Source organism: Medicago sativa, chromosome 3, assembly GCF_051527215.1.
Source record: "Medicago sativa cultivar Bolivia chromosome 3, Bolivia_mono, whole genome shotgun sequence".
In the NCBI taxonomy this organism is placed as follows: Eukaryota; Viridiplantae; Streptophyta; class Magnoliopsida; order Fabales; family Fabaceae; genus Medicago; species Medicago sativa.
Window position 1 is genome coordinate 25564634 of NC_140751.1, and position 72089 is coordinate 25636722.

At 35.1% G+C, this 72089-nt stretch overlaps 7 protein-coding genes, 1 non-coding gene and 1 pseudogene across 10 annotated transcripts in view; 5 read left to right on the forward strand and 4 right to left on the reverse strand.

The window, feature by feature from the left end:
• Positions 1-1189: 1189 nt before the first annotated feature.
• Positions 1190-2263, reverse strand: LOC146936663 (F-box protein SKIP23-like). Its single transcript, XM_085757725.1, has one exon. It carries the CDS (start codon positions 2261-2263, stop codon positions 1190-1192), a length of 1074 nt encoding a protein of 357 aa, XP_085613851.1.
• Positions 2264-4046: 1783 nt separating this feature from the next.
• Positions 4047-4207, forward strand: LOC146936664 (U1 spliceosomal RNA). Its single transcript, XR_015033900.1, has one exon. It is a non-coding gene; the product is annotated as a U1 spliceosomal RNA (small nuclear RNA).
• Positions 4208-7354: 3147 nt separating this feature from the next.
• Positions 7355-11967, reverse strand: LOC146936665 (F-box protein At2g17036-like). The gene is made up of 3 exons (XM_085751355.1): positions 10905-11967; positions 10679-10783; positions 7355-10107 (listed from the first exon to the last, which is right to left on the reverse strand). Exon 3 carries the CDS (start codon positions 7999-8001, stop codon positions 7465-7467), a length of 537 nt encoding a protein of 178 aa, XP_085607481.1. The 5' UTR covers positions 8002-10107; positions 10679-10783; positions 10905-11967; the 3' UTR covers positions 7355-7464.
• LOC146936666 (F-box protein At2g17036-like) lies at positions 10936-11454 on the reverse strand. The gene has a single exon (XM_085749264.1). It carries the CDS (start codon positions 11452-11454, stop codon positions 10936-10938), a length of 519 nt encoding a protein of 172 aa, XP_085605390.1.
• Positions 11968-14902: 2935 nt separating the features above from the next.
• Positions 14903-15220, forward strand: LOC146936667 (uncharacterized). The gene has a single exon (XM_085749265.1). It carries the CDS (start codon positions 14903-14905, stop codon positions 15218-15220), a length of 318 nt encoding a protein of 105 aa, XP_085605391.1.
• Positions 15221-18362: 3142 nt separating this feature from the next.
• LOC146936668 (F-box protein SKIP23-like) lies at positions 18363-20034 on the reverse strand. Of its 3 annotated transcripts, none has more exons than XM_085751357.1 (2): positions 18791-20034; positions 18363-18629 (listed from the first exon to the last, which is right to left on the reverse strand). In XM_085751357.1, exon 1 carries the CDS (start codon positions 19940-19942, stop codon positions 18803-18805), a length of 1140 nt encoding a protein of 379 aa, XP_085607483.1. In that variant the 5' UTR covers positions 19943-20034; the 3' UTR covers positions 18363-18629; positions 18791-18802. The 3 variants fall into 3 exon arrangements, with proteins under 3 accessions (XP_085607483.1, XP_085607482.1, XP_085607484.1); XM_085751356.1 differs by having other exon boundaries at positions 18774-20034; XM_085751358.1 differs by having other exon boundaries at positions 18769-20034.
• A 25381-nt stretch (positions 20035-45415) lies between these two features.
• LOC146936669 (uncharacterized) lies at positions 45416-46834 on the forward strand. Its single transcript, XM_085749266.1, has one exon. The coding sequence runs from the start codon at positions 45416-45418 to the stop codon at positions 46832-46834; it is 1419 nt and encodes a 472-aa protein (XP_085605392.1).
• A 1368-nt stretch (positions 46835-48202) lies between these two features.
• LOC146936670 (uncharacterized) lies at positions 48203-54262 on the forward strand (annotated as a pseudogene).
• A 9532-nt stretch (positions 54263-63794) lies between these two features.
• The window catches only part of LOC146936671 (cellulose synthase A catalytic subunit 3 [UDP-forming]), an 8825-nt gene continuing 530 nt past the window's right edge, over positions 63795-72089 (forward strand). The window contains exons 1-15 of the mRNA XM_085751359.1: positions 63795-64226; positions 64552-64733; positions 64868-65065; positions 65875-66095; positions 66205-66322; positions 66417-66597; positions 66867-67133; positions 67539-67884; positions 68030-68167; positions 68524-68649; positions 68989-69201; positions 69631-69895; positions 70373-70575; positions 70705-71055; positions 71772-72089. The exon at positions 71772-72089 is cut by the window's right edge and continues 530 nt beyond it. Coding sequence (XP_085607485.1) covers positions 64709-64733; positions 64868-65065; positions 65875-66095; positions 66205-66322; positions 66417-66597; positions 66867-67133; positions 67539-67884; positions 68030-68167; positions 68524-68649; positions 68989-69201; positions 69631-69895; positions 70373-70575; positions 70705-71055; positions 71772-72089 — 2970 coding nt within the window. The 5' untranslated portion in view covers positions 63795-64226; positions 64552-64708. The remainder of the gene's footprint in view (positions 64227-64551; positions 64734-64867; positions 65066-65874; positions 66096-66204; positions 66323-66416; positions 66598-66866; positions 67134-67538; positions 67885-68029; positions 68168-68523; positions 68650-68988; positions 69202-69630; positions 69896-70372; positions 70576-70704; positions 71056-71771) is intronic.

Below are 72089 nucleotides of genomic sequence, written 5' to 3' on the forward strand. Positions count from 1 at the left end.
GAAAAATATAAAACAAAATAGATGACTAATACTAAACCATGCAATATTCCATCATCCATTTTCCTCGTATACACAAATAAGAAAATTTTAAAATCATCTCCAACACAAGAAAACTTCACATTGGTTCTTCTATCACACAACCAAGATATACAACCTCTGGTGACAATTGTCAAGTAATGCAAAAACAGGCACAGTGGTAATAAGAGAAGGAAAAATTAAATTTATTCTTGAAACAAAAGAGATAATGTAAATTATTCTTGCATTTCCACAACTAAAGAAAATCAAAACCTGTGAATTCTCACGTAGCACAGACTAAAACCAAGGATTATAAGAAACACTTGCATTAACAAATTAAAATTTATCAAACCTGTGCGGTGATAAAGTAAATTAAATAAAGTGTGAGAATAATCAACTAGAAGTAATAACTCTTCTAAATATATAAAAAATGTGTAGTGGGAATTGAGTAATCAATTCAAAATGATAACTTTTTGCACTATTATTACTGCAATATTTTGCGCTTGAACCTAGATATTTTGTCTCGTCATCTTTCTCTCTATAGCCCCTGCATAAATTGATAAGGTTTCCTGTTAGGATCTACAATTGTGAAGATCAAAATCCTAATAAATTTATAATAAAGCAAACAGGTTTTCTATCTATTGTACATGATTTAGCATTATAAGTAGCCAAGCACTTGAGGAATCCAACAGTCACACATCGACGACGGTATCAAAAGATTCTTAGATCACGAGTCGAGGTACACATTCTCTATCCTAAAACATCTCACTCTTTTCTCTCTTACTGACATAATCGACATAGTTCTTGCATGCACACCCCCAACTCGCCACAACCACCTCACCGAATGTCAATTTGTTTTCAAAACACCTACCTTAGAAGATAGTTTATATTAAGAGGAAAGAATCAACACACTGCACCAAACATTCTAAAATTAGATTATTCGATTTGAGATTTAGACATCTACGGACAAAACTTCATTTTAAATAGGGGACTAATAAAATGATTCTATCTCTAATGCTAAAAAAACAAATTTTTAGTGGGGGCAGACGTTCCTAATTTGGACTGCATGCATCGGTCTCCAGTCTAATAACATTAACTAAGCACAATAATGCAAATATCAGAAGCAAATAAGAAACTTTTGAATGCAAGATAACATACTCTGTTACGAATTCAATTAACTTTTGACAATCCACTCCGGTGCCGAGAACAAGCTGAGATATTCAGACACACACAATTGCTGACTTCGACCCAAGCAATAATTACAGAAATAAGTACATATCCTGTATGCATCATCGATAAAGACGACAAAATTCCCTTTGGCAACACACAAATCGGAAGTTGAAGCAGAAAATGAACATCCATTCACAAAGAACAAAACCCTATCCCTTAAACTCATCAACTTCACCCATTTTTTATTCTTCTCGTCAAGTCTAAACACATCAAAAGTCTTAAGACTCTCATAAATATTAACTAACAACAACTCTCCCTCGCTCTCCACCAGTAATTTTCTATCTCCAGGAATAAAAGGATTATCCACTAACTGGACACTCGAGTCCGATTCAATTGTAACTGTCCGACCAGTATTGTCGACCAAGTAAAACCTCCTTTTAAACACACAAATATCTACATATTTAGTTGACATGTCGGAAATGGGTTTCCAAAATTTGTTGAGGTAACAGAACAGCATAGGATGGGGGAAATATTCCGAAATGCCGAGAACCATAGGGTTTTCTCCATTGCACGTGATTGCAAGGAATTTTTCACGCTTCTTGTTGTAGAAGAAATAGTTACGAGGATTAATGTCTCCGTAGTCCAGGATGAAATCAGTTCCTAAATTGAGGACGGAGAGTTTATTGAAGTCAAGCACACGAGGAAAACCATGAGAAGAGTAGACTGAGTTGAAGAGTAGGTGGAAGAGTTTGGTTTTGCCATGTGAGTTTTGGGTAACTCTAATCAACCAAGGACGAAGTGGCTTACGGTGTCGGAGTGGTTTAATGAGAAAAAGAGTGCGTTTGAAGAGGCGGCGAAACCGAGAAGTGTTGGTGTTGTTGATGGTATTAGAGAGATTATATGAGAATTGGAGAAGTGGAACCTTGAGGGTAGAATTGGGATGGTGATTTGAAATGGAAGAGCGCCGCCATGTTGAACAAACCGATCGAAAATGAATGAGATCGAGTTCATCATCGATTCGTTGCGATATCAGATTTAGAAGCTCAGTTGGGAGTTCACACCAGTCAGTCGATGTCATGGCTGCTGTGTGTTACTGATTCTCCTTTCTTTTATAGTAACGAACCCTAGTAAAACATGCTACACGATTGAAAATTTACTATTTAAGGATAACTTCAAGACAGTAAAAAATAAAGATTTTTATTTTAAAATCTTACTTTTTGTAAATCTTTTGTTTTTACGCGATTTTTTTTAGTTAACCTGATTGCTCAATATTATAGAGAGTACTTTGATGCACAAAACTCTACTAAATCAATCTTATATTGATTTCTCACTGACACTCTTGTCTCAAGTTGCTGATTAAGCCATCACAAGAAGCTTCTTCCAAAGGCATAGTAGCGGGCTAAACATGCTTGTATTCATCCTCATGAGCTTAGCTCAGTTGGTAGTGACAATACGTATTATATAGCGGCTATATCGTTATCAAACAATTTGTCTTGCCAAAGCATACGACAAAGTGGAATGAGCTTCGTAAAGGGTGTCGATCTAGGTAAAAGTAAATTTATCGTAGTTATTGCATCAAGTATCTTAAAAGTAAATTTATCGTAGTTATTGCATCAAGTATCTATACAGACGATTTTTTTCCCTGTAGTCTATACTTTTATACACCCACGGAGTTAGTGACGAAGTTGAACTCGTCTAACAAATCATTTGGTATTACTACGTAACTTTGATTTTAGATATAGAGCTTAATTAGAATTTTCAAATTTTTTTAACCTACAACTATTTAATGTAACTATTTAAGGATATCAAGGGTTTTCGTGCGCGTGGGAGCCATTCTCTTCACCCGTGGAGGAAGGTGGGACGATAAAGTGAAAGTTAAATTACCTAATTAACTACCTTCTTGTGTGCTCAGCACACGATAACTCGATTCTAATTATATAAGTGCATGAACTATCCGTGTAATTAATTCATGCCAAACTTTTCTTTTTACGTTTTTGCACACTGAAATCGGGGAAGATATGCAGCAGTTGGAAATGATTAGCAAACATTGAAGCAGAATGCCACAGTGGACATCCATGAAAAAACAAACTGAGAGCAACAATATCACTATTTGATTGTTGGTCGCTTAAACATTCAATCATCATGCTACTTTTATTTTTTGACAATTCATTCATGTTACTTGAATACAAAATAATTCACCTAATAAATAATGATACGAGGACAAATGTCCTTTTCATAAGATATTTACCAATTGTAAATGATAAAATACAATTGGAAAAAAAAAACTAGCAGGTCAAAAAAGTTACAAAACAAACCTACCAAAATACAAGCACGATCCAAAAGAGGTACACCAAAACCTCAACACTGGAACTTAAAAACGTATAGGTACTGTTAAGTTCACACAAATTACAAACAAACTAACTAGGTTTATTTTATCCCAAGCTACAAACAAACTTCACACAAATTCATATTTTAGCTATTTTCTCTTAGCTTTGGGATGCAAAGATATCACTAGTTCAACTAAAAATACCAGTTTCCACAGCTGCAGTGGTAAAATTTGTTGTATCCCAATGGAAGTGACAAATATGTGTTTCAAGTATATTATATTCTGTGATTGAAAGTCATAGTTGAGACATACAACTCGTGCATTAAATCTTGGAGACAAATTCGTCCTAGTTTAGATTTTCAAAATGATGTTGTAGCCATTACAAATGGATATCCAATTGTTTAGAAAGAATATTGAAAGCACAAACAAAAGTAGCGTGTGCAAATATGTGAAACAATAAGTCCCACATCGACAATATCAGACACAGCGGTGAGGAAAGTGGGATATATAAAAAAAGGTTATGGCATTGAATTACATACTTACCTGGATGGGGTCAATGGGTGATCAAGAAGGCCCATAGCCTAGGAAGGTGACCTCCATTGCACTTAGGAGGGGTGTCTTCCTAAGGTCTACCCAAGTGGTGGAGCCTACATCATAATTTGTTGCTGTGGGGGCCTGCGTTCGCGCAACCCCCTCCAATCTTAGTTTAAATTTTGTGATTGTGGCCTAGGCTCTGGTAAATAGCCATTTGCTAGTTCAGATCTAATCCAACGTCCAAATTAACAAGTTTTATCGCATACCGGCAATGAATCTTTATGCACTAGAGTAACAGTGGCTCTAGTTCTATAATTGTGTTTTGCAAAAGTATAACAACAGTAGTCATGACACAAGTATTGCTAGACAACCATAACACCGTGGAAACTAAAACAACCATAACCATAGTGTTGTATCTAAGACACAATAAATTCTATCAGTACCGACATTGATTATGACCAACCTCTACTACTACAATTGATTACATCATGTGCATTCCTTACACAAAACATACATGACCATTTATGCGAACAAACATTGCATGGATCGTTTCATTCAAGCCTCTCATTTCCCAACATGCTACCTTAAATGCATGAATTATAAGCACTCTGGATCATTACATGGCTCGTTTCGGCTAAGGTATCTAGAGATGGAAAACTTGTTAAAGTCACTTGTAACTAGACACGCACAATTGAGAATTGTCAAATAAATTGCTCCAATTTTTATATCAAACGAAACTAAGACAGTTCACACTATAAATTTTTCATTTTTATTTTGGAATCGGCAAAGTTAATATTGATAAGCCACTTCCTGGAACAAATTGAAACAGGGCAGTCTAGAGGAACACAAAACTGGTGCATCAAGAGGATTAACACAGCCTCTCAGACTCAGCAAATAGGAAATGAAAAATATAACAGCAACACCAAACTGTGCACAACACCTTTATAATCTACTCAGTGCACGCAAAAAGATCCCCTGGGAAAACAAGTGTACACTGCCAATACTCTAATCAGCCTCTGAAACAACTCCCAACAAGCTGAAATCACAGCATTCTCAGTTCCCGAAGTTGTTTATACTCTATACGGCATGCATATTGTCAATAGCTTAAAAGACAGTTTCCAGGGTCCCAACAGAGTTTACACTATCAATTTTATTGACAGCATAAATCTGCTGTTTAAAAAGACGGAGGTATTCAATGCAGGACACGTCGGGGAACACAACGGATAAGTGACCGCTTGGGATTTTCTCTACAGAAGCTGAGACCGAGAGGTACTTTGCCGGCAATCCAAATTTTATTTTGTAGTTTCTGTGATTTAAATTTTTATTTTATTTTTTATTTCTTTAAACTCAATATTTATACTCAACATTTACGAGTTACATTTACCTCCCATCTAAAATACTAGCGAGACTCAAACTCGAAATCTCCATATTCAAATCTAGCATTTGATTCTTCATCTTTAAATGTGAGAATAGGTATGATCGACCTAGACTAAACATAAATAGATTTGTTTGTTAAAATTTTCAAAGGCTAAGGGTTTGTTTGACAAGCACATTAAATTACCTTATAAACTCATCTAATTAAAAAGATATGTTTAGTAACAATAATTTTTTCACGAATCTATAGTTTAACTTTACTAGCTTATAATAACTATTTATAAACTAATTCAAATAGTTTATAACTTAAAACTTACAGTTTTCCTCATAATTTTACAAGTGTTGTTTTGATTGACAAATAAATGTTGATCAAATATATTTTGTATGTCATTTCATATTTATAAAGTAATTCAACTGTTACGTTTTAAAAATGGAATATTGTACTACAAAGAAGAAACATGAACTGCCTTTTAAACAATACAGGTTTTGATACATCAACCCACAAGTCAATTATCCCATACACATCAATATGTTACATTGTATATTTAAAGTAAATGTTAGCCTCTTATTATCTATAACATCATAGAAAATTGTGACTAGCTTACTCTTGTTAGTAGAAACGATGGACCAAACGACATATATAAGATTATAACTGATAATGGTATCTCTAATGGATGATATACCTATTAGGTACACAAGTGAAATATGCTTAATGAGATATGTTTGCATGGCGATGCTCCAAGCAACTCAATAAACATTATAAGTAGAAGCAGTGTGATTATTGATTCAATATATTTGCATCATAACAACAATGGACTCATTCCGTTTACGAACGAATCATAAGTTCATAACAAATATACGCATGTCTAAGAGCTTTAATACTTCAAAAATAATGCAAGTATAACACCACCATCAAATTTTGAATAACAACGAACAAATAAAGATTCTAGCAGAGTACATAAAGATCTTCTTTATATAAATCAAACATTGCTTCTAATTAAGCATCTTCTGAGTTCTGGACACCCCTTTGCTAGTCAATCACTCTTAGCCTGTTGTAAACCAACCCCTTGCAGGAAATGTTCTGCAAAAAAACAAGACAGCAATGGTCAGAATTATATCAGCTTGAAATTACACATGACAATAGTTCAAAGACAAATACACATGACAGAACAATGTGGAGATTCCAAATGCATGCAATTTTTCCTCTAACTAATGAATATGTAATCTCATTTTTCCGTTTCAAAAACAAATGTACAAAATAAATCAGCTTGAAATTTACAAATACAATTAAACAATAATTTGGTATTTTGAATATTCATTGTCAGCTTTATAAATAAGCCTAATGGAAGAAGTTTCCATCCCAAGTAAATAAAGGTCATCAAATAATCAGGGGCAAACAATTTTGCTAATGCCAAATTATAAACAACTCCTATCATGGCATTTAAAATGTTCTTATAGTTCACAGAATAAATTAATGTGATGACAACCAAATTCTAAGGACCTATAAAGGAAGGAGAAAGTGGTATGACACGTTATTTCGACCAAGATGCTCAAGGTCAACATGCTTCCAAACAAATTTAAATCAAATGGCATCTAAGCATGTATTATTCAATAATAATATATGCACCTTTAATGATCCATTACTTCTTAAGGTCCCTCAGAAACATCCAAGTTTTAAAGGGAACAAGCATTCAAGTATGGACATTATTGTCTTAGTGACATGAGGTACGAATAATTTTGACTTAAGTTTTATGTTGAAAAGCAAGTTAAAGCAGATAGCAGAATGGACGAATAACCTCAAAAACATATCCTTACGATAAATATCATGTTTCACTTGTCAGTCTCATACTTTATGCCCTAGTTTGAGTTTAACTCATACATTCAGTTAATTAACTAATTCCTATGTTAGAAAAAAAACCTAGTTTTATATGATAAAGTTAAATGAAGCCACATGCCAATGTTACTTATACAAGAATGTATTCTTTAGGAAATCTCTGTCCAAATATAAGATCATTTCAATACGAACTAGTTGCAAGATAACTTGCTCAGTTACAAAGGCAACTTTTGACGATCCACTCTGGAGGTGGCCAGAACAAGTTAAAATATTTAGGACAATAAGATAAAGGTGAAAGACGACCTTGATCAAAGTGTAAAACACAGTTCCCACACCACATGTTTTCAAAATACCGAAAGTCGCCACCATCAGTATAGACGACACAATTCCCTTTGGGAACACACAAACCCGAAGCAGAAGCAGAAAACGAACATTCATTCCCCAAGAACAAAACATTATCCCCTAAAGTTGTTAACTTCACCCACTTCTCCTTCTCATCAAGCTTAAACACATAAACTCTTATAGCATCAGGACCCGGGAACTCGAAACAAAAATACTCATAAATGTCCACTAGCAACAACTTTCCCTCTCTGTCGACTAAGAATTTTATGTCCCCGCCACCAACCAAAGGTTCAGCAACTAAGTGGACATTCGAGTTGTCCGGCCCAACCATAACTGTACGACAAAATTGGTTGACAGCATAAGGCCGCCCTTTGAAAAGGAAGATGTCTCCGAATTTAACTGACATCTCGGGGATCCCCTTCCAACTAGCATCGCCACATTTTAACAGTGCTGGTTGGGGGGAAAGGTCACCTTGCCAAGAACAATAGGTTTTTTTCCATTGCGCGTGACAATAGCGATCATTTCAGGGTACATGAAGTAAAAAGGAAAGGGTTCGGGGAAGTTGCCGTCAGCGGTGAACATGCATCCCAAATGGAGGATGGAGAATTGGTTAGAGTCGAGCACGTGTGGGAAATGAGAAGGGTCACATGAGTAAGTTAGTGGGTGATGAAGTTGGGTTTTTCCAACTGAGTTTTGGACAATTCTTATCAACCAAGGGCGTAGGGTTTGTTCATGTTGATGTTGTTTTGGTTTGATGAGGAAGATGGTGTTTTTGGATAGGTGACAAAATGAAGTATTGTCATTATTGTTGATGGAATCAATGTCGATGATATTGGTGTATGAGAATTTGAGGAGTGGGAACTTGAAGGGTAAAATATTATGATGATTTGGGATGGCAGAAGAGTGCCAATTGGAACAAACAGATCGAAAACGAATGAGATCAATTAGTTCATTGTCGAGGCGTTGCGATATCAGATTGAGAAGATCCTTGGGGAGTTCAGACCAATCTGCCTCGGCCATGGATGGAGCTAGGTTGCTGATTTGTGTGGGATTGAGCTTTTGGTTCTTCTTATATAGCGAGCAGCTCCTTCTTTGGAAATTTACGTCGTTTGAATTTTGAGCAACATATGAATGCCACGTATCTACAGATTTTGCAATCGGTAATTTATGACGTATTACTACTGTGACTATGAATCAATTAATATTCCAAAATACTTAACAAGGAAGTATATAGTAAAATCTGCCTCAAAAAAAAAAGTAAATAATATGAGAAAATCAATACTGATACAAACTTGCCAAAAAAAAATTACTGATACAATCTTTCTCTAATTATGAAATATTTGTTTTAAAGAAACCAAATTAACCTACTCAAATTGGCAGCGGAATGTCTTCTGTAAAAACAAATCATATTTATAAGAGAGAGAAAATAATTGTCAAAAATTGAAATAATTTTGTAACAAAAAAATACCTTTTATATAGTTGTAGCTAATAAAAACCAAAATTATTTTTAAAAAAAAGCCATGAGGTGATATGACAACCTCGGTCGCTTGATATGAGGGATGACAATTTTATTTCCAGGCACGCTAATGAAATTTCAACAGCATGCTATAATCGCAAAGCAGACTCTTGCCGCTACATCTACAGAACTCCACGCGCTATGTTTTCCAACTGCAGCAGTCTGGTGCTATTGCTGCCACTATAATCGAAGATTATGGCTGTTGCATATTGTCACAAAGCCCATATTTACCCCATCCCTCCCCACAAATAACTGATGACTTCTGCTTCAATTAAAATAAAGCATAAGCAGTGGCACCAGAATCATTTATAGCAGGTTAAGCTCAATTTCTGGTATTTGGTTTCTTTCCTTCTTTTACACTACAATTCCATACTCCATATATTTATTTATTTTGTATTCATATTCTCTTCTGATAAAGCAGTCACCGCACTAACCTGTATTCTGTTATAGCACTTTTCGGGTCAAACCCTCCTCGCCTCGATCAGATGATTATGTTTCAAAATTCTCCCCATCTTCCATGTTTTCAACTCAAACAGGCTACCAGTAATTAACATCCAAAGACAGCCTCCTCTATCTAATACCTGGTGAGCTTGGGCTGTAAGTTCAGCCAGGAAAGGTTTACTGGGAATGTCTCCCCGAACAAGAAGAATCATGGGAACACTATATCTTGCCAATTTCAACCTTGAAGACAAAATGAGTCTTGTTTGGGACATGCTGATAGAGCCATGAATGAGATCTATATATACAATGAGAATTTGATGAAGGTTCGCCTGAAAAGAATTATAGACCAGATATTCCCTCGGAGTCAGTCACATGGATGGGGAATTACTGAGTGTGAATGATGAAGGAATTCGCAAGAATTATAAGAAGAAAGTGGGAGAGTGCAAGAGGATCTATCGTAATGGATTTAAGGATAGAAAATGTTGTATCTGACTCTGCAGAGTAACCTCTGGTTTTCTTCTACCTTTTGCTTACTATCCAAATACTTTGTCACTCCTATGATTCACAAATGCAGTTAGTCAACCTAATCATGTCTCCAAAAAATAAGATATGAGTCTAGCTTCATAATGATACATAAATAAGCTACTCTACAAATGGGACATGACCCATATCTAACCATGGTTTGAAGTCTTGATTATGTAAATGGAACTTGGAAATAATCAATCGGGTTAGCAGCTAAATGTACAAGAAATGCTCGTTTTGAGCTTCAAATGCTAGAACTCAATACCTTATTTAAAAATAAAAATAAAAAATCATAACATAAAGACAATGAACGAGATATATTAAGATAAGTGCACTACAAGTCTACAACTATCTCTTACTCCTAATGTATTTTGCAAATTGATAGAAAGAATCAAAGAAGCATAACTCTTATTTCTCTTTTCAGGTCTGTAGAAGGTTTGTTGCCTCTAAACAATTGGATACTCCAACATTATAATTTTTAAAGTCACCAGTCAAGATCAACCTTGAGATACGAGTGTAACTGATCAACTAAGTTTCGACTTTATAGACCATAATATGATAATAATGCATTTGGTCAACATCAAATCAAAATAGCATAACTAACCTTGAATAAACACAACTTGCTTAAAGAGAAGAGTTGAAAACTCCACCAGAATGCTTTTCTTCTCATATCAATATGTAATTAGGGGTTAGCTGCTAAACATATAATCTGCAAAAGTAACAATAAAAGATGATCAAGTTCATCAACATTGTTACATGTTATCATACAAAGAACACAAGAAAGCAATATGACAATCACATTAGAAAGCTGTCAACGCAAGATAACATACTCAGTTAATGACTATGGCTTTTGACGATCCACTACGGAGGTGGCCAGAACAAGTTGTAATATTCAGGATAATCAGACAAAGGCGAAAGCTGACCATCTTGATCCAAGTGAAGAATACTTAATCTATCAAATGAGAAGATTTCATCGATAAAGATTATACAATTCCCTTTGGGAACACACAAATCTGAGGCAGAAGCAGAAAAAGAATATTCTGACCCTATGAACAAAACCCTATCTCTTAAATTTTTCTCGAACTTCACCCACTTCCTCTCCTTCTCATCAAGTCTAAACAAATTAATCATTAAATTAACAGGACCTGGATCAAAGTCAACCAACAGCAACTCACCCTCGCTCTCCAGTAAGAATTTTGGGTCATCTTCCAGCCCATAATCAACCAATGGTTCAGCAGCTAACTGGGCTTTAGGGTCATCCTCCGGTCCAACTGTAATTGTCCTACCAGTGTTGTCATTGAAAGCGTAAATCCTCCCTTTAAACACGCAGATGTTATAATGCATCATGTCGTCCGGTAACAAGAAACAATCTCCAGCCATTAACTGGACAGAGAGTTCGTTGAAGTGAGTATGTCGAAAGGGTAGTCAAAAGAATCAGTTGAGAGGAAGGAGGATTGAGATACTTTGGTTTTGCCACATGAGCTTTGGGTAACTCTAATCAACCAAGGATAGTTTTCTTGTTCTTGTTCATGTTCCTGTGATGGTTTGATGAGGTAGAAATTATTTTTGGAGAGGTAAAAGAAGGAAATAGGGATGGTGTCATAGTTGTTGGTGGAGAAAGAATCAATGTCTTGGAAAAGTGGAACGTTGAATGGTGAAATGTGAAAATGTTTTGGGATATGGAAGAAGAACGCCAATTGGAACAAACTGATCGAAAGCGAATGAGATCGATTTCAGTGTTGATTCGTTGCGATATCAGATTCAGAAGTTCCCTTGGGAGCTCAGACCAGTCTGCTTTCGATTCCGCCATGGATGATGACACAGATCTTCTTCTTCTTCTTTATTTTCTTTTTTAGTAACTAACAATAAATTAGAAAACAGAAAACTAAGAATGATGAATGATGCAGCAGATTTTCTTAATCATGGACAATCAAAGAAACGAGAAGCTGAAGATGAAATTATAGATTGTTGATAGTTACGAGGAAGGGTTTTTCCATTTGTAACTCAGTTATTGTTGAATTAAAGAATGAAATGGAAAGTCCTCATGAGCTTAACTCAGTTGGTATGTGCAAGGTTTGGGTTCGAATCTCGGTCACCACCAAAAAAAGAATGAAATGGAAAAATCAATGAGATTTTTCATTGGGATTAAAAAATAGATTTTGAGTTAAAAGAATTTAGAGATTTTTTTAAAAAAAAATTTAAAAAAATATAAAGCTATATATGTTTGTTTACTATCATAAAAATTATTTTTTTTAAGATTTGAAAATCTTACACTTGAGTTTATTGCCTTTAGAAAAAAAAAATAGATTTTGAAAAAGCTACTCGGAATAGTTTTTCATTTTGAGGTTAAATATGATTTTTTTTTTTTTTAGCAAAATGGATTTTTTTTTTTAAATCTAAAACAAACACTACAAAAATAAAAGAAAACTGATTTTTTATTCAAAAAAAATTCAAAACAAACGAACCTTAAAAATTCATTGATATTTGTTTCGTCAGTCTAACACAGTTTTTTTTGATACAAAAAAACAAAATGTTATAACACCGCTAAAAACGTAAATTTTGAATCTGCAAACAAATTTACAACATACATCCAAGTTAATAGTATACAATGACATAACGCCTACAAAAATATATGATAAATTTAAAGTGATCGGAATACACATGCATCAGGATCTGCAACGTTGACGTTCAAATCTTTGACTGAATAATTGATCTTTCAATATGAAGTGAATGAACACCACAAGAAGATGGGAAATCGCTCAAGACGACGAACAACACACCACCACACTTGTATGATCAAATCACGAAGAAAAAACTAGATCTATGTGAAATCACTTATTTAGATTGAAATTTAGAGAAAAATATGAAGAGGGATGGTTTCAGGTCAAAAATTGACCTAAAACCACCCTCAATCAAGAAACTAGAAGAGAAAAAAACTAGGGCCGGTTTGTTGGAGAAATTCTAACTCATCTAGCGCAGTTGATGATAGATATATTGCGGTATGGATGGATCTAAGTTTCTACATGAATCTCTAATCACTTGACTACTTGACAAAAAAAACCATGTTCTCTATAAAAAAAAACATGTTTAATTTTTTTTAGAAAAAAGACGAAAAATATAATAGCTAAGAACTCACACAAGCGGAGGATTTGGGGTTCGAACCTTCGATTACAATCTCCAATCTAGTAATTTTGACATTTTTATCAATTAACGTAAGATGTGTAGATAAAACAATTGGTCTGGAACACTCACAAGGCTACACGTGTACAATATTATGCCGCCTCAAGGCTTCGCACTCAAAGGAGCACGCCAACTCGCCTGCGCCGTGCCACACTGGAACACGCCTCCCTGTCGGGATCACGCTACACTTGTCCACTTCCGCTCTTAATCATACATCGTATAACCCGGAGACGGTTATGCCAAGAGCGCGCCTATATAAGGCTGGACTTGCTTCACCCTCACGGTACACAACACTTTTCACAACTCTCCTAAGACTTTTCTCTCAGTTCCATTACTGACGTGATCGTCGGAGTGCTAACGTGCCTGCAGACACCTTTCATTCCACCGCAGAAGACGCTTCGCCGCCGCATCGGAAGCCGTTGCCGATCATCGGGGCATTCTTCACAACCGTTGCGACACAACCTTTCTCACCAGACTTATTATTTTGCGCTAGAAGGAGGGGATCGTTTGCTAAACCGTCTCAGTCCAATGATCCTCCACCATAACCATTTTTTGTTACCTGCATCTCCGTTGTAACCGTTTTCGGATTACACGTTCCTCCACTACAACAGTCGACAGTTATTGCTCCTACCTTCGAAGTAATGGCCGGAACTCGCAGAAAAACCGCCGCAAGTCGCTCCACCACCTCCCAAGCACCGCGTTAGACGATCTAGATTCTCTAGAGTCAAACGGTTCTGATACTTGAACCGGTGAATCTTGAAGGAAGCGATGCTATCCTAGACACTGCAACCGGTGTTCGTGCTGCAACCGCCTTGAATGTCACGGCACTACCTCCACCTCTCTCACAACCGAATGACGCTCCTCTTCCATCTCCTCAAGCTCCACCGCCTCCAGAGACGAACGAAGTCCTCACGGACCTAGTAAACCTACTCCTCCAGTAGAATGATAGACTCGAACGCGTCGAGAAGAATCAGGAGAAAATTCTGACTGTGATCGCCATGCGTATCGATTAATCTCAACAAAAACCAAACGACGCATGTGGCGGTGGACCGCCATAGGAAAAACAAAAAGCCTCCCGAGGATTCGGACGAAGTAAGTAGCAGAACGCGTCTGCACCAATCGGAAAGCTACAAGCCTTCCAAACGCCGCGAAGAAAGAGATTACCCTCCAAATCGTAGCCGCCACAAAGGACCTTTCACCAGAAGAGTGGTTGAATACTCAATTCCCTGCACTTTCGCGAAACTACCAAAGCTGGAAACTTACGACGACACAGTATATTCGAACGAGCACATAGAACACCTGGATACCGTGCTCAACTATCATCGCGTGAGAGACGCGACCAAATGCAAATTATTCGTCCTCACACTGAAGGGTGCCGCCATGGGTTGGTTCAAGGGCTTGCGAGACAACTCCATTGATTCATGGGAAGAACTGTGCAGTGAATTCACATCCCACTTCGCTGCGAGGCTGAGGCGCCTGAAAACCATGGCGGCCTTGAATGCTATCGTCCAAGACAAGAAGGAAACTTTAAGAGATTATGTGGAACGATTCACCCAGGGGGCGTAGAAGTTCCAGGCGCCCATAACGGACTAAAGTGTTTCATATTCGAAAGCAACCTCTGCGATGACTGTAAGTTCAAAGAAGAGCTATGGCTTTGGGTCTTTATTATGCATTGGAATGGTTAAGTGATATGAGGTTTGACAATGTTGATTTTGCAGTGGATTCCAAAATTACCGCGGATGCCTTCAACCACCCTCGTCCAGATGTTACTGAATTTGGTCTTATTATCTCTGCTTGCGGAAGGTTGTTTAGTTCGAAGTTCACAAACTGTAAGGTTGAGTTTACTCGTCGACAAGCAAATGAGGTAGTTTACGCCCTTGGGGATGCCACATTATTAGCTAGTCCCACCACTTATTCTATTGTACCTCACTGTATTGAACATCTGATTATTAATGAAATGCTATAAACACATTTTATTCAAGAAAAATAAAAAAAATCCAACCATATAGTATACTCGCTCTGTCCCGAGATATATGCACCCATTGAGAAAAAAAAATTGTCCTTAAATATAATCTCTCTTCCAATTTTCTAGATGCATTTATTATTTATTAGTTAGTAGTTAACATTTGAATTCTCATTATATAAATAGGACAGATGTCATAAATAACTAAAAATTATTCACTTCCCTCCACACACAAAAACTAAAAATCATTCACTGTGTTTTATCTTACGAAAATCATATGCATTATGTTAGGCTCTTTTAATTACAGCAAAGCATAGTATGAATAGCATCTGATGTTGAGATTAGCTTACACATTAATGTTAGTAAAAAAACTTGCAAATTATTTTAGCGATATATCATATAGACAATAACTAGCAATACTAAAAACTGATTCAACAAATCCGTAACTAATTGGAACAGTGCAGTGTTCCTGAAATGCAACTGTAGCTTATTCCAAGTATTTTATTCATCTACTAAAATTATTTAATGAAACTATTTTGGAAACCTATTTTCCACTAAATCTTGCACGCAGGCACGGATTCAACCGATCCCACTTGCCTCCACTTGTTTATTGTGTTTTTAACTTAAAATTAAATATTTATGCAGTTTGACCCCATTTATATAATATTAATTGTTTTTACAAAGTTCATTTATAACACTATAAAAAAATTACAAAACTAGGACGGATCCTAATAATGAGTGTTTTAAGAATACTTGTTACGAACTTAAAAGAAGTTATTTTTTATAAAAAGTTGTTTATTATTATATCGTTAAAAATAACGCTAATTTTTTTATAAAAAAAAAAATTCTTTTATAAAATCTTTAATCAATTCAATTAGAGCATATCGTTAGCAAGATCATAAAACTACTATTATATTCTAAACTATTTTTATATTTGTTGAAAAAGACTATGTGATTGATGATGATGGTTGAAAAAATAATTAATTAAGATTATATTTTTTATACTCCGCTAGAAATTGAAAAATATTTTTAAAAAATCAACATTTTAAACCAGGAAGCTTCCAAGCAAAATATCCGTGTTAATTTTCTTTTCTTATGAGCAAACATCGGTTGTTAGTTTGTCCGAGGGTGGGAAAATTTGTTAGCAGCAAGAATCAATACTCTGAGAGTCCAAACCCATACATACCACTAGGCTACATCCGTGTTATTTGAGAGCATAACTAACAATCATGCATCGTGTTAAGTTTTCTTATTTACAACAAAGCATAGTGTGAATAGCATCTGATGCTCAGATTAGCCTACACAATGATGTCTGCCAAAAAGAAAAGAACATATTAATGCAACAATATAGCATTATATAGACAATGATGATTAGCAATACCAAAGTACTTCTTAACATTTGTAACTAAAAACAGTGAAAATCTTCAAACTGAACTTATTCAACAAATCATAGCAGGGCAGTTTTCCAAAGTACTCTTTACCATTTGCAACTTAAAAGTAGTAAAATTTTTACAAATGAACTTAGTCTGTGACATTGACACTGATTTCAAGCTACAATATAGAGGACCGACAATTTAATAATAAGTAGCGTCAGGAGTTTCCTCATTGTCATTGGCAGAGTTCAGGGAGTGTGTTCAGTCGGGAAGGTAATTTGTAGGCAAGTCTGTCACTGGGCAATCCATTCCACTTTATTCTTTTTTTTAATAATCAAATTCATTCCATACTTATTCCTGATATGATCACCCTGCGATTTTCTGGCTATCCCACTGCGTCTTATCCCAACTCCCAAGGGGAATGTTGCACAAATGGAGGTTCTTGAATTGCAGGATCATATGATCCCACAATCATATTCGCGATCCTACTGACATCGCTCCTAACTCCATTACCTAACTGAGACTAATAGAGACCAAATTTACCTAACTGAGACTAATAGATACCGGTTGTAACCAGTACAGCTACAAAGTGCACTGGCAAACGCAGACTAGACCCCAACTAGTCCACCCTATACTCACCCATCAAGCAACCAATGTAGCAAAATATCAAACTAATCAGCAAATTAAGTAACCGAAAGAATAGACGGCAAATTAATTAACAAGATAGAGATTATAGATCACAGAGACGTGAAAAAATTGTTTCTAGTAATAGCTAGTTTTATCCAACACATATCAAAGGAAATGATAACTATTAAAAATTGATCAATAATAATTGTAAAACATTTCCATCTGACTCGGCTTTGAAGATTTGTATACTCAAAGTTTTGGTAATTAATTATTTGTAGTTCTTAACCTATCGTCATACAAATATAGCAACTGATCCCAATAGCAAATTGTTGCTGCAAGGAGCTATAAAAAGGTTATATGTCTATTTATGATTCCTAAAAATTACCTCATCAATATATTCTGGCCAGATTTATGTTTCTGCAGATATGGCAAGAAAATAATATTTTTCAAATGTTGGGACAAATTACATTGTTGGAGAAGCATCTTCTTAGTACCATGATAAATTATGCTGGCTTAATTAATCTAAGCCCCATTGATGTATGTATGTAACTCAGAAATTACCATACTTGTATCATATAGTATTTTGGGTATAAAATGACGTGTGTGTGTGTGTGCGCGGTACTCAATGTGGGATTTGGCACTCAATAATACCAAAATCCCCAACAATGCACAACAAAGAAAACCTCCAAATAGCTACAAATAAAGGATGATCTATCAAAATTCAAAACCTGATCTGAGTAAACAAGAAACAAAAAGGATGAAATTTGTCATAGATAAGTTATATGGAACAGCATTTTTTACAACATCAATTCCAATAAAGCAAACAAGAAACCAAGAGTTGATCGTAATAATTACCTAACATGTTGAAAGTCAAACACAGAGAGCACTTGAAGATAACAGATCGCAGAGAAAATAGGATTCCAGACAGTACACTAGGAGAGGGTTAATTATATCCCAAAAATTATCTCTTTTAAATAAAAACATAAGGTCTGGTAAACAATGGAGCAGTATATCCAATGGAGAGTTAAGGAGATGGGCATTAGTCCACGGCCATTGAACAAGTCACCAATTTTAAAGTCATTTGATAGAAGGATTGTAAACAATTAAATAAAATATATTAGAACTTGTAAAATCACCAGCCAAGATCAACATTAAGTAAACTTAGTTAATATATAAGTGTCATTGATCAAATAAGCTTCAACTTTACATCACCATAATACTACAAGGGGTCAACATCAAAATAACACAACATAACAAACCTTGAATAATCATAACTATCTTACAAAGGAGAGTTGCATAATCCATTAGAACGTTTATCCGGCAACCCATAGTCAACCTCGTTCATTTCCAGCATCATTACATATGAACATATAATTAGGAATTAGGAGTTTGTTGGTAAGCATATAGTTAGTCTGCAAAAGGAACAATAAAAGAAGAAAATCAAACCCATGAACAATGTCAAATCCAGAAACTTCATAATAAAAAATTGCCATGGTGCGTAAACGACATAAACTAAGCACAATAAAGCTACATAACAATCACATTAGAAACCTTACAATGCAAGATAACATACTCAGTTCCAAGTTCAACTATTGACGTTCCACTCCGGTGGCAAGAACACATCATATTCAGGATAATCGGACAAAGGCGAAAGTCGACCTTCATCCAAATCCAAAACACAGCTAGCAGCATCAAAGTGCGTAAACGATTTGAGGATATTATCCATAAAGATCACACAATTCCCTTTGGCAGCACACAAATCCGAAACAGAGACAGTAAAGGAACATACAAACCCCAAAAACAAAACCCTATCCCCCAAACTCGTCAACTTCACCCACTTCTTCTCCTTCTCATCAAGCTTAAACAAATCAATCCTCACAGGATCATGATCAGGAAACCCAACACGTGTACACTCATAAACATCCACTAACAACAACTCACCCTCACTCTCCAATAAAAATTTCCTGAACCCACCACCACCAACCAAAGGTTCAGCTACTAACTGGACACTCGAGACACTCGAGTCAATCGAGTCATCCAATCCAGCCCTAACCAACTTACCAATTTTATCGACAGCATAAGGAAACCCTTTAAAAACACAAATATCTCCCAAATAAACCGACATATCATGTACAAACTTCCAATTCTCATCACCACATTTCAAAATCAACGGCTGTGGACTAACGAACAATGTACCAAGAACAATAGGCTTTTTCCCATGGCACGTCACAGCAACAGCCTTCTCAGGGTAAATGTAGTCACAGTCATAGTCTTCACCGTCTATTGTAAAATCATACTCCATGATGAAATTGTTTCCCAATGGCACAACAGAGAGTTTATCGGAGTCGAGAACGTGAGGGAAATGATAAGGTGAGACATGACGGATAAGTGGATGGAAGAGTTGCGTTTTACCAGTTGAGCTTTGACTGATTCTGATCAACCAAGGACGAGTTAGGGTTAGGGTTTGGTGTTGTTGTGGGGGTTTGATTAGGAAGAAATTTTGTTTGGAGAGGTGTGAAAAGGAAGTGTTGTTTCTGTTGTGGATGGAATTGATGAGGAATGGGAATTTGAATGGTAGAATTTGATGATGATTTGGGATTGATGAAGAGCGCCAATTGGAACAAACTGATCGGAAGCGGAGGAGATCGATTTCGATGTCGAGGAGTTGAGAGATGAGATGGAGGAGCTCCTTTGGAAGTTCAGACCAGCCTGCCGGAGCTGCCATGGATGCTGATCGGACATTCAGCTTCTCTTCTTCTTCCTTTGATGTAGCAGAGAGAGAACTCTAGAGTGAAAAATCTTTCACCGGGATAACCTCGAGAATGTAAAAAAACCAATTTTTTACTTTTAAATCCATTTTAGTAAATCTTTGTAATAAAAAATTGGAGTAATACATCGGGAAATTAGTCATTTTAGTCCTTGAATAGAAAATGAGTCGTCACTTTAGTCCCTGAATGCAGATAAATTGCAAAATAGTCCCTGAATGTAGACTCTGTTAGTCAATTTAGTCCCTGAATGCAGATTCTGTTAGTCAATTTAGTTCCTGAATGTAGACTTCGTTCGTCACTTTAGTCCCTGAAATTGACCAACAAAGTCTACATTCAGGGACTGTTTTGCAATTTCTCTGCATTCAGGGACTAAAGTGACTACTCATTTCCTATTCAGGGACTAAAGTGAATAATTCCCCTAATACCTCAAATTCGTTCTTGAATTTTCACCTATCAGTCAAATTCGTCTTGAATTTTACGAAATATCTATTTAGTCCATGAATTTAAAAAATGTCAATCAAATCAATCCCTTCGTTAAGTTGGTCTGTTAACGGAGGTGACGTGTACCGTTAACCTCTTACAAGGCTTACCACATCAGATGCCACGTAAGCAGGGACCAAATTGATTGATTTTCAGAAAATTATCAAGGACCAAATTGATTGATTTTCAGAAAAATGCAAAAATTCCAACGACTCTTTCTACTCTTTCCCTCTTTCTCATGAACGGCTCTTTCTTCCCCAAATATATAAATTTGGAACCCTAATGTTATAATTTGTCACCTAGAGTTCAAAATTCCCAAAATTTCTTCCATGAATTGATGTCAAAGTTCTTCCCCAATTAAAAAAACTTAAAACCCTAATGTTATAACTGTTGGGTGACATTTGTCTGAATCAGTGTTTCTTCAGGTTGAGTTTCTGGAGTAATGTTTCCTCCTTCATTGTCAACCACATTAACTTCTTCACTTCCTTGTGCAGCACCAATGAAGAAGACAATGTTGGTGCTACTGAAGAGGAGAGTGTTAGTAGCACCAACATTGTCTTCTTCATTTCCTTGAGTATCACAAATTATTTCCTCCATTCCTTGAGTACCATCAACATTTTCCTCTTGATTATATACTCTGTTTTGCACACTAGCAATCAAACAGTCCACCACATTTCTTTCCTCAGCACTTAAAATATCAACCTCCATAATATTGACTGGTTCATCTTCAATTGTTAATCCTCCTTTGGCCATACTTCTCAAAGACTTTTCCATTGCTCTCTCAAGCTCCTCCCTCTCTTCATTTGTTAATGGCACAATTTCAACCTCTTCCGTATCTACCACATGTTATGCATATATTTCCACTTCATTTCCATTTGCTCTTGCAACATGCACCATATCACAAACATGTTTATCAGTTGTTAATGGATTTAAGCAGATGTTTAAATCATTTTCAGCACCTTCATACGGCTTTCAATACCACAGTTTAGATACCTTGAAGTAACATATGCAAGCTTTCACCATCTTCTCAATGTCCCACAAACATAACTCATCAGCATCCATTTTCTCCCAAACACATATTTCACCACGGACGTATTGCAGCCTCTGATACTCATCTCGCTCTAAACAACCACTGTGATGCAAGATTAGCGTAATATAGTCTTCCATCCTGCGAATTTTTCCAACATCAGTCACAATCAAAAGCAAAACAACATCAAAAATGCAAATCACCCTTCAATACTAACCTCAAAAAACCCTTTTTATAAACTAGTAACATACCCGTGCATCCGCACGGGTACTGGTTGGTCGAGGGTGAATTTGTTAGTATGAATTTTACAATTAATAAGCATTTGTTGTAAATGTTTAATGGTATATATAATAGATGTAAAATGTGTGTATTAAAAAAAATTGATTGTATAATACTATATATTATGTATAGGTAACACATAATGAAGGGTATAAAACTATATATTAAGAATAGTTAAAAAAAGTATAAATAAAAATTGTAATAAAAAAATTAGAAATGAATCATCTACAAATGAAGTTTGGAACATGATAACAATAATAATACATTAATCTGGTACTAAGATTTCAAGCATTAAGTTACATTTTAAAAAAGAGTACAAACTTTAATATTAAACATGCCAAACATCTAATAAGGACATACATAAAACATGACATGTTACAGTAAATTCAAAGCATAAAAACGTTACATGTATAACAATTATGTAATAAAATTTAAATCTTATATAACATCCTGGAGTAAAATGTCTTCGTTGACAAAATAACTTCCATCGATGTCCTAATTGTTTGATTTGGTTGTTATCATTGGCTCTAATTAATTCGAACATTTGGTTATGTCCATAATCCCCACATAACATTATTCGATCGCATACGTTGTAGCTGAGATAGTTTCCAAAATCTGGTGATATGTTCTGGATGAAATAAATAATATAAGAATTAATCATAGATTGATTTAGTAAGATAAATTTTTAAAAATAAACTTGAGGAAGAACAAACCATATTTGATTTTCGTAAGTCAGATCCCATAAGTTGAATATCAAAATATTTGGTCTCATTTGATATTAAACTTCTGCTTTGAAACAAAGGTATGGTAGTAAGAGAACTTATTGAATTGTAACCTGCAAACTTGAAAAAGTTGGAACCAAAATATGCAAATATAACTTCAACATTATCAGGTATGTTGAAAAATCGTTGAAAAAATTTCCAACCGTCAGTTATGATAGGATTAAAAATGTTATTTTGTATGTTCATTCTCATAAAAGATCTATCTAGTGTTAAAATATCCCAACAATGCTCAAATTGATTTCCATATTTTTCCACAAAATAAGGATCTACTTCAACATTTTTTTGCAAGAAAATAAAAATAATTGTATCAGTTTGACGTAACCTGTAAGAAAATAATTTAAATAAAGGAACTATAAAAAAAATCCTTGTTAAGGATATATAAGCCTGGTCAAATAGACTGACTGTAGAAACAAAAACAATTGGACCTCTTTGAACCATATTTTCTATGGATGTCATTGTAAGTTTAGTGAAGCAAGCAGTTAAAAGTGAGATTTTTAGTAGTTGAAACCTTGTAAGTTTAGTGAAGCAAGCAGTTAAAAGTGATATTTTTAGTAGTTGAAACTTATGTAAGAAAAGAAATTGTTGGACAAAAGTTTATATGTAATTTGTTAGCACACATATTATGCTTATATATAGTCAAGGGAAATACAAAAGAAATAGTGTGGAATGAAAAATGGTATAAATGTATGCATTAAGAGTGGTTGGAACAAAGGAGTTAAATTAAATGATATGGTTGATCACACTTCCATGCGTTAAATTGATTTGAGGCATGGAAAGAGTGAATAGCAAATTATAGCAATTGGAGTGTGTATATTAAAGAGGAGTGTTAGTTTAGGTGAAATGTATTTGTATTATTGAATGTTAGCATTGATTTTGTTGTGATAGGAAGTACTCTCTTCAGTGACATTTATAAGGAAAAAACAATTTTTAGGTGCATTCAATAATTAATGTATCTGATTCATAAATGTTACCGAATACATTAATTATTCAGTAGACCAATAAAGTAATTTTTTGCTTCTAAATGTGATCGGATGGAGTACAACATTATAATATATGTACTTAAATGAACATATAATATAATATATCAATACTAATTTATTGAAATATATTGCTCTGATTCCTCACAAATTTTTGGTACGTTATGTCTACTATTACTGCAGAAGTAAAAATAGATTCCTTATATATATATTGATAAGACTTGACAATATGTTTGTATAATATATTTTCAGTACCTTTTAGAATTGTTTAATAAGTTAAGTTTGTTTAATGGATAATATAGTGGTATAAGAAGGATGTGTTGAAGCTATCTATTTCAGAATATCTCTCTTTTGGCACAAAAACGTTTAGATGAATCCATTGATTTGGACACAAGAGTTAAAAAAAAATGGTAGACATGGAAGAGGAGTTGTGGTAAGAAATTATTGCTATTATTCATAGTAACTTTACAAATATTGATAATAATATTAAAATTGATTATAATATATTGCACTAATGGTATGACATTGTAATTTGCATTAGCACTTGCAAGGCCATGTAGCTGAACAACTTATCATGAATTGTGTGAATAGCTTAACTCTTGTTGATGAAGAAACCAAGATTACTTATGTATGTCAGGTACTCACGTGTATGCGAGATCAAAATAAGAAGTACCTGAGCAAAGGATGGTACGAATTGGTTGCATCAAAAGAATGGGCCGCAGGAATAGATATTTTGTTTAATTTTGAAATCCTTAGCAGAAGGTTGTATGTTTGTCCTTTAGAATGATGTTTTTTATAAAACTAAAAATGTAGTGAACTAAAATTATGTATGTGAAAATAAATTAATCCTAGATTTTGAAATTTTATGCAGATTTCGTAATTTATATTATGTTCGAAGTAATAATATAATTGACAGAAACATGAGTATAAGATCATAAGAAAATATAATATGTTAAGTATTAATATTGTATAGATCGGTTATTTAAATGCTGAAAATATAAAATCGGATATTTATATTATTTAATTTACATGTTATTTAAATGTTATATTGATTCCTTCAAAAAAAAATGTTATATTGATAACCATATGTATTTATTTGTTAGGGTTAATTAAGTTTTTAGTCCCTGTAAATATTCACAGTTTTGTTTTTAGTCTCTATAAAATAAAATCACACTTTTTAGTCCCTGTGATATTTTCCTTAAGCATTTTAGGGACCAAAACTATTGATGGAAATTTTTTACAGGGACTAAAAGTGCTGATGGAAAAATTTATAGGGACTAAAAATGCTGATGGAAAATTTTATAGGGACTAAAAAGTGTGATTTTATTTTGTAGGGACTAAAAACAAAACTGTGAGTATTCATAGGGACTAAAAACTTAATTAACCCTATTTTTTAAAACAATATAAAATTAATTGAAATATGTTATATGTTACCTTATAGTTTCCTAATGGTTGATATAAACGTTAACAGAACGGAGAATTTTAATTAACATAGCATAGTGAAATAAAAAAAGCTTAGATAAATTTAAATGTACTTAGGTTACAGACGATAGTATTTAAGCAAAGACACTAAAAAAAACATGAGATGGTGAACCGATTGTAATCTTTGAGATGGCAGCAGCAGTTGAACTGAAATGTTGACAGAAGTTGTGATCATTAAAAAGATGGAGTAGAAGATGAAGCTGAAGGATTAACTTTGTAGACATGACATTTTGCATTATCTGAAATGATCAATTTGAAGCGTATTGTTTGGCCAATCCTGAAATTGTTTAATCTGCAGAAATGATCCCAGGTTGTACCAAACTGTGTAGTCAAATTTTCATCATTAAGGAAGTAAACTTGGAATTTTTCTTCATGGCCATTATCACCAGAGTTTTAGTCCCTGATAGCCATACTGTTTGAGATACTGAGCAAAGTTGTTATCCACTTGCTGCATAAATTACACATAATAGCTTAAAAATAAATAATAAACAAACAATTAAATAACAATTAGAAATAAAGTCAAAGAAGTATAATAGGACAAAAGCAATACAAACCTTCATTGGGTTCATAAAGTCATCTTCAGTAAGGAAAGAATCAAAATAGGTTGTTTCATTCCCAATAATGCAGCGACTGTGTCATGCAGGAAGTTTGGAATGTTTGTATATAGTTTTGAACATATATATTGTGAACAAGTTATATCCGTAGTAACCAAACACAATCTCAACGTTGTCAGGAAGATCATTAAAATTTTTAAATTCAGACCAACCGTTACTCAACAAAGGATTAACAAAACTCTTGTTGAATGTTAGAATATGGCCCATGTTTTCCTTATTGAAAAGATGCCATGAACCTACAAGGTTAGCTAAATTTTCCTTCACAAAAGATGGTTTCACCTCAGGATGCATCTAAACAAAGAAAAAACAATAAGTATAAAAACATTTAATGTTCATATTAGTTAAGAATGCATAAACTATAAGAAAAGAAAATAGTGAGTAAACCTGCTCTGCAATCTTGACTACTGAAAAATAATGAAGGGGGTTTTTTTGAAGTAAGGTTTCGATACCTTTCATGGTAATGTTTTTGGACGAAATTAGAATGGAGAGAAGTGAAATTGTCAAGTAGTCTATGTTTGCGGTTTATATAGCATAACAGATCTGAGGGTAAAAAAAGCAGCAATGAGCTTTTGTCATATAGGTGTGTATTATAATTTATATTGTGTACCATATATATTATATTGTATTTAGCTTACTGCAAAGGAAATGATAGATAGACTAAAAGCTGATATTAAATAAAACTAAAGATAGTGACCTTACATTGATACCGTGATACAATGAAAAGTTTAGGTATTTGAATGTATCAAGAAAAAAGAATCTTAAAAAGGTAAAAATGCATATTATATATATATATCTAATCCGTTAAAAATGATTAGGTAAAACTCTAAAATGGGTATAGTAATTAAATCAAATTCAGAAGCAATAATTTTGGTTGTTATATATGAGACAAATTAAAGTATATATAATTATTTATGAAATGTTATATAAATGTAAAATTTAAAAATATGACAATGTCTCAGCAATACGAAAATAAATTGTATAGGTTCATATATATTCAAAATAGATTTGTTAAATTGTTATGTTAAGTGTTGATTAGATTAATTATTTTTAATAACATATATAAAAAAAGTAATTACCATACTTGTAGTAGTTGATTTGTTACTAAGCTATATAAAAGAATAATTAAATTGAGACATGTAACTGGTTGATTAAAGGATTGTAGGAAATTTAGAATATTCTAAGTGAATTTTAATATTACATATGAAAAATGCATACAAAGTTTTTACGTTGCAACCAATTAGAGTAAATACCAAAGATATGAGACATATCTATCAACAATTTTATAAAAAACTTGCAAAAAAAAACTTGTGAAAGTTTATTATGTAGTTTAGAAGTATAACGCAATGATAATTATAAGTTAGTTGTATATATTATAAAGGTTGGTGATAAAATAACTTCGAACAAATGTTAGAACATAAAGTTTATGAAAAAAACTAATTAATATGTTATCACAACATAGAGTAGATATATGAAATATAAAGACTTAACTTAATACATTAAGAATAAAAGACAGCTGTTTGAATGTAGCAACATAAACTGATAGGAAAGAAATGAAATTGTTCTTAAGTTACACAACCATTAGCAACAAACACATAGTATTATAACAATGATCAGTTCATCATAATTTAGTAAACATCTTCAATTCTTTACTCATTGTGATCGCTACCTGCAGATCTTAAAGCAACAACCTGAATATGAGTAGGAGGATTGTCCATTCCTAATCCCAACTTATCCCCAACTTTCAACTTGAGATTCTTAACAAATGAATACCATTCTCCACCAATTGAGTATTCAGGAGGAATTCTGTTGGATTGTTTGATTTTGCATCTAATGATCTGATCGGTTTCATCATTGATCACAGCAATGTCAACTACATTATCAATATTTGCTTCATTGGCAATAGATTGTGGGAAGTGTTGAGTATAACATAAGAAAAAACATTAGATAAGATCATATATTACGATTATTGAATAAGGAATTTGAAATAATATCAAATACATATAATGTAACTAACCATTACACTCTTTCCTTTGGATATAGCTTTAGAGACATCAGAGAACCATTCAAATGGATACAGTAAGGGCATTAGGTCAGGATTTTGCTGTGCTTCAAATATGAGAGGATTTATATTCATATGTTGCATAGCACATCCTATTGAAATGTACATGTCCTCAGCCGATCTTGGTATAGTGATCAATTGAGGATGTACCTCATAATTGGGATCATCAAGTTTTCTGGCATGTTCATTAACTGGGTAATGGAAGTCATAGTATGAAACATCTTTTCCTTCATTGTCAATAATGCGCATATTGAATTGATGAAAATCAGGCTGGAAATCAAAGATAACTTGTTGTGGTTCATGAAATCCACAATATTCTGAAATCCTAATTCCAGCATGGATAGTGTTTTCAGATACAATGGTAGAGGTTTCAATCTCAAAGTAATTACCATCAGGATCTACAATGCATCCATAATTTTCCTCAGATATGACACTTTTCTATTGTTCAACAAACTCATTAGATATTTCAATTGCATCCTAATAAAAAAAATATTACTTGATTTAAAATAAATGAATGATTTGTTATTAATAAATAAAACATTGTAAAACAAATGTAAACTGAAATCTTATATTAATAATACCTGATCAAGATAAATGATGGTCTGAAAAGTGGTTGAACCTCTTGATGAACTTCCCTCAGCTCTTGATGAACTTCCCTCAGCATTTTGACTAATGACACATTTATATAAGAAAAAGTCAAATGTTGATGAATACAATATCAAAAACAAAAATAATAAGGGAAATGCCTCTTTCCAGGAAAACAAAATCTAAGAAATCTAAGAATAAGTCTGACACCGCATGTATTCCAAGAAACACCCAAATTTTATTTTTTTAATATTTAAAATAATACATAATTGATAACTGCATTTACACTATTTCGTGGAATTCGTGGTTGTACGGTTCGTATGATATAGCATGGCTGAAATAATAATGTTATAATAAATTGCCGTGATAGATAAAGATCCATAACTGAAAACATATTAATTTAATGTATTAATGATTTATATAAATGATTTAAAAGAATTGTTAATGATATGATATTAAATATTTTAGTTAAAATCTAATGATGAAGTAAAAAAAAACGCATATTCAGATCTAAACATAATTGCTAATATAATCGTTAATTTTAGAGATCGTTGGCTCTAAAACTACTAAATAAGGTTATAAAATGTCTTGTGGAAATAAGGGGACATTGATTCAGTGATCTTGTCTACTACTATATAATCAAAAAGATCTTATTTCATACTGTCTTTATATATACTTTAACGTATCATGCAGAATTGAGAAAGAGCAAGAAAAGGGAATTGTTACCTGATTTGGTTTGAAGTAGGGACCATTGTCGCTGTAACACCCATACCAGTCGTATCTAGAAAGTCTAGCACGTGCGTTAATATTAGTACTGGATACATTAAAATTTACAACATAAATTACATACAAATGAATATTTATACAACAAATTGCGTTCGTACATACAACAACATAAACATCTCATCCATACGTAGAATTTACATCCTTGATTTTCTTGGCATCTTGAAGCGATACGAACGCGCACTTGTTGAAACATCCATCCGGCTTCAAGCTTGCATAATATCCTGCTTATCTGAAACAAATAAGGATTGGGATGAGACATAATGTCTCAGTGAGTTCCCCTAAATCCTAGGCTATAGGTAACCTCAGGGGAAACCTACGGTCACCACGTGTCTACATTACAACCTAACGGTTGATTATACGTGTGTGGTCATGATTCCTAGACGGTAGTGCATGCTAGACCCGTCATAGGCTTATCTCACTTGTTATAGGCTTCTCTTCCTATACGTGTCATGGCGATCGAGGGGAACCTAGAACCGCTTTGCCAAGAATACGCTCTACGTATCAAGGCCTAAACATAACATAATCATGGCACGAATCTAAACCGGACGATAAGGGGAAAACCTAAGATCGTCATCGGTATTATGCTCATTACTTGCTCTATTTCATGCTTTGTACTTGTCATATAGCATCTAGTGCTCTTGTTCTTTAAACATAAACGTGCATGGACTCATTCTTGCATAATCATGAACCTAATCATAAACATAACATGCATAGGCGTACATAAGTTCATTAATTATGTTAGCGTTGAACAAACAATCATTATCTTGGTTCATTTTACGGAGAGCCCCGGGTGGAGTAACCCCAAGTACAATCCCATACATGACCGATGTACGTACATCGGACTCCCTCGGTATCGTGCGGGTCCCTTGCGGCTTGAACCGTTCCCCTTAGGTCGAGAACCTCCCGTATCCCCCTGGCGTGGATAACAAGAGACACGAACACCACCATGCGGTTATAATCTTAGTCTTGCGTTTTCGGTGACATGCGGGTCCCTTACGGCTTGAATCGTTCTCATAATGAGAACCTCTTGTATCCCTCTGATGTGGATAGCAAGAGACATGCCACCTACTTATACTTGTCATGGTCTTGTCATATATCTAGGATAAACCTAATCATGCTTACATGTTTACCTCGGATCCTTAAATTGATCCGATTAACGGTAAATACATACTTATTCATGCTTGTGCATACTTATTCATGGTGGAGAGATTAACTATCCTATCCACAACTTAACATGTTTGAAATCTCATTCTTAATCATGTGCGAAGATATATATATATATATATATATATATATATATATATATATATATATATATATATATACTTCGCGTCTTATCATTCTAGGGATCTTACTAACTAGCTAGTTCTCGACGACTATGTCGAGGCTCTAGTTTTTCCCTTGCTTAATGAATATCTTGCTACCCGATTCATGACTTGTTCTCTCATATGCCATGCCTTACTAACATGCTTAATACTTGCCTCATATCATAAGAATCATGTTTTCTTTGATCATCGTTTAAGACATTGGTTTGAGGGGTTTACTTTCATAAAAGACTGCATAAGAAAATCCCTCGCGAAAACTGCCAAAATATGCCTGAACGAGCAAACAGTGCAGATTGCACCATTTGCTCGCCTAGGCGAGTAAGTTTATGGGGGAGGCGAGCAGGACCCCCTGTTCGACCTTCTAACTCGCTGTGGCGAGTAATAGCTCGCCGTGGCGAGTTATGACAGTCCAGAACCCCTAAAAATGGTATTTTTGACCCCAAAAACCTCAAACCAAGTGTCTCTAAGTGTTTTAGAACATATTTGATCATATGAAACTTATAAAACATTCATTAACTTACTTTCCATGAATTAAATTCATCTGACACGGTCAACGGGTAATATACCGACACTGTCAGGCGGGATATTACATCCTACCCCCTTAAAAAAAAAATCGTCCTCGAAATTTAGAGACCGACTGCCAATCATCATGACAAAAAGTTACCATCTATGGTCTGAGCCACTCATTTTCTATTCAAACATTTTCAAAGGGTTTGTCGTATCATGTCCTCATCTTGTTTCTTAACCTACATGCAACTGAACATAACCTTCTTGATCTTAATATCACTCAAACTTAGAGTTATCTTAGTATATCATGACTTGGAACTTACCTTGCTACCCATAGTCGTATTGTCTCGGACTCGGATCTTACCTGCTTAGCATAAACCATTCATGAATGTATCTTATCATAAACATGAACACTCAGGATTTGCCTTTTAACTGGAGTCCTATCGGAAACTAGGTTTGCCCAGCAGTGCTTACTTGTAACTTTGAAACATCTTTTCATGCATACTTAATCTTATCGGGTAAACATATACTTCATGCATCAATTTACTTGCACATACATCATACATTCTTAACACATTTCCATTTATCCCGTAGGATATTGACTTCATACGAACATTCTCGTTTCCATAACATGTGCCTACTTTCAAGTGCCGCCCTTTGTTAAATGATAACGATACGTGTTCTAAAATCTTTCTTGTTTTAAGAATTTTTTTTTTAAACTTTGGTATACGAGTTCTTGGAACGGATAAACACTTAGCTAAATAAAATTATCATTTCGAAACTGAGTCAGTAATGGTACTTCATAACCACAAGACGAGTCTTTGAATTTTGAAAAAGGTTTTACTGCTCGTCTTATGTAAACTTGCTTGCGACATACCTCCTCAGTTTTGACAATGAAAAGTTTCATGTTTAAAATAAGCTTCGTTCCCAAGTTCCTTAATACCAACCTTAACTTTTAAAAATTATAAAATCAGGACTTAACATGTCTTAACAAGTATCGTTTTCACTTAACAAGTATTGCATACGAGAGTATGATTTTCATTGCACAAACTAGAGAGTTGCATCTTCTTTCATGATAACATGCTTAACTCCGAAGGTGGATTCTTACCTTCTCAACTAATATACGTAGTTCAGACACGCATTACTGCATAACACAGACCATAGACGATCTTTGGCCCACTTGACGGTAACTTGTTCCTCTTCTTCAGGAACACCTAACTTGATTCTCCACATAATTTCATTCAGTTATCGCTTGGGCGTTAATTCCTTTTCCGAAAACTGGTCATCATTCTCGATGCTTCATTCATTACTTGAGTCACTAGAGGAGACCCTCTAAATCTTACATGTTTCTCATTATCATCATTCATGCATCCTAACCAATTCATATATGGCAATTATTGTCGTTTTCATCTTACTTAAGTGAAGACACACACTTAAAACTTTTACCTTAGCCCACACTGATTGAATAAGCATCCATCCTTACTTATCACATCGAGAACTCCTCGCTTGTCTTATGATGCATTCTTGTTAAACTTGTGTCACCAACCGAATATTCTTTACAAAGATTCTTTCATATTAAAATTCCATGTTTCATGATTAACATTTAGCTTCCATGGCGCTACTCTGATTCCCACCGGTTGGCTTAAACCATTACTTTAATCCATTAGAGTAATTGAGACTTCACATTTCTGCTTACCACTGTAATACTAACTTCTTGAACTATTTTCAAGATTTTCCATGTTGCAACTAACGTCACAACCTTACACTTATCTTGTAAATTCAAAACTTGTGATACCTTATTTTATACTCATAATACTTATCATGGGGGTATCCTTACGCTATGGGTGGTTGAACTTGTTGAGGTATACATAACATACTTGATCTTGTTTCGAGAAAATCTTGAATTCCATTAACAAACTCATATAGCACTTAAACATATCTTCCTTGAACATCTAGCCTGGTACCTTCGCACACTATATTTTGCTTAATCATACCAATGCTTGCTCATTGATTTTCCTTTTAAAGAAAACTTCGTAAATTAACGCAAGGGTCATTGACGTTGATGATTCACTACTTTATAATTATATTGAGTTTAGGCTCCGGCCATTGCTCTAAAATTATAGAACGAATTGATAACACATACGTGCCATCAAACCTAGACTCTAATAAGTCTAGACCGCTCTACGAGTGTCGAAGCAAACCGGTTCCTAGGAAATCTCTTGTGAATTTTTTTTTTCAAAAATATCAACCTCAATCACCCATACGCATAAATCTTTTTAAAATCCATTAAACTTTATAGGTCAACTTCATAATAAGCCTTAGCAAGTTAATTAAGCAAAACATATGTTCGAGAGGTACGTTTTAATTCCACATAATCCGTGAACCTTGTAATTTCTCATAACTTTGTACCGCTTTAACTTCTTACTTCTTACCTCATGCATAAACATCTGTGACTTTCCTTCTAAATACCGGAACTCTATACTCTTGATCTTGACACATTAACCTCCAAAGCTACCTTAAACCGTATCGATTTCGTTGATGGTTGCCCATGTCTTTTTTTCCTTGAAAATTTTAGGATATGATATGTATTCGTTACTTGAGGTCATAAAATATTTTCGTCACATAAAAGATTATTGCGAAGACATCTCCCCAATAGTCATTGCAAACCATAGGAACGAATTGGTAGAAAACGAAAAGTTTCGTCCCCGGCTTGCTATTGGTGAGCTTCTCCAACTCTATTTTTCAGAAAACATTTATTGCATAAAATTTCTTATTCTCAAGTATACAATGCACATCATTCGTTCCTACCATCGTAAAATATTCTATAACATATGCATGGCAACATCAACCTTTTTCGATACAATTCTTGGCACGCCGGAAATCAATTCCTTACTCTTGATAACATAAAACTTTCTCTTGAATCCTTAACTTTCTCCACTACGAATAACTTACCTCGTTACATTGCCACTTACACAACTTTCTGAGCATACATGTCCTTAACTTCATTCACATATTGTTATTCCTGAGAGCCTGCTGACTCCGTCAACATATGTCGACTTCTCACTATCTTGTAGCCTTGTTCTGACATTCCAGAATATCATAAACCCGTTCCATCAACAACTCTTACCGAATCTTTCGGTCATGATTAGATATATATATATATATATATATATATATATATATATATATATATATATATCCAACTTCTACACCTACGGGTACATTAAGTATCACTATCATCTTACCCGACACTGTCGGAACATTCCTTCTTAACATATCTTATATTCCCGGAGGATTCACACTTCTACTTGATTGGTTCACCGGCCACCTTTTGGCACGATCAAACTACTTCATCACATACTTCGTTCCTCCTGGGTCCTATTCAGCTCTCAGGCATCCATCCTAATCGTCGAATGTTTAATTGAGTTGATCAGGCTCAACTAACAACAACAACTAGAACATTTACCTGGAACCCAATGGTCCCACTTCCGTTGTTGTAATTTAATGACCCAAGGCACGGTCTGAATCGACCTGCTCTGATACCAAATGTAACACCCATACCAGACGTATCTAGAAAGTCTAGCACGTGCGTTAATATTAGTACTGGATACATTAAAATTTACAACATAAATTACATACGAATGAATATTTATACAACAAATTGCGTTCGTACATACAACAACATAAACATCTCATCCATACGTAGAATTTACATCCTTGATTTTCTTGGCATCTTGAAGCGATACGAACGCGCACTTGTTGAAACATCCATCCGGCTTCAAGCTTGCATAATATCCTGCTTATTTGAAACAAATAAGGATTGGGATGAGACATAATGTCTCAGTGAGTTCCCCTAAATCCTAGGCTATAGGTAACCTCAGGGGAAACCTACGGTCACCACGTGTCTACATTACAACCTGACGGTTGATTATACGTGTGTGGTCATGATTCCTAGACGGTAGTGCATGCTAGACCCGTCATAGGCTTATCTCACTTGTTATAGGCTTCTCTTCCTATACGTGTCATGGCGGTCGAGGGGAACCTAGAACCGCTTTGCCAAGAATACGCTCTACGTATCAAGGCCTAAACATAACATAATCATGGCACGAATCTAAAGCATACGATAAGGGGAAAACCTAAGATCGTCATCGGTATTATGCTCATTACTTGCTCTATTCCATGCTTTGTACTTGTCATATAGCATCTAGTGCTCTTGTTCTTTAAACATAAACGTGCATGGACTCATTCTTGCATAATCATGAACCTAATCATAAACATAACATGCATGGGCGTACATAAGTTCATTAATTATGTTAGCGTTGAACAAACAATCATTATCTTGGTTCATTTTACGGAGAGCCCCGGGTGGAGTAACCCCGAGTACAATCCCATACATGACCGATGTACGTACATCGGACTCCCTCAGTGTCGTGCGGGTCCCTTGCGGCTTGAACCGTTCCCCTTAGGTCGAGAACCTCCCGTATCCCCCTGGCGTGGATAACAAGAGACACGAACACCACCATGCGGTTATAATCTTAGTCTTGCGTTTTCGGTGACATGCGGGTCCCTTACGGCTTGAATCGTTCTCATAATGAGAACCTCTTGTATCCCTCTGATGTGGATAGCAAGAGACATGCCACCTACTTATACTTGTCATGGTCTTGTCATATATCTAGGATAAACCTAATCATGCTTACATGTTTACCTCAGATCCTTAAATTGATCCGATTAACGGTAAATACATACTTATTCATGCTTGTGCATACTTATTCATGGTGGATAGATTAACTATCCTATCCACAACTTAACATGCTTGAAATCTCATTCTTAATCATGTGCGAAGATATATATATATATATATATATATATATATATATATATATATATCTCCGCGTCTTATCATTCTAGGGATCTTACTAACTAGCTAGTTCTCGACGACTATGTCGAGGCTCTAGTTTTTCCCTTGCTTAATGAATATCTTGCTACCCGATTCATGACTTGTTCTCTCATATGCCATGCCTTACTAACATGCTTAATACTTGCCTCATATCATAAGAATCATGTTTTCTTTGATCATCATTTAAGACATTGGTTTGAGGGGTTTACTTTCATAAAAGACTACATAAGAAAATCCCTCGCGAAAACTGCCAAAATATGCCTGAACGAGCAAACAGTGCAGATTGCACCATTTGCTGGCCTAGGCAAATAAGTTTATGGGGGAGGCGAGCAGGACCCCCTGTTCGACCTTCTAACTCGCTGTGGCGAGTAATAGCTCGCCGTGGCGAGTTATGACAGTCCAGAACCCCTAAAAATGGTATTTTTGACCCAAAAACCTCAAACCAAGTGTCTCTAAGTGTTTTAGAACATATTTGATCATATGAAACTTGTAAAACATTCATTTGGCAAGTATAAACATATTAGTACGCATAGGCAAGAAAAGGGGCAACTAAACTAATACATAAACCCTAGAATTTTCATAACTTTCATAATAATCTAGCATGGCATAAACATGATCCCAAGGGTGGGAAAACTATCTATGGAACTCACCTAAACCAAGTTCTTGAATCATCACTATGTGCCAAGCCCAATCATGCCAAAACCCTAGCCTTGCTCCACTTGCTTCCTTTGTCCAAAACTTTCTATCTTGATGCTTTTCTTGCAATCTAAGACATCATGATCCTTGATTGATCATGAAGAAACCATACTTGAACTTACTCACCAACAAACCCTAAATCTTGCTTCTTAGCTCATAGTTGTTTCTTGCTTGTTTCACCAACCCCATGAAGCATAATCAACATAAGTTCCCAAACCAACAATCTAAAGCCTCAACTTCTTGATCAAGATCAAACCCTAGATTTTAGATCTCTTCTTGAAAGGAGAAAAGGAAGAATCAAAGAAGACTAAGCTTCCATAAGTTAGAGGATCATGAAGGAACAAGAAAATATGCTTGGTATAGAAGGAGAATTAGAGAAGGATTGAAGAAAGAAAGAGAGAAAGGGCGTGGGAGAAGAGAGGGAGAAAGAGGGAAATTCTTGCCAACATAGAAAGAGAGAGAAAAGGATAAGGGTTATGAGATATTTTCCTCCCAAAAATAATATAAATATCCCTTCCACATGAATTTACCATTTTGCCCTTGCCTCAAGCGTGTTAAAAACGACTCTGATACTTTTCCCGTAAAAAGCTGACATCTCATAAAATATTCCCATTAACTTACTTTCCATGAATTAAATTCATCTGACACGGTCAACGGGTAATATACCGACACTGTCAGGCGGGATATTACAGTCGCTCTCATCCACTCTTTGGTAACTGAACTGGTGTTTTTGTGTTTGTGAATGATGAGAAACCCTCAATGTAATTTGCTTTTGTAAATATAACTGGTCGGGTTGGTAAAGAACTATAGAGTAGGTTATTGGGTCTTTCTTAAATAAAGTGGTAGTATAATTAATATAAATTGTGGTCTAAATAGCAAAGTAGAAGAATAATAAGAGGTAATAAATGTTAAACAAAATAATTGTGGTCATACAATACACAAAAGAACAACAAATTTAGAGTTTGGAGCAGTCAATAGTGTTATTGAAGTAAGAATTAGTTAAAAAAAAACCCTGTAAGAACGTTAAGAAGAATTTAAATATAATTAGACAAATGAATAGGCAAAAGATAATGAAAGTTAACTTAGATATATCATATAGTTGTTGTTACATAATTAGGTCAATAAGACAGAATGGAAATAGCAATTTATATTACAAAGACAACACAACTCATAAAATCATATAGAGTACAATTCAACAATGTGTAACAACTTTGTGAACAAAAATGATGTTTTTCGCCATTATTGAGTCGCACTTAAATTCCAATAGACTTTTGGGAAGAATGTCATTGTGATAACAGAATGATCTCCAACCACGTGTAATAATCACTTTTCTTGTATTGGTATTGACATTCTTTTTGAATTCCAATTTGCAAATAGTTATAGTATTCGATCCTCCACAAACTCGTAGATAGTCATGATTGATGCTTCGGAGGAAAACTCCAAGGTCAGGTGGTAGAATCTGAAATGTAGGATAACGACTAAGAAAATAATAGTAAAAATCTAAATTGTAAATTAAAACTTATTCTATAAACATAATGAATGATATAATTATTCTATGAACATAATTAACGATAGAAGGTTTACCAATTCAGTAGTTACTGACGTAGTATCTGGTATTTCAACCTCAAATGTCAGATTTTTAAGATAGGAAGTAGTTAATCTGTGATAACGTGGATATTCATTGTTTTGTGCAGAACCGTTGAAGAGTTTGATTATGAATATACTATTTCCAACATATGTTTTTTTTTAACAAACCTATTTCCTACATATGTGTAAGACATTAGTGGATTTGATGTAATATTATAAAAAAAATTGAACTTGTCCCAACCGGTTGTAAGGATTGACATGAGTATAGATGTTAAATTCAACTTCATGAACATTTCCCAAACCATCAACCAAGGTCCATTGTTGATCAAGTTCATCAAAAAGTTCAGCAATAGTAATGGGATCTAATTCGCAAATAACCTGTTATATAAATCAAACGACGTTACTTAAAGAAAATATAAAAAAAAAACTCTAAAATACAAAATTAATAATAAACAGTAGTAATACCTCTGTGCAAACTGCGATGAAGAAAAGTCGATTAGTTTCAGAAGTCATTAATGGACCTATGCTGCAATTAACTGATCTTTGATTTTGTGGTAGTTCACTAATTGATGAAGAACTTGATTCCATTGTTATTGGGTGTTGGGCTATGGTGAACTATTAAAGTTTTAATTATAGTGTCAATATCCAATTCAAAATTGTATTCTACTATTTTGAATAATATAATATATTATTATATTGTGTGTTGTTGTGTTTGTATATACTTTGTAATAAACGAATAAGAATTTGTTAGTTAAGTACAATTTCATGAGTATTTTAGAGTAGGTGGGAAAATATGTATCGAAATTATGTGGTACGTACAACAAAATTACAATGAACTTTGCATATAAAAGTACTTGCTTTTAGAGATAAAGGAAATGGTCAACAAAATGTTGTGTTGGAAAGATAAATATTAAAGAGGAGCATGACATGATCTATATATGTGCAGTACAACAGTAAAATATATATTGAATGGCATCCCTCAATAAAAGATTTAAGTTAGCGTGTTGCAGGATTTGTAGTAAATAGTAGAAGAATATCGAAGTACATTTAAGTTCGATGGTAGGTATAAAAAAACTGTACTTAGATTTCAAATTTGTACTCCCTCCGTCCCTTAATACTTGATACAGTTGATCTTATTACGCATGTCAATGCATAATTTTGAGTTTAAATATCTTGAATAATTTTGAAAATACTCATCGAGACAAATCTAACGACATCTTAGATGATATTATTTACCTTTGTATATTAGTAAAAAAATATGGTCAAAGTAAGTTAGGTCAAAAATACACATTTTCAAATGGGTTATCTATTGCGGGACGGAGGCAGTATAAATGTGATAATATATTAAACTATATATGAAACATGAATTATGATTTACATAAGTGTATGAGTACATAATATTGACATAAATACATTGTCAAACAGGTAATCTATTGAGAGACGGAGGGAGTATTGGGAAAGAATCTTTGCATGTGATAGTAAAAAGTTTTGACTGTGCATGCTTGACTATAACAATAAGTTTGAATAAATGGTAGTTCGGTTATATAAACCTTTTTAATAATGAATAAATGTAAAAAATTAACTATAGATAATATAATAATACATTAAATAAATACAGTATTGTTTTTTTTCCCTATATAAACTAATGACACTTTTTGTTCCTATAAAATTTTCCTCTAATGTGAATTTGTTAGCGAAACTGTAAGTATTTATATGAATCAAGTAAAATTGTTATGGAAATATAAACTGTTATTTTCAACATAAAATAATTATTACACTATATGTTAATAAAATCTTAATTATTTTGACTGCTAACAAATGATAAGAGTGCACTGGTTAACATTCTCCATATGTATATTATAGATTATCTTAGTACTTTTTAAAATTTGATTTGGCCTTTTATGACAAGTTGGCTGTAACAACAATACTTTATATTGCCTTTTACAATTAATGAGCATGCAAAGTAAGTTGAGGTAGTTGTGACAATACATAAAGGAAAAAACATATGGCAGTGTGCACAATGCATGTAAAAAGAGTTGGGACTTCTAAAAACATTCACGTGAAGTATTTGTTGGTTTTGTGATACTGTGAGTCTGTGAGGCATGTGTTTAAGCAGTTAAAGTCATGTACAGATATAATTAAAATGTTGATAATATGACATTCAAATATTATATGTTGTTGTTTTGCTGAATCAGGAATCTAAACTGTTTCATGCAGAGTGTGTGACATATGAATTTGGATTTTGTTCATAACTACTCCATCCGTCCCTTAATACATGATCTAGTTGACTCCGACACACATACCAATGTATATGTTTTATTTTTGATATCTTATATAATGTTCTTACTAATATAATGTTCTTCATTTTTAGTAACCAAACATAAATACATGAAATTATTAAGTTTCTAACAAAAAACCCTAAAATTACTAATCTAAAAACGCAATCAAACACACAACATTCACAAACAAACATCAACGAAACATGATATGAAGTAAAAAGTTGAAAAATAATACCTAAAACTGAATTTTTTTTAAAAAAAACAGACATGAAAAAGGGAGAAATGAACAAGAGTGAATGGAAAACGAAGTTGAACGGCGTTGCCTTGACAAACCACGAAATCTGACTTCAAAACCGTATCTCTTCCAAGGTTGGTCGTCAAAGATGATGATGATTTTCGAGAAGTGAAGAGGGTGACAGTTTAGGCGGGAAGGAGAAAGGTCGGGGACTAGTTTGATGCTTCTTAGTGAAATGTGAGGATGAAAGGCAATGGTAATAGAGGGGTATAATTGGAAACACATGAAAAATTACACTGAAAAGTTAAATCTCGAATTTTTACCATTTCCATCAAATTAGTCCTTGTACACGTGGCTGCCTTGTTGACATGTGTACAGGACAACACAACATGCAAGAAGACACATCATCACTACTAAGGGAGCTTTTGGACAGAGGGACCATTTTGATGGACGTCTGTAAAATTCAGGGACTAAATAGATATTTTGCAAAATTCAGAGACGAATTTGGCTGATTGGGGAAAATTCAATGACGAATTGAGGTATTACTCAAAAAAAATTGGTTTAATTAATTGTCCTTGAACTATTTAGGAATTTTTAAATAGGTTTGAAACTAAAAAAGTTGTAATCGAGTTTTTAAACTATTACTTCCTTCGTTTTAAAATGAGCGTCGTTTTAAAAAAAATTAAAATTAATGTCATTTTTAGTTTCCAATGCAATTTTCAATTGTACCCTTCAATTAATACTATATACACTATTTTCATAGTATTATTTTTCTTTAATGAAAAATAAACCAATACTCCCTCTATTTCAAAATACATGTCCATTTTGAAGAAATTGTAGTAACCAAATAAATTTTGTTATTTTTGATGAAATTATATATGTGTGTGTGTTTTCTATAATACCCTTAATCATTTATTATTTCATTCTATTTTTTCTCTCTCTACAATAAATATGTAAGGGTATTGTGTACAAGACAATAATTAATGTTGCATTGAAACTTGAAAGTGACAAATATTGTGAAACAAAATTATTCTCCAAAATGGGCATGATTAGGATAATTTGTTAAAATAACATCTCTTTTTCTTTTAATTAATACATCTCTTTTAATAACATCTCTATTTGATTATGATAATTTGTTTGTTTAGAAGTCTCTTGCTTTTGCGCTTGAGCATAAGAAATCTCCTTCTTATGTGCTTGAGTTAGAACACATGACATACATACAACATATATTGTATATAATGGATTGTTTAAGCCTAGTATATTAAAAAATTGGGTAATAATATGGTGTGGCTATAGCCACACTCAGCCATACGGTGGATCTGCCCCTGTACTCATTTGTCAATTGTGCATGCTCACCCAATGATAGATGACACACTTCTAGGTAATGTGTACTTGTTCGAGGAAACCTGGTATCCTGGAAGAGTAAGAAATAAAATGTAGTTGCAAGATCAAGCATTGAAGCAAAATATAAGGCTAAGACACTAATAACACATGAGCTCATTTGGTTGAAGCAGTTACTTAAGGAACTTCGACTCAAAGAAGCATGACCAATGACACTTAGATGTGATAATTAAGTCGTGTTGCTTATTGCGGTATATCTAGGGGTTTATAATAAGACCAAACATTGAGAGAGACTTAAACTTTTTAAATTGTAAGAGAGAAGATTGAATCAAGCAATATTGTTGTCATACCCCAATTTTTGACCTAAGAATCACACATTCATACACCGACACGTGTCCTTTGGCCCTGATCAGTCTTTGACTTTTCAGCGAAAAAAATTCGGCAGAGAGGTATTTTAAAATACCTCATTTTTTATTTCGAGTCAGGCCCTCTTCTCTCAATTTTAATTTATTATTTTTAGTTTTTATATTTTTTTTGTAGTTATTCAATTTTAAATTTTAAGTTAATTACTTTTATTTAAGTTTCTTTATTTTTATTTATTATTATTATTATTATTATTATTATTATTATTATTATATCAATTGTCCAAAATTAAGTCTGTTCTCCTCCCCAAGCCAGCCAAGAAACGTGTCTCTTCCTCCATCCCAATCCAACACAATCTATCTATCATTTGCACGATCCCATCATTTCAGCTGAATAATCTTGAAATCAAAGCAAAGATGTTGAATTTTCACTGCTACCATGCCTATGGAGATAGCTTGCGGTGGTTAAGTTCAAAGATGTCAGAAACAATTGAAATGGATGGCAAATGTGAAAGCCAAAGTCATACACAGCACATCCAAGCTTGACAATTAGGAACCAAACATTTAATGCTTTGAGCTCCAAATCCCTCTATAAATAGAGGATAAACTTCAACAATGAAGGGGAGTCGAATCTGCAAGCACACATTACACACAAAAAAAAAATCCAAGACGGCCAAGGACAGAAACACAAGAAAAATTCACAGAGGAATTTTCAAAAAAAACCTACACGCACAACAGAGACAGTTTCATACACAAAGAGCAAAAATACACATCACAAAACCTGCAATTTTCCACAGCACAAGTTCACCACAACAGACCCAAACAAACACAACTATCCCAAATCCAAAACCCACATCAACATAACCCGTCATCATAAGAACACACACTTGATTCAATCGGCCAGCACGTAGACTAATCCAACAAACCCAAACCAGCAGTGTTACATCATCATCTTCATCGAAAAAAACTCAACCCATACAACATCTCAAACCGTATAACAACAAACCACAGACAGTTCCTCACCGAATCCTTCTTGGCCGTTCCGGATCCAAAGAAAACAACAAAGGTAGTCAACTTCACTCTTTTTGTGGATCTAGAAAATTGAGGGTTTGATTTTGAGAGTTTAAAAATAAGAAGAGGAAAAGAAAAAGATTAAAAAAAAATTAAAGAAGAAGAACCTACAGAGAGAGACGCGAGGGAGTGAGAGAAAGAAAAGAGAAGAAAGAAATAAGAGAAGAGAGAGAAGAAATTGAGAGAAATGAAAGAAAAGAACACGTAAAGGGTACTTGTACCTCACTGGGATTCGGTGCGTGAAGGTGCATGGTCTTACCATGCACCCACGCACCTTTGACCCTTGATTCTCAATCCAACAGCCTGCAACATTCACCTCTTGATCTGATCAGAGCCGTTGATCAAATCAACGGCCCATTCTGAATCTCCAGTCTCTTTTATTTCCTTTTTATTTTCTTTATGCATTTCTATTTTATTATGCATTTTTATTTTATTTTGCATCACGTTTATTATTGTTATCACATGCATATTTAAATTTCTGTCATTTATCTTATTGCATAGAATTAGAATGTATCTAGGTCAAATGTAATACAAAAAATGAAAAATAGTGTGCGTGTGCGTGTGTTTTATTTATCGCTTTATATATTATTATTAGGGACTATGTAGTGATCCAACGTCACTACAAGTCCACGCGCATTTATCTTTATTGCTCCGTTAGTTCAATTTTCGTTTATTATCCAAAACAACAAAAACATGCAAATATATCAAAAATCACAAAATATTTTCTTAAACAAACCTTGATCTTAAATCAAGTGATCGTGAATTTTATTTTCTTTCTTAATCAAATCATCAAATCAATCTTAATTCTACTTTGAGTCATTCTTCTTCAATATTAAAAACACAAACAAATACTCATTTCTCACTTTGGCTTTCTTTTCACTTTAAAACCTTTTTCAAAACTAATAAAAAAAAACACAAAACAAATCAAACGTCAATTTCAATCCCGAACTACGAGGTTTTGATCCTTCACGGGTACGTAGGCAGAGGACGTGCGTCCTTCCAAATCAATAAAAATGTAGATAAATTAGGTCTCTATTTTCTTTCATCATTTCAAATTCCATTTTTTTAAGCAAGCAAGTTTATAGCACAAAAGTTAAATAAAATCAAGAGGTTCTCGTAGAGTACTACGAATATTTAGGGTGCTTAAAACCTTCCCTAAATATAACCAACCCCCGAACCCTTAATCCCTAAAAAATGTGGTATTTGAACCTTTTTCCACTTATTTTTGAAAAGAATTAAATGTTTAGTCGTAAAATAATTTAGTGAGTCAAAAGCCAATCAAATGGCTTGACCTCCGAAAAATGACGCGACAGAAATGGCGACTTCACTGGGGATTAAAAGTAAGAGGGTTAAGCACAACTTGGCATTATTTAAATTTTGTGCTAAACTTGCAAAAAAAAAAAATTGATGGAAATTACGTGTATATATGTTCTTCCTTCTTGTTCCTTCTTTCCTAAACATGAGTGGTGAGATAAGTCCTAACCCGGGCTTGAGAGAAATATAAGATAGGAGTGGTAAACCCATAGTGTCATACCGAGGGTATACTCGTGTCTTGACACATGTGAGATAACCACACTTAGCGGAGGAGCTTGAAGTAATATATGTCGGCGTGTGTTTTCACGTTTAGACTTTATTACTCTTAAGTTTCCGATGAACGCTAAGGACCTTTAGTAACCCTTAACCCATCTTGGATTTTTAGGACGTAGTGCGGTGGCTAACCGGGTGTTTTCTCGGAATTAGTCGACACGCGATACTACACTCAAACGGGACTTTCCTACGAACGTTATTGGACCGGGTGTTTTCTCGGTATCCGATAAAATTCGGAGGGGGTTGGACTTTGGGAACTTGGTAGAACCCTTGTTACAAGTACAAATGAAACCATAGTCCTTACCAAATGGCGTACATACCCTTGACTCCAACATTATGGACTTATACTTCACCATGTTTTCACCATTTGTGTAGCATAAATCATGCATACATGCATTCATCCATAAATATTTTTTTTCCATCCATTAAAATATCGAAGGACTTATGTAAGTTTTTGTAAACATCATAGGATATGGAAGGTGTTGGAAGGAGAACTCATGGGTATAAATTCAAAAGTCCGGATGTAGAGAGTTTAAAGAGTTTGACAAAGATGTTGAAGGATCCGGATCGTTTTCAAGAACGATATGGTAATTTACTCGATATTCTCAGGACAAAAGTGGATGTGGTACTTCTCAATACTTTAGTCCAGTTCTACGATCCAATCTATCATTGCTTCACATTCCCAGATTTTCAGCTTGTCCCTACTTTAGAGGAGTACTCTCATTGGGTTGGTTTACCCGTACTCAACGAAGTACCCTTTCATACCTCTGGACTCACTCCTAGAATTCCTACCATCGCAAAGGCCCTTCACCTTGAGGTAGCTGATATAAAAAATGAATTCACACCCAAAAATGGTCTCCAGTGCCTACCATACAACTTCCTTCACCAAAAAGCCACCACTTGTTTTGAGAAATCCCAGACCGTTGCTTTTGAATCTATCCTCGCCTTGCTTATCTATGGTATGGTCCTCTTCCCAAATGTTGACAATTTTGTTGACATGAATGCCATTCGGATCTTCTTAACCCAAAACCCGGTTCCTATTTTGCTCGCCGACACCTATGTTTCTATTCATGAACGCACTCGTAAAGAAAAAGGGACCATCGTTTGTTGTACACCTTTACTCCACCGCTGGATTACTTCACACCTACCTTGTCCCAAGCTTAGACCAGAACGTCTCCCCTGGTCTCAGAACCTCATGACTTGGACCCCGAAAGACATAGATTGGTTTAACCCAGCTTGTGACCCAGAGTTTGTCATTAATAGTTGTGGGGACTTCAACAACGTACCTCTTCTCGGTACGCGTGGAGGAATTAGTTATAGCCCGGTTCTTGCTAGACGACAGTTTGGGTATTATATGAAGATGAATCCCGTGTACCTCATCCTAGACAGAGATTTCTTCCTCTATAAAAAGGATGATGGGAATCAAAGAGCGCAGTTCGAGAAAGTTTGGTATTCCATTGTCAGGAAAGATAGAAATCAGCTAGGAAAGAGGTCGGTTATCGCTCATGAAATTTATGTCCAATGGGTCATCGATCGAGCTAATAAATTAAAGATGCCTTACCCTCGACAAAGACTTGTGACCTCAACCGTTCCAGCTATACCTTTACCTTTACCTCTTGAGTCCTTGGGAGGATATCAGGAGCAACTGGACATCGAAAGGCGTGAGAAGTCCATGTGGGAAGGAAAGTACCGCGAGAAGGAGCGAGAGTATGATACTGTGAAGAATTTATTAGATCAGCAGATTCGGGTTAATCGCAAGGAAAAGGATGAAAACACTAAGTTAAAAGCCGTTGTCCAGGAGAACCAGGATTTACTTGACAAGGTTTGTCCTGGGAGAAAGAAGAGACGCATGGATCTCTTTGCAAGTGCACACCCAGACTTTGGGGAGTAGTCTACTTCAGGAGCTCAAGAGTTTCCCAGTTTGTTTCCTTTTTTTTTTTATAGCCTTCTGTTATGTACTTTAGAGTCTATCCCTTGGCTCAGTTTTGTTAAAAAGGGAATTATCTTGTTTCTATTTGTAAGTCTATCCCTTATCTTTTATAATGTTTACAAAATTGCTTTTATAAGTCCTTCGATAAATAAAAAAAATGTGTCTATTTTTGCATAACATCATACATCATTTTGCATTTCATAGTCTCAAAATTCAAAGTCTCACACAATTTTTTTTCTTTTCCACAAAGGTAAGCTCGTTTACAAAAGTGGCCCGACGTATTCTCCACCAGTCTACGCGTACTCATTACACTCGAGCAACCGTAAAGAGAAAGATGGATCTTCTCGAGCAAGAGAATCTAGCACTCCGTGAAGAGGTAACAACCATGAACACCAAATTGGATGAGTTGGCAGACATGAAAACAAAGATGGAAGAATTAACCAATTTGGTAAAGCTGTTGGCAGTAGCACAGACTCCACCACCTCCTCCTCCTATCAGGATTCGAGCCGAAGCTACTACCTCTTCTATCCCGGATTGGACGGTATGTGTCGAGACTCTGACATATTCTGCGCCACAACGTCCCACGCCATGGTTCCCTCCTCTCACTGCTGGCGAGATACTCCGTCCCATTGCTTGTGAAGCGAAAATGCTTACTTTTCAACATGCAACTCATGTTCCTCAGCAAGTTACCATGGTCCCTCCAACTGCTATCACTTACTCAGCACCCGTTGTTCATACTACACCACAAGAAGAGGAACCCATCTTCCATTCCAGGAATGTGGGGGGCATGACAGGGTTGAAGACTTACAAGAAAAGTACGAAGAGATGCATCGGGAAATGAGAGCCCTAAAGGGAAAAGAAGCTTACGGGAGATCTGCTTACGACCTCTGTTTGGCACCAGATGTCCAAATACCCCATAAATTCAAGGTACCTGACTTTGAAAAGTATAAGGGAGACGACTGCCCGAAAGACCACCTGACAATGTACGTAAGGAAAATGTCTGCATATGCTAAAGATGATAAGGTCCTCATTTACTTTTTCCAAGAAAGTTTGGCTAACCCCGCTTCGAAGTGGTACATGAACCTGGACAAAACAAGCATCCAAAGTTTCCAGGATTTATGTGACGCCTTTGTGCAACAATATGATTACAACGTAGACATGGCGCTAGATGGAGGTGACCTCCAGGCTGAAACTCAAAAGGATAGAGAAACATTTAAGGAGTACGCTCATCGATAGAGAAATATTGCCGCACAGGTTAGCCCATGGTTGGAAGAAAAAGAGATGACCAAGTTATTCATGAGAACTCTCAGTCCATTCTACTATGGGAAAATGGTAGGGAACGCATCCAGGAGCTTCGCGGAGATGGTCGGTGTGGGTGTAAGTGTAGAGGAAGGCGTCCGAGAAGGACGAATAGTGAAAGATGGTGCGTCTACTAGTGGTACGAAGAAATATGGTATCAATTTTCCAAGGAGGAATGAACAGGAAGTCGGTATGGTGACCAACGAGAGAACCCGACAACACTATCCGGCATATCAACATGTTGCTGCCATCACACCTACTGCCAATACTATTCAACCACCAAATAGCCAGCCTCAATTCCCACAATATCCCCAACAACAATACCCTCAACAATACCCCAACAACCATACCAACAACGTCCATATCAACAACAACCATATCAACAGAATCTCCCACAACTCTACCAACAACAACAAACTCGACAAAGATTGCAAATTGACCCGATCCCCATCACCTATGCAGAGTTACTTCCAGGTTTACTCAGAAAGAATTTGGTCCAAACTAGAGCACCTTCCCCAGTACCAGAAAAACTACCAACATGGTATAGACTTGACTAAACTTGTACTTTTCATCAGGGGGGCCGAGGACATAATATTGAAAACTGCTATGGCTTTAAGAACGCGGTCCAGAGGCTAATCAATGACAAAAGATTAACCTTTACAGACTCAGCGCCAAATGTTCAAACCAATCCATTGCCAAATCATGGTGCTGCAGCAGTCAACATGGTCGAAGATTGCCAAAAGACTGACCTCATTCTGGACGTTCAACACATCCGAACACCTTTGGTCCCACCACATGCCAAGTTATGCGAAGCAAACCTCTTTGAACGTGATCACGATGTCTGCAAAGTGTGCCTCCTAAATCCATGGGGTTGTCAGAAGGTAAAATATGATATTCAAGGACTCTTGGACCAAGGAGAGCTTGTTGTTGAAAGAAAATGTGAAGATGTATGCGTTATAACTCTAGAAGAGCCTTTGGAGATATTTTACGACGGTCGAAAGTCAGCCACTGCTCCTTTAGTGATCTATTTACCAAGACCCTTACCTCATGTTTCCCAGAAAGCCATACCTTACAAATACAATGCCACAATAGTGGAGGACGGACACAAGATTCCAATACCACCTTTGCCTTCTGTAGACAGCATTGTTGAAGATAGCAGAGTATTGAGAAATGGACGCGTCATTCCTACATTATTCCCAAAGAAAGCTAGTGTTCCGGTGCCTGAACCCGTACCAGCAAAAGATCCTAGTACAAACAAAGAAACGATCTAGTCTAGCGGGATCAATTCTGATCTGGATAAAGTTCTCAAGATGATCAAGAAAAGTGAGTACAAGGTAATCGATCAATTGCTACAAAAACCCTCAAAGATATTTGTATTGTCCTTATTGCTAAATTCTGAAGCTCATAGAGGTGCTTTGATGAGAGTGTTAGAACAAGCTTTTGTGGATTACGATGTGTCTATTGATCAGTTCAGCGGGATAGCGGGGAACATCACTGCATGTCACAATTTAAGTTTCAACGACAAAGAGCTCCCGGAACAAGGAAAGAATCATAACTTGGCACTGCATATATCCGTGAATTGTGGGGTTGATGCTTTGTCAAATGTGCTGATAGACACTGGCTCATCACTGAATGTGATGTCCAAAACAACGTTTGATCGACTCTCCTACCAGGGTACACCTCTGAGACTAAGCTCGGTGATGGTAAAAGCATTCGATGGTTCGAAGAAGATGGTTCGAGGAGAAGTAGACTTGCCTATTACAATTGGGCCAGAAGTGTTCCAGATTACTTTCCAGGTGATGGATATTCAAGCTGCATACAGTTGCCTGCTGGGTCGGCCTTGGATTCATGCGGCTGGGGCAGTGACATCTACGTTGCATCAGAGGCTAAAATTTGTGAAGAACGGGAAGCTAGTGACTGTTAGAGGAGAGGAGGCTTTGCTAGTGAGCCATTTGTCGTCTTTCTCTTTTATTGGCGTTGATACTACAGATGGAACGTCATTCCAAGGGCTAACCATAGAAGATCAGAGTACAAAGAAGCCTGGGGCATCCATCTCTTCCTTTAAGGATGCGCAAAGGGTTGTTCAAGAGGGTGACTCCACAGGCTGGGGACAAGTTTTGAACCTGCCAGAAAACAAGCGTCGAGAAGGTCTCGGTTTCTCTCCATCAACAGAGGTTCCCAAGACAAGGGTCGTCATCCATCCAGCCAAAAGTACTATCAAGGGTGCTTTCCACAGTGTCGGGTTCATTCATCCCCCGTCAGAGACCAATGCTATTATTGAAGACAATCCTGAAGAGGTGCCGCTTATTTTCGTCACACAAGGAGGGACTAGCCATAATTGGGTGGCCGTCGACGTTCCTTTTATTGCTCATTTGTCCAAGTAATGCATCTGCTTGTTTTTTATGCTTTTTCAAAAAAAAAAATCCTTTCGCCCCGCCCCAAGCGAAAGTGAATCTATCTAGGGCTTTTTGTTTCAAGAAATTATCATCAATCAAATAAAAATGTCGTTTTGTTCCCGACTTTTGCTTTTGTGCATTTTCTGAAAAAATGGTAATACCAAAAAACCAAAAAATATATATAATCACCTTCGAAAAATCTGCATTTCACTCATTTTCTAAAATCATCAATCATATGTGCAGATTAAACATCAATGAACCATTCGAACAACATAACCCTATGATATCTCCCAACTTTGAATCCCCTGTGTATGAGGCAGAAGAAGAAGAGAATGAAGAGATTCCCGACGAGATCTCTCAGCTACTTGAACGAGAAAGAAAAAACCATTCAACCTTATGGGGAAGCCACAGAGGTGATCAACTTGGGTACCGAAGAGGACAAGAAAGAAATCAAGATTGGGGCATCACTTGAAGCAAGTGTCAAGAAACGAGTAATAGAACTTCTCAAAGAATATGTTGATGTGTTCGCTTGGTCTTACCGAGATATGCCGGGTCTAGATACTGATATTGTGGTGCACCACTTGCCTTTGAAGCCAGAATACCCGCCGGTCAAGCAGAAGTTAAGAAGATCCCGCCCTGATATGGACCTCAAGATTAAAGAAGAGGTACAGAAACAGATTGATGCAGGTTTCCTTGTTACATCAGAATACCCTCAGTGGCTTGCCAACATAGTGCCTATTCCAAAGAAGGATGGTAAAGTCAGAATGTGTGTTGATTACCGTGATTTGAACAAAGCTAGTCCCAAAGACGATTTTCCACTTCCTCATATTGATGTGTTGGTTGACAGTACTGCCAAATCAAAAGTTTTCTCCTTCATGGATGGTTTCTCCGGCTACAATCAGATCAAGATGGCACCCGAAGACAGAGAGAAAACATCTTTCATTACACCGTGGGGCACTTTCTGTTACAGAGTCATGCCATTTGGTTTGATCAATGTAGGTGCTACTTATTAGAGAGGCATGACTACTCTATTCCACGATATGATGCATAAAGAAATCGAGGTTTATGTGGATGATATGATCGTCAAGTCAATTACTGAAGAGGAGCATGTCGAGTATCTGCTAAAGATGTTCCAGCGACTGAGGAAGTATCAACTCCGTCTGAATCCTAACAAGTGCACCTTCGGTGTCAGATCCAGAAAACTTTTGGGCTTCATTATCAGTCAGAAAGGTATTGAAGTCGATCCCGACAAAGTTAGAGCTATCAGAGAGATGCCCGTTCCACAAACGGAAAAACAAGTAAGAGGGTTACTCGGACGACTGAACTACATTTCTAGGTTCATTTCTCACATGACTGCAACGTGTGGACCGATATTCAAGCTACTCCACAAGGAACAAAGTATTGTATGGACAGAAGATTGCCAGAAAGCGTTTGACGCCATCAAAGAATACTTGCTAGAACCTCCGATTCTCATCCCTCCAGTTGAAGGAAGACCATTGATCATGTATATGACTGTGCTAGAAGACTCCATGGGTTGTGTGCTCGGACAACAAGATGAAACTGGAAGAAAAGAGCACGCCATCTATTATTTGAGCAAGAAGTTTACTGATTGCGAGTCTCGATATTCCATGCTTGAGAAGACTTGTTGTGCTCTAGCCTGGGCTGCCAAACGCCTCCGTCACTATATGATTAGTCATACTACTTGGTTGATATCTAAAATGGATCCGATCAAGTACATCTTCGAGAAGCCCGCCTTGACAGGAACGACTGCCCGGTGGCAGATGTTATTATCCGAATACGATATTGAGTACCGCTCTCAAAAGGAAATCAAAGGTAGCATCCTTGCAGATCACTTGGCTCACCAAGCGATTGAAGATTATCAGCCAATCAAGTTCGACTTTCCCGATGAAGAGATTATGTATCTGAAGATGAAAGATTGTGACGAACCGGCACTCGGAGAAGGTCCAGATCCTGAATCAAGATGGGGTCTGATATTCGACGGAGCTGTTAATGCTTATGGTAGTGGAATTGGGGCAATCATTATTACTCCTAAGGGTGCACACTTCCCCTTCACCGCCAGGCTGACATTCGACTGTACAAACAACATGGCAGAGTACGAAGCATGTATTATGGGTATCGAAGAAGCCATCGATCTGAGGATCAAGAACCTCGACATTTACGGTGACTCAGCTCTTGTAATCAATCAAATTAAAAGAGAATGGGAAACTCGCCACCCCGGCTTGATTCCCTACAAAGACTATGCAAGACGATTACTGACCTTCTTCAACAAAGTTGAGTTGCACCACATACCTCGTGATGAGAACCAGATGGCAGATGCTCTAGCTACCTTATCTTCGATGTACCAAGTAAATCGTTGGAATGAAGTGCCATTGATCCGTATCAGACGTCTCAAGAGACCTGCTCATGTATTCGCTACTGAAGAAGTTGTTGATGACAAGTCATGGTTCCATGACATCAAGTGTTTTCTTCAAAGTCAAGAGTATCCACTCGGAGCATCTAACAAAGACAAGAAGACTCTAAAAAGATTATCTGGAAATTTCTTCCTGAACGGGGACATTTTGTATAAAAGAAACTTTGACATGGTGTTACTCAGATGTGTAGACAAGCACGAAGCGGATCTGTTGATGCATGAAATACACGAAGGATCTTTCGGAACTCATTCTAGTGGACATACAATGGCCAAGAAGATATTGATAGCAGGCTATTACTGGATGACAATGGAAGATGATTGTTACAAGCACGCCAGAAAATGTCACAAGTGTCAGATCTATGCCGATAAGGTTCATGTGCCGCCAACTGCACTCAATGTTCTTTCGTCTCCGTGGCCTTTCTCTGTGTGGGCATTGACACGATTGGAAGGATTGAACCAAAAGCTTCAAATGGGCACTGCTTCATTCTAGTGGCTATTGACTATTTCACCAAATGGGTTGAAGCCGCATCTTATGCTAATGTGACCAAGCAAGTGGTGGTCAAGTTTATCAAGAATCATATTATCTGCCGTTACGGTGTCCCTAACCGGATCATTACAGACAACGGGACAAATTTGAACAACAAAATGATGAAAGAACTGTGTGATGATTTCAAGATTGAGCATCATAACTCTTCGCCTTACAGGCCTCAAATGAATGGTGCTGTCGAGGCTGCAAATAAAAACATAAAGAAAATCGTCCAGAAGATGGTAGTGACTTACAAAGATTGGCATGAGATGCTTCCATTCGCATTACACGTATATCGTACTTCGGTACGCACATCAACAGGGGCAACCCCTTTCTCTTTGGTATATGGCATGGAGGCGGTACTTCCCGTAGAAGTTGAGATTCCTTCAATGAGAGTTTTAATGGAGGCTGAATGGGTTCAAAGTAGATATGACCAGTTGAATCAGATTGAAGAAAAGCGCATGACTGCTTTGTGTCATGGACAACTATATCAGAAGAGGATGAAACAGGCTTTTGACAAGAAAGTTCGTCCCCGTGAATTCAAAGAAGGTGATCTTGTGCTAAAAAAGATCTTGACTTTCCAACCCGACCCCAGGGGCAAGTGGACGCTTAACTATGAAGGCCCGTATGTTGTCAAGAGAGCCTTCTCAGGCGGTGCCATGACTCTTCAAAACATGGATGTTGAAGAACTTCCACGTCCTATAAACACAAATGCAGTCAAGAAGTACTTTGTCTAAAAATTATAAGAACAGCTCGGTAAGTCGAAAACCCGAAAAGGGCGGCTTAGGCAAAAATGAGCGTCTCGGTGGACTGAAAACCCGAAAGGGCGGTCCAGGCAAAAATTAGAGACATTAAACAGAAATCATCATCCTGATAGGCCGAAAACCCGAAAGGGCGGTCTATGGAAAAATTAAGGATTGAAAGAAAAAGACAAAGTAACTGCATCCAGTCAGGCACATCCACTTCGGGCATACCTGCTATCAAAGAATCTCCAATCTGAAGCATCATAAAGCAGTGGAATTCAAAGTTGTTAGGGAGGATAGGGTTATGAAGTTCAATGTACCTCTCCCTATGAAGCCCCGATACGGATACGGATACGGGTACGATACGATACGGGTACGCGAATACGTCAAAAATTTCAAATTTAGGATACGATACGGCTTGGATACGTTTACAATTTTTTTTAATATATATATATATATTAGACATAAACGCACAAAAAATAAATAGCGTGAAATCTTAAAACTAATTACACCAAGTCAAAATACAATAGACCATTCACCAACTAAGATATCCTTTAAACCAAAACATACCATATAAACAACCTGCACTATAATGATACCAAGGTAGTATGAAGATAGTCACCCTTTTCAAGTAATGGCCAATATAAGAGCAATGCTATTTATCAAGAAAGATTTTATCAAGAAATTGTCCCGAAATTAATGTTAGCCAATAAAATCTCAGCCTGGCCGGAAATCATGGGATGGTGGGTGTTATATATATTTTTTTTAAGAAACTTTAATAAATAAGATTAAAATCTAAGGGTGATTATTCTGCCATGTCATTCTTGAATTCATCAAGAAAATCCATTCTTGATATCTAGCATTTTCCCCAATATAATGATCCCAATTTACAAAAATTAATACTTGTGATCAAAATACAAATAAACATTTTAAATAAAAATTAAATTAAATCATTCGGATACTTCTGGGATACGTATCCGGGAGTATCCTTAACGTATCCTTAAGGTATCCAATATATTTTTAAATAAAAATTAAATTAAATCATTCGGATACTTCTGAGATACGTATCCGGGAGTATCCGCGGAGTATCGGTATCCGATACGTATCCGACACGGGTACGGCACCATTTTGGAGTATCCGGGCTTCATAGACCTCTCCATTTCAAATTACCATTTTTTTTTTCAAACTTTGTAAAATCTATGGAGTCGCGCCATTGGTAGGCCACCATTCAAATAATAAATTTTGAGCCTTTGCCCCTCCACTTGAAATTCTCATTTGTTCTATTTCCCAAAATTCTTCTATATTTTTTGATGATGATATTTTAAAAGCAAAATTCTTAAAACTTTTTCATGTCTCTTAAAAACATAAACAAACAAGCACATTTTTAGGACTCGAGAGTAAAAGAAGCATGCCTCAAACATTGTCCTCAATAATGGTTAAACCTTGTCAAACAAGCATTGGCTAAACACTACACCAAAGAAGAAAAAGGGGGCACGATGACTAAAGTGTGTTGATGAAAGAACATTCTGTATAGGTTTACAAATGGCGACTTTCTTCCAGACTTTTGATGGGTTCTCTCCCCATAAGACATCTAGAGATACTTTGCTCACAATAAAATCATCTTCAAGGAAATCTTTTTGAGTGTGTAGTACTGCAAACGTGGGTCCACCTCCCACTTTACCAATCATGTCCCGTCTCATCGAGTTCGTACAATGAATGGGTCATACAAGTTACGTTCATACATGCATACATTCATACACTCATACATTCATAACAATCATATATTCATACATTAATATTTTCACATTTCATTTATTCATGCATACATAACACGTATACAACATCATTCATACATAACTACATCAGTCACCTAGAATCTCATTTCGGTCGTGTCTCCTCAGTCCGGTCTTTACTTATCATGGTGTCAAGCCGCAAGTTTCTATAAACGAACATCTTGCATTTACCTTCTTATCATCAAAAGTGTCATCCCCAGTGTGTCTGGTCCAGAGATGTCACTCGTTATGAGCCCGTTGGATTCCGGCGAACTCTTACCAAGCCGAGTGGATTCTCGCAAAGATTTATCAATAGTCGGGTGGATTCTCGCAAATTCCAGCAGCCACACCAAAAAAAAATAAAATACATTTCATAGCAGAGATTATTATTCTAACCGCGATTTCTACGAGAACAAATCTCCATAGTCCAAGTCAGGACCAGTAACGGTAAACCAAGCAACACCGCTATTGCGACTTCAATCTCTCTTAGCAACGCCATTTCTTCATCTATTTCTTCATAATGGAAGATACCGATGAGTAGAAGAACGAATGCAAGTAGGGTGATGACAATGAGAAGGAATATAGCCATTTTAAGAAAAAATATATGGATGGAGGTTGTGAAAAATAAGAGGTGAATGTGAAGTATTTATAGAAGGAGGGAGGAATATAGCCGTTAGGGGGAAAGAAAAAGGGGTTACTTTTCACTATTCATGACCGTTAAAAGGGGGAATATAGCCGTTTATTTAGACGCTGGAAGGCTCGAATGATACACACAGATAAATCACCTCATGGTAATGAACAAAGATTAACACTTCACATATCAATCACGTCAAGCTGCCAGTCCACCAACGAACCACTTGATTACCTTTTTATCTCATTTCAAGTCACAAAGTTCACCAACGGACGCTTAAGTTTACTTTTTTTATCTTGTTTCAAGTCACCAAGTTCACCAACGAACGCTTGAGTTTACCCTTTTATTTTGTTTCAAGTCACCAAGTTCACCAACGGACGCTTGAGTTTGCTTTTTTTATTTTGTGTCAAGTTACCAGTTCACCAACGGACGTTTAAGTTTACCTTTTTATTTTGTTTCAAGTCACAAAGTTCACCAACAGACGCTTGGGTTTACCTTTTTATCTTGTTTCAAGTCACCAAGTTCACCAACGGACGCTTGAGTTTACCCTTTTTTATCTTGTTTCAAGTCACCAAGTCCACCAACGGACCGCTCAGGTTTACTTTCATCATGTTTCAAACGGCCAGTTCCAACTAATGAAGAGTTTGGAATCACAATTCAATTTCAATAGTGTCATCCACAGCTTAGCTGTCCAAGTTGATGTCACCAATCAATCAATTTCAACGGTGTCACCTCAGCGTGGCTGTGCAAGCGATGTCAGTGATCAATTTCAATTTCAATAGTGTCATCCCCAGCTTAGCTGTTCAAGTAGGTGTCACTAATCAAATTTTGTCCCCATCATAGTATACAATCTTTTTCCCCAATGAAACTACATCCCCCAGACGGGGTCGGATCCCTTTCTTCAACAAATTTGGGCAACCCGTTGTTGTTTCACGGCTCAGTCAAATCATCGTTGTCGTCCTGCATTCATAATTACATCACAAGCATTCACAGCATTTTAGATCAAAATTGGTGCACTTTTGTATTTAAGTCTCTTCGGCCCGTCAAATCAAAGATTTCATCTTCAAAATCTCCGGACGAAGAAAATTTAAATAGGGGCATCTGTCATACCCCAATTTTTGACCTAAGAATCACACATTCATACACCGACACGTGTCCATTGGCCCTGATCAGTCTTTGACTTTTCAGCGAAAAAATTCGGCAGAGAGGTATTTTAAAATACCTCATTTTTTATTCCTAGTCAGGCCCTCTTCTCTCAATTTTTATTTATTATTTTTAGTTTTTATATTTTTTTTGTAGTTATTCAATTTTAAATTTTAAGTTAATTACTTTTATTTAAGTTTCTTTATTTTTATTTATTATTATTATTATTATATCAATTGTCCAAAATTAAGTCTGTTCTCCTCCACAAGCCAACAAGCCAAGAAACGTGTCTCTTCCTCCATCCCAATCCAACACAATCTGTCTATCATTTGCACAATCCCATCATTTCAGCTGAATAATCTTGAAATCAAAGCAAAGATGTTGAATTTTCACTGCTATCATGCCTATGGAGATAGCTTGCGGTGGTTAAGTTTAAAGATGTCAGAAACAATTGAAATGGATGGCAAATGTGAAAGCCAAAGTCATACACAGCACATCCAAGCTTGACAATTAGGAACCAAACATTTAATGCTTTGAGCTCCAAATCCCTCTATAAATAGAGGATAAACTTCAACAATGAAGGCGAGTCGAATCTGCAAGAACACATTACACACAAAAAAAAAATTCCTAGACGGCCAAGGACAGAAACACAAGAAAAATTCACAGAGGAATTTTCAAAAAAACCTACACGCACAACAGAGATAGTTTCATACACAAAGAGCAAAAATACACATCACAAAACCTGCAATTTTCCACAGCACAAGTTCACCACAACAGACCCAAACAAACACAACTATCCCAAATCCAAAACCCACATCAACATAACCCGTCATCATAAGAACACACACTTGATTCAATCGGCCAGCACGTAGATTAATCCAACAAACCCAAACCAGCAGTGTTACATCATCATCATCATCGGAAAAAAAAACTCAACCCATACAACATCTCAAACCGTATAACAACAAATCACAGACAGTTCCTCACCGAATCCTTCTTGGCCGTTCCGGATCCAAAGAAAACAACAAAGGTAGTCAACTTCACTCTTTTTGTGGATCTAGAAAATTGAGGGTTTGATTTTGAGAGTTTAAAAATAAGAAGAGGAAAAGAAAAAGATTAAAAAAAATTTAAAGAAGAAGAACCTACAGAGAGAGACGTGAGGGAGTGAGAGAAAGAAAAGAGAAGAAAGAAATAAGAGAAGAGAGAGAAGAAATTGAGAGAAATGAAAGAAAAGAACATGTAAAGGGTACTTGTACCTCACTGGGATTCGGTGCGTGAAGGTGCATGGTCTTACCATGCACCCACGCACCTTTGACCCTTGATTCTCAATCCAACAGCCTGCAACATTCACCTCTTGATCTGATCAGAGTCGTTGATCAAATCAACGGCCCATTCTGAATCTCCAGTCTCTTTTATTTCCTTTTTATTTTCTTTATGCATTTCTATTTTATTATGCATTTTTATTTTATTTTGCATCACGTTTATTATTGTTATCACATGCATATTTAAATTTCTGTCATTTATCTTATTGCATAGAATTAGAATGTATCTAGGTCAAATCAAAACAAATCAAACGTCAATTTCAATCCCGAACTACGAGGTTTTGATCCTTCACGGGTACGTAGGCAGAGGACGTGCGTCCTTCCAAATCAATAAAAATGTAGATAAATTAGGTCTCTATTTTCTTTCATCATTTCAAATTCCATTTTTTTAAGCAAGTAAGTTTATAGCACAAAAGTTAAATAAAATCAAGAGGTTCTCGTAGAGTACTACGAATATTTAGGGTGCTTAAAACCTTCCCTAAATATAACCAACCCCCGAACCCTTAATCCCTAAAAAATGTGGTATTTGAACCTTTTTCCACTTTCTTTTGAAAAGAATTAAATGTTCAGTCGTAAAATAATTTAGTGAGTCAAAAGCCAATCAAATGGCTTGACCTCCGAAAAATGACGCGACAATTGTCACAAGTTTTGTCAATTCAAAAGACTCAAATGTTTGTACAAAATTTCTGCAAAGTCTTAAGACGAGTTATTTATGTGACAAGATTGACAAATTTGACTTATGTATTCCAACCAAATGTGTTCAACTTAACAATATCAATATGCTAATTGCCAATTAAGTCAAGTCATACAACCAAAACATCATATATAATAGCCAACTAGTCGAGATACCCGTGCTACAGCACGGGTAGCGCGGCTTCGCCGCGCTTTATGGCCGCGGCTCCGCCGCGTGTCAGGTCTCGGTTGCGCTTGACATAGTGATTTTTTTTGTCCATAGTGAAAATATGTAAAGGATTTAAAGCATAATAATGTATATATTGATCGGTAGTAATGAAAAATTGTAAAATTATTAAATTTTAATATGAACAAATATATATTAAATTTTAGTATTGACGATATTAAAAAAGCTAATAAATAAAAATAATCATAGTTTTTATTTACTAATATGTTTTAGTGTGAAAAATACTTTTTTTTAGGGATAGTGTGAAAAATACTAATAAGCATCCCGTGAAAAATCATAATTAATGTATTATATAATATTGTTATCGTAAAATATATTTCATTAATAAGCATATGCTAACATATTCCCGTAAAAAAAATACAGCGAGATATATTTTTGTTATTATATAGTCCATACACTCATATATATTTTATCAATATATATAGTTCTCATTAGATTTCATAAATAAGAATATACTAATATATTCCCGTAAAACAAACATATACTCTTATATATTTTTATTAATATATAGTCCATACACCAACATATACTTTATTAATATATTAATAAAACTTAGGCAGTTCTTTCAAAAAAAAAATAAAACGTAGGCAGTCGCGGTGTTTAAATAGAGATATTAAAAAAATACTAATTTTTTTTGAAAGATTAAAAATACTAATTAAAAATGATCACTCGTTATAGTTACTAAAATTGGTCCCGTGTTACAATTGTACACTCCAACAGGTTTTTTATTGATACATTTAAAAAAAACGGAAAAAATTGAAGTATGATTAATCAGAGTATATTATAATTTTTTTGTTTGTTTTAGTATTGACGATATTAAAAAAAAAATGAAAATACATTTCACAAGTAAACATATACTAACATATTCTCGTATAAAAACATATAGTGAGATATATTTTTATTAATATATAGTCCATACACTCATATATATATTTATCAATATATAGTTCCCATTAGATTTCAGAAATAAGAATATATTAATATATTCCCGTAAAACAAACATATACTCACATATATATTTTTATTAATATATAGCTCATACACCCACCTATATTTTTTGAATATATTAATAAAACTTAGGCAGCCACGGTGTTTAAATAGAGATATTAGAAAATACTAATTAAAACTGATCACTCTTTGTAGTTACTAAAATGAGTCCCGTGTTACAATTGTACACTCCAATGATTTTTTCAGTGATACATTTTTTAAAAAAAAACAACGGAAAAAATTGAAGTATGATTAATCATAGTATATTAATATTGTACTTGTTTTAGTATTGACGATATTAAAAAAGCTAATAAATGAAAATACATTTCATAAATAAATATATACTAACATATTCCCGTAAAAAAACATATAGTGAGATATATTTTTGTTAATATATACTCATTCGTATTAAATAAATATATACTAACATATTCCCATAAAAAAACATATAGTGAGATATATTTTTGTTAATATATACTCATTTGTATTTTATCAATATATATTTTCCATTAAATTTCAGAAATAAGAATATATTAATATATTCCCATAAAACAAACATATACTCATATATATTTTTATTAATATATAGTCCATACACCCACATACATTTTATTAATATATTAATAAAACTTAGGCAATCACGGTGTTTAATTAGAGATATTAAAAAATACTAATTAAAACTGATAACTCGTTGTAGTTACTAAAATGGGTCTCGTGTTACAATTGTACACTCCAACGGATTTTTTAGTGATACATTTAAAAAAAACAACAGAAAAATTGAAGTATGATTAATCAAAGTATATTATAATATTGTTCTTGTTTTAGTATTGACGATATGAAAAAAGCTAATAAATAAAAATAGGGTCTTGCTAACAAGTTCCCTAAGGGCATTGTTTAAGGAAAACATAAAAAGAAAGTTTGTCTTGAAAATACAAGTCAAACATGTATAAAAGTCATAATTACACAATTTCCAAGGTAAAAACTACTAATTTTGGATGCTTAAACAATGCCCTAAGGGCACTTGTTAGCATTTTCCATAAAAATAATCATAAATTTTATTTACTAATATGTTTGAGTGTGAAAAATATTAATGAGTCCCATGAAAAAACTAATTAACGTATTATATAATAGTATTATCGTAAAATACAAAATCATATTCTGGAATAACAACAACACATGTTAGTTTCCTCTATAAAAAGAAAACTTGTTAGTAAAACCGAATTGAAAATTAGTAAAGAAAATGGAGTTGAAAATGAAGAGAGAAAATGAAAAACGAAGAAAGTTGGTAAGAAAAAGATAAGAGAGGAGAGTGAGATTGAGAGAGAAAAATTTATTATTAAAAAATAAAGGTGAGAGAAAAGTTTATTATTAAATAAACATAGATGGGAGAGAAAAATTTATTATTATAAATAAAGAAAGATGAGAGAGAAAGGTGAGAAAATGAGTTTTAGTAAAGTGAGCTTTGATAGTGGATTTGACAAAAATAACCCTAAAGTTGTAAAGGAAAAAGTTCGGAAGAAAATTAGGTATGAGTAGTTAAGTAATTTTGGTAGTATCTTGTTTTTATATATTTTAAGTAGATAGATAGATAGATAGATAGATAGATAGATAGATACACCCTCCGGTCACTAGTATAAACAAAAATCCACTTTTTAGATACATTCAATTAATGATGTATGTGGTCTTTATTATATATCACATACATCATTAATTGAATGTATCTAAAAAGTAGATTTTTGTTTATACTCCCTCCGTTTTTAAATATAAGCAAATTTTACTTTTTAGGTTCATTCAATTAATGATGTATGTGGTTTACAATATGGACTACATACATCATTAATTGAATGAACCTAAAAAGTAAAATTTGCTTATATTTAAAAACGGAGGGAGTATTAGTGACCGGAGGGTGTAGATAGATTGTCAGTTAAGTCAAGATTGACAAATTTGACTTATTAATCATTAATTGAACTTAATTAACATACTCTATCATTGCGCAATTATTATACACATATATTTAATGATATGTTGCTAGATCAATTAATGAGTATGAAAACACATATTACCTTTGTCCTTAATTATAAGACCCTTTTGTGTTTTTTTTGTTCTCTTTTTATAAGACCCCTTTCAAATTTCAATGTACATTAATTATTTCTTTACCACTACTATATCCCTATCTATGTTGCATATTTTTTTGCAATACATAATAAATACTTTATGAAAACATCAATTAATTCTCTTTCATAAAGGATAAACATGCAAGACCATAACAATTGTCAACAAAATTAATTCAACAATCAACTTTTTAATTCCTGTGTTTTTCACAAAATTGTTATATTCATTAATTGACATTAAACACATCTTTAAATACATACGTAAAATAAGAGTCTTGCTAACAAGTGCCCTAAGGGCATTGTTTAAGGAACCTATAAAGATAAATTTTGTCTTGAAATTACAAGTCAAACAAATACAAAAGTCATAACTACACAATTTTCAATGTAAAAGTTACTACTCTTAGATGTTTAAACAATGTCCTAAGGGCACTTGTTAGCATTTTCCGTAAAATAATTATATATTCACATAACATATTAATTAAACTCTTTAGTGTTAGATATTTAGAGATAAAAATGAAAATATATTGAGATGAAAAATAAAAAATCGCCTCAATAAAAAAGGAAAAAAAGTATATACGTCTAAATTTTTTTGAGAGGAAAAGTATATATGGTTGTTGAATTAATTGAATTGATTGATGTCTGAATATGATGCAGATCAGATCCCTTGTTAATTACTAGCTTCCACTCTCACACACACTCCTCATCAGCAGCTGTCGGTGGTACCATTTTAGTCAATTATTTCTCTAATTTCGTAGTTACACTGTCACTTTCGCCATTAGTATATTTTTTATACATTCATTTACAGCTATTACACATGCACATAGTAACTATAAAACAAACCAAAAACTTTGAATGTGTAGAGAGAGAGAGAGAGAGTGTAACAATTATTTTGTTCTGTGACTCTTTTTCTCTTTCTGTCGGTCAATTAGATTGGATCCATCCAAGTCTCTTCTTTTATTATTAACTTCTCAATCTTCACTTCATTGTCTCATCAATATTCATTCCTTGCTTCAATTGGGTTCCTCTCAATTCTCTCTCTTTGATATTGATCTTGTTAAGATCTTATCTTTGAGGTAATTCTTTTGATGCAATGTTGTAAAGTTTTTGATTTATGTTTTTTATGATAATTGGGTAAGCTAGCACAATGAAAATTTGTTTTTTTAGTTCAATGTTATTAATCTTGAGTTAAGATCAAGGGAATTGCCCATTTTTTTGTTTTGTTTATGTTTAATTGGTTAAATTTCATGGTTTAAGGTTTTAAACAACTTTGATTTCATCAAATTGAGAGTTCAAAGATCTAAACTTTTTATTTTTATCCAATTTGCAAATTGTTGATGATGCTTGTTGGAATTGAATCAATTGAAGCCTAGTGATCTGATTCTTTGTTTTCTTATACAGATCTGAGTTGCTTCTGAAGTGGATTAAGAATCTGAGAAGTTGATTTTGTTGGGAATTGGAAAGTGAAAAAAGTACTTAAAGTGATGTGTGTAACTTGTTGAGTTTGAATTACTATTTGATTCCTTATTAGCATCTTAGAAGAGCTAAGTAGGAGACTATGATGGACTCAGAAGGAGAAGCTGGGGTGAGTTTAATTTGAATTTTAATTTGAATTTATCATTTGATTTCACTCAAATAGTTTAAGAAGTTGTTGTTTGGGATGGAATTATTATTCATTGATGTTTAGTGACAAATTGTGGTGCTTCTTGTGATACTTGGGATAAGCCGATGAAGACGTTGGGTAGCAAAGTCTGCCAGATTTGTGGTGATAATATCGGTAGTGCTGTTAATGGTGATCCGTTTATTGCTTGTGGTGTTTGTGCCTTCCCGGTTTGTAGGCCGTGTTATGAGTATGAAAGGAAAGATGGGAATCAGTCTTGCCCACAGTGCAAAACTCGATACAATAAGCACAAAGGTAAAATATGGGATAAAATCTGTTGTCTTTCATATTGGATCTTTTATAGGCATGTCAGGCTTTAAACTAAAGTCACTTAGCAAACCCTTTAATAAATCAAACTCAGTCTTTCATTCTTGGAATCGAATCAATCGATGAAGGACAGTGTTGGTAGGTGCATGGTGTGCCGCTACCAATACTGATCTGTGCCATTACCTTTTACTCAAGCAAAGTTACTGAAGTGTATAGATAGTTCATAAAAGAAATGTTTGCATTTTCTTACCCATTCAAACTGCTTGATCTATAATACATGATTAGTTCTATGACTTAGGAGACTGCTGGATTCGTAGTTTTTAACTTATTCTAGTTTGGTTGGTCTACTTAGTGCAAACTACAACCCAAAACCATTTAAATGATTAGATCATTGTAAGCTAATAATTTTGTTGTTTTCCATTTTGTTTCATCAATGAAATTGTATTCCTGCAAGATGAATATTATCAATGTACACGATGTATTTTTCATGATAACATGTCTGCTGTTGTCCTTTACCATTTTCAAATATAACTAGTACTCCCTCCGTCCCGGTTTAATTGACCTACTTTGGTTTTTCACACAGATTAAGAAAAATGTATAAATAAAGGGGAAAGTGGAATATATTGCATTGGGAATGATAAAAGTAGTATTATTTAGTGTTATATTGTATTGGGAATGATGAAAGTTGTATTGAAAATTGAAATGGGTCAGTTATTTTGGGACACTTTTTTTTAGAAAATGGGTCAGTTATTCCGGGACGGAGGTAGTAATAAGCACGCTTATTTAATTGATTCCAGGTAGTCCTGCAATTCTTGGAGATCGTGAAGAGGATGGTGGTGCTGATAATGATGCCAATGACTTCAAGTACAATTCAGAAACTCAGACCCAAAAGCAAAAGATCGCAGAACGCATGTTGAGTTGGCAAATGGCGTATGGGCGAGGTGAGGAGGTTGATGCTCCAAATTATGATAAGGAAGTTTCTCACAATCACATTCCTCGGCTAACCGGTGGACAAGAGGTTGTTCAACTAGTTTCCTCTATATAATATTGTTTCCATAGTATCAATTTGAACAATAGTTCCCAACAGATTTTGAATTAAATGTTCTTTGCTATATCTTCTTTTTCAGACATCTGGAGAATTATCTGCAGCCTCACCTGAGAGGATGTCAATGGCATCTCCTGTAAATGCTCGCGGGAAACGAGTTCATAATCATCCATCATATTCGTCTGATCTTAATCAATCACGTAATTCCCCTCACTCACAAACTATACACATTCTCATATAGTGTCATTGTTATCTGATATTGATTTTAGGTGTTTCTTTATATTCCCTATGCAGCAAACATCAGGGTTGCTGAACCAGGATTGGGTAATGTAGCTTGGAAAGAAAGAGTTGATGGCTGGAAAATGAAGCACGATAATAAGAATACTGCTCCAATGAGCACAGGTCAAGCTACTTCTGAAAGAGGAATAGGAGATATTGATGCCAGTACTGATGTGCTTTTCGATGATTCCTTGTTGTGAGTACTTCTATATTTCCCAATAAGAATGTGTACTGTTTCATTTCTGTTGGAAGCCTCATTGCTACTAGCTCTTTTGGTATCAGTGATACTATTATCCTTTTCAGCAGTTATGAAACTCATTTAGTAATATACCGTGACTGATAAATATGTTGTAAAATTTTCTTTTGTGAATGTGTAATAAATAATCAAATTTGTTCGATTGTGTCACTTTTTAATGCATATCTTTTGTTTTTAGGCTTCAATACTTAACACTTTGTTTTGATTAGGAATGATGAAGCTCGACAACCACTTTCGAGGAAGGTTTCTATTCCATCTTCTAGGATAAATCCATACCGTATGGTCATTATTCTGCGGCTTGTTATCCTTGTCATTTTCTTGCACTACCGAATTACAAATCCCGTACCCAATGCTTATGCGTTGTGGTTAATATCAGTTATATGTGAAGTTTGGTTTGCCTTTTCTTGGATATTGGATCAGTTCCCCAAATGGCTTCCTGTGAACCGTGAAACATATCTGGACAGGCTTTCATTAAGGTAGACCCTTGAGTTTTGACTCTCCTTTTATTTGCTATATTATAAGGAAATCATCTTTGTAGTTTTTGTTTTTTTTTTTTTTGACCAAATTTGTAGTTTTTCTTTTATTATGATAATTTTCCATTTATTTAATAGTTAGTTTCGGCAAACTTCTCCACAAGCACTTGCAGGAAAGGAATAGAAATATTAAAAGAATCTTTGTAATCCTTACGAGTATTTTTAATATTGCACAAGTTAAACGTTTTTTTTCTTCATCTCAATTTGTCCATAAACTTTCTCATTTAACTCCTTCATAAATTTTATAATGCACTTTTTTTAGCAAATACATATACATTTGTTTTATATGTGAAACTTTCATACGATAGAAATTTATCCAAACTGAGCCATAATTGATTTGAGTTGCAGATATGATCGGGAAGGGGAACCTTCACAGTTAGCAGCCGTTGACATTTTCGTCAGTACTGTTGATCCGTTAAAGGAGCCCCCAATTGTGACAGCCAATACTGTACTATCCATTCTTGCTGTTGACTACCCAGTGGATAAGGTCTCATGTTATGTCTCTGATGATGGTGCTGCTATGTTGACATTTGAAGCTCTTGCCGAGACATCAGAATTTGCAAGGAAATGGGTTCCTTTCTGCAAGAAATATGAAATTGAACCACGAGCACCTGAGTGGTACTTTTCAAAGAAAATTGACTACTTGAAAGATAAGGTCCAAGCATCATTTGTCAAAGATCGTAGAGCAATGAAGGTAAAGAAGATTGACAGACATGGTGCACATGCAAATCGATTATATTTTTTCTTCTGTCTTGGCATGCATTTGTGTGTGACACCATAAGCCATGCCTCTTGGCACTTACTAGCATCTTTTAATGATTATTTCTTTTTGTTTCACAGAGAGAATATGAAGAATTCAAAATTCGTATCAATGGACTTGTTGCAAAAGCAGTGAAAGTCCCTGAAGAAGGATGGGTGATGCAAGATGGTACACCTTGGCCTGGAAACAACACCAGAGACCATCCAGGAATGATCCAGGTAGTTCACTTTATTAATTTGTCTTTTTGGTTGGTTGAATTCTCATGACAGATAAAATCAAACGATTGTGTTGTCTGCTTCATTGACTAGATTTTTTCTCCACAAAAGTTTCATCTACCTAGATGGATTAAATTTTTAGAGGGGTCAACCTAGGTAATATTATTGCCTATCGTTTCTAGTGTTTACGTTTGTGATTTTTGGGTAAAAAAATAGTTCACTCTTGTAGATAATATTTATGTAAATTTTCGACTTTCTGACAAATAACAAGTTCTATGCTATGAGTTTATTAAATTTAAGTTAGGAGTTTGAGGAAGTTGTAAGCATTTAATTTACTAAATTCCTTTCGCTTTCTGCAGGTTTTCTTGGGCCAAAGTGGAGGACTTGATACTGATGGTAATGAACTTCCACGTTTAGTCTATGTTTCTCGTGAAAAGCGTCCAGGGTTCCAACATCACAAGAAGGCCGGTGCCATGAATGCACTTGTGAGTGGCCATAGAAAATTCTGAAATCTTAGGGACCGTTTAATTTTATTTTTATTTCAATTAATATAATTGATAGAATATAAATTCAATACTTCCCTCACCATTTTCTTTTACAATTTTTGAAAAAAGATTCAACATTTTTAAGAAACTTTGAAAATGCCAAAATAATGTTTCCTTGTTTCCGAAATTGTATTCACCACATGGGTCTTCCATCTCCTTGTAGCAATTTAAAATGAAATAAATTTTAATAATGAAAATATTTTTTGTAATTAAACAGGCCCTTACTTTACTCTACACATGTGCCTGTCTAACCATTCATGTTCAATATTTCTGTCTCAGGTTCGTGTATCAGCTGTGCTTACTAATGGACCTTTCTTATTGAATCTTGATTGTGATCATTACATAAACAACAGCAAAGCCTTGAGGGAAGCTATGTGTTTTATGATGGATCCCAACCTTGGAAAAAATGTTTGCTATGTTCAATTTCCACAGAGGTTTGATGGTATTGATAGGAACGATCGATATGCCAACCGTAATACTGTTTTCTTTGATGTAAGTATCTTACAGGATATTCATATGATTTCTGTTAGGTTTTAGGTGAAAGATTATTCATAATGATATTCAACTTCTTGAAGAACGGGCCAACCCCTTATTGTAATGAATCATCTATCCCAAAAGATTAAGCTATTAGGTGAAAGACAAATGTTTTATATCAATTGTTTCCCCTCATGCAAGAGCCCTTTGGGCTTAAAGCATGGGGAGGAATTTTATACACCTCCCAGTATCACTTCGGATGTACGCATTTGGAAAAAATGAATTTTATGCTGTCAGGAAGTACACTTCTGGACAAAATTTGGTGTTTCAAAGTACACTTCCGAATTTTTTTGTAGTTTTTTAGAAATGTTAAGGTATTAGGGGAATACATTATACTTGAATCGTTCTGTATCTAATACTTTTCCCATCTTGCCTCTTTTTGTACAGATAAACTTGAGAGGGTTGGATGGCATTCAAGGTCCCGTTTATGTGGGTACTGGATGTGTCTTCAATAGAACTGCTTTATATGGTTATGACCCTCCTATCAAACCCAAGCATAAAAAGCCTAGTCTTGTTTCTTCACTTTGCGGTGGAGATCGAAACAAGAGCTCAAAATCTAGCAAGAAAGACTCAAAAAAGAATAAATCTAGCAAGCATGTTGATCCAACTGTGCCCGTCTTTAGTCTAGAGGATATAGAAGAAGGGGTGGAAGGTAATGCCTGTTAAATATTTTTACCTGCTTTCTATATGAATTTCACTTTCTTTTAAAAAAAAAATGGAGAAGGGGGAAATTATTATTAATTGAAGTGACACTAATGACCATTTTACGATTCTCCCCCCCGAGGATATTTGAACTCTGTCCCTTGAGGTTACTAGGTCAAACTCTTACCACTAAGCTTCCATCTAATGGACAAGGTTCATTGATAGTTCTACCTGTTAAAATATTTTTACCACTTGTAGTTGTAGGATGATTTTGATATCTCTTATTGTTATTTCATTGCTAAAAAAGAAGAGTATAGTGCATAACTTTCTAGAATTTTTGGAAACTCAAACTTCAATTCTTAATTATATGTGAAATTAGATATACCTTGTTAACCGTCCTCATTTTCCTGATTATATACTTATTCATAAATTTACTGAGTTGTTTTCAATTTATTTTCCCATTTCTTAACTCAACCATTTTATTTAGGTGCTGGATTTGATGATGAAAAATCACTTCTCATGTCACAAATGAGCCTTGAGAGAAGGTTTGGTCAGTCTGCTGTTTTTGTTGCCTCTACACTTATGGAAAATGGTGGCGTTCCTCAGTCTGCAACTCCAGAAACTCTTCTCAAGGAGGCAATTCATGTTATCAGTTGTGGTTATGAAGATAAATCAGAATGGGGAACTGAGGTACAAAACAAAATGGCGCAAATCCATTACTTTTGTTGCTTTTTTATGTTTGCTGTTCAGTCTCATCACATTTTCAGCTTATTACCAATTATCTTTGAAGATAATTATTATTTGTCTTATATTCCACAGATTGGATGGATCTATGGTTCTGTCACAGAAGATATTCTTACTGGATTTAAGATGCACGCCCGTGGTTGGAGGTCTATATATTGCATGCCCAAGCTTGCTGCATTTAAAGGTTCAGCTCCTATCAATCTTTCCGATCGTTTGAACCAAGTGCTTCGATGGGCTTTAGGTTCAGTGGAAATTCTACTAAGTCGACATTGTCCCATCTGGTACGGTTATAGTGGAAGGTTAAAGTGGCTTGAGAGGTTTGCGTATATAAACACCACAATCTATCCAATCACTTCCATTCCCCTTCTCATGTATTGTACCTTACCTGCCGTCTGTCTCCTGACTAACAAGTTCATTATTCCACAGGTTTGTGATTTCTTCTCGAACAAAATATAGTATATTGCTTGTTCCTTGTAGTCTTGATTTAGACACTGTCCGTCATGTTAATTCTTTTAAATTTCATGCATTACCTAACTCTGATTCTGGAGGATTTATATAACTAAAAATCAAAGAGTGGATCGAAGTAAGATGAAAAACCATTCGTCAATTTTTTTTGGATAGGCAAATGTTAATAAGTTAGTGGTTATGTTAGTTTCAGACCCTGAACCTCCTTAAAATTCTTTCGATGTCCCTTAGCTCACCAATCGAGCTACATATGTGGGACTTACAGTTACAAAGGGGACAGAGCTATCAATGTTGTTTAGCTTCAAATTATCTGCATGTTGACGGTAGAGAATTGTCAACTTATTTATTTAATTTTTGTTTTGATAAATTAACTAAGTGAGTCATTAACCTCCATAAAAGACTTCCTTTGTTGGTTAACAATTATTTTGGTTGGTTTGTCCTAAAATTGGAAATACACGTACAAGGATATCCTACATTGTATTCTCCCCCATTTTCCTCCCTAAAGCTTCTTTCACTACTGACATGAAACTTCTGGCACTCTAGACCTTGTAAATTGAAATGTCTAATATCATATGTAAACGTATAACCTCTCAAAATTTGATCTTGTGTGAAACAGCATTCTACCTTTTTCTGCTAACATATTTAACTTTTTTTTCCCCCTTTCATTTCACTTGCAGATTAGTAACATTGCAAGTATATGGTTCATATCTCTCTTTCTTTCCATCTTTGCAACTGGTATCCTTGAGATGAGGTGGAGTGGTGTTGGAATTGATGAATGGTGGAGAAATGAACAATTTTGGGTTATTGGTGGTGTTTCAGCTCATCTTTTTGCTGTGTTCCAAGGTTTACTCAAAGTACTTGCTGGTATTGACACAAACTTCACTGTTACCTCAAAAGCTTCAGATGAAGATGGAGACTCTGCAGAACTATACATGTTTAAATGGACAACACTTCTCATTCCACCAACAACTCTTCTCATTATAAACCTTGTCGGA

Excerpts from the sequence above, each read along its gene's own strand:
- LOC146936666 (XM_085749264.1), bottom strand. The coding sequence starts at position 11,454 with ATGGCTGGAGATTGTTTCTTGTTACCGGACGACATGATGCATTATAAC.
- LOC146936668 (XM_085751357.1), bottom strand. The coding sequence starts at position 19,942 with ATGGCAGCTCCGGCAGGCTGGTCTGAACTTCCAAAGGAGCTCCTCCAT.
- LOC146936665 (XM_085751355.1), bottom strand. The coding sequence starts at position 8,001 with ATGTCAGTTAAATTCGGAGACATCTTCCTTTTCAAAGGGCGGCCTTAT.
- LOC146936663 (XM_085757725.1), bottom strand. The coding sequence starts at position 2,263 with ATGACATCGACTGACTGGTGTGAACTCCCAACTGAGCTTCTAAATCTG.
- LOC146936667 (XM_085749265.1), top strand. The coding sequence starts at position 14,903 with ATGGCTTTGGGTCTTTATTATGCATTGGAATGGTTAAGTGATATGAGG.
- LOC146936669 (XM_085749266.1), top strand. The coding sequence starts at position 45,416 with ATGGAAGGTGTTGGAAGGAGAACTCATGGGTATAAATTCAAAAGTCCG.